At 35.8% G+C, this 52,409-nt stretch overlaps 8 protein-coding genes across 9 annotated transcripts; 2 read left to right on the forward strand and 6 right to left on the reverse strand.

Moving 5' to 3' along the window:
- Window positions 1-4,424: 4,424 nt before the first annotated feature.
- Window positions 4,425-9,272, forward strand: LOC108984014 (protein kinase PVPK-1-like). Of its 2 annotated transcripts, none has more exons than XM_018955840.2 (3): window positions 4,425-4,691; window positions 5,377-6,596; window positions 8,193-9,272. In XM_018955840.2, the coding sequence occupies exons 2-3, from the start codon at window positions 5,437-5,439 to the stop codon at window positions 9,061-9,063; spliced, it is 2,031 nt and encodes a 676-aa protein (XP_018811385.2). In that variant the 5' UTR covers window positions 4,425-4,691; window positions 5,377-5,436; the 3' UTR covers window positions 9,064-9,272. The 2 variants fall into 2 exon arrangements, with proteins under 2 accessions (XP_018811385.2, XP_018811384.2); XM_018955839.2 differs by having other exon boundaries at window positions 4,426-4,691; window positions 5,417-6,596.
- Window positions 9,273-10,553: 1,281 nt separating this feature from the next.
- Window positions 10,554-14,309, forward strand: LOC108984015 (altered inheritance of mitochondria protein 32-like). The gene is made up of 5 exons (XM_035693715.1): window positions 10,554-11,047; window positions 11,407-11,492; window positions 12,018-12,323; window positions 12,424-12,507; window positions 13,564-14,309. Exons 1-5 carry the CDS (start codon window positions 10,688-10,690, stop codon window positions 13,916-13,918), a joined length of 1,191 nt encoding a protein of 396 aa, XP_035549608.1. The 5' UTR covers window positions 10,554-10,687; the 3' UTR covers window positions 13,919-14,309.
- Window positions 14,310-15,301: 992 nt separating this feature from the next.
- On the reverse strand, window positions 15,302-17,097 carry LOC108984012 (U-box domain-containing protein 41). Its single transcript, XM_018955834.2, has 2 exons — window positions 16,666-17,097; window positions 15,302-16,220 (listed from the first exon to the last, which is right to left on the reverse strand). Exons 1-2 carry the CDS (start codon window positions 16,878-16,880, stop codon window positions 15,419-15,421), a joined length of 1,017 nt encoding a protein of 338 aa, XP_018811379.1. The 5' UTR covers window positions 16,881-17,097; the 3' UTR covers window positions 15,302-15,418.
- Window positions 17,098-18,905: 1,808 nt separating this feature from the next.
- LOC108984016 (alkane hydroxylase MAH1-like) lies at window positions 18,906-20,819 on the reverse strand. The gene has a single exon (XM_018955842.2). It carries the CDS (start codon window positions 20,789-20,791, stop codon window positions 19,190-19,192), a length of 1,602 nt encoding a protein of 533 aa, XP_018811387.2. The 5' UTR covers window positions 20,792-20,819; the 3' UTR covers window positions 18,906-19,189.
- Window positions 20,820-32,452: 11,633 nt separating this feature from the next.
- On the reverse strand, window positions 32,453-36,775 carry LOC109019729. The gene is made up of 6 exons (XM_019002084.2): window positions 36,606-36,775; window positions 36,403-36,459; window positions 34,946-35,104; window positions 34,033-34,859; window positions 33,829-33,940; window positions 32,453-33,740 (listed from the first exon to the last, which is right to left on the reverse strand). Exons 1-6 carry the CDS (start codon window positions 36,615-36,617, stop codon window positions 33,669-33,671), a joined length of 1,239 nt encoding a protein of 412 aa, XP_018857629.2. The 5' UTR covers window positions 36,618-36,775; the 3' UTR covers window positions 32,453-33,668.
- Window positions 36,776-37,456: 681 nt separating this feature from the next.
- On the reverse strand, window positions 37,457-39,240 carry LOC109019727 (alkane hydroxylase MAH1-like). The gene has a single exon (XM_019002080.2). The coding sequence runs from the start codon at window positions 39,170-39,172 to the stop codon at window positions 37,628-37,630; it is 1,545 nt and encodes a 514-aa protein (XP_018857625.2). The 5' UTR covers window positions 39,173-39,240; the 3' UTR covers window positions 37,457-37,627.
- A 1,077-nt stretch (window positions 39,241-40,317) lies between these two features.
- Window positions 40,318-42,397, reverse strand: LOC109019731 (pentatricopeptide repeat-containing protein At4g21065-like). Its single transcript, XM_019002086.2, has one exon. The coding sequence runs from the start codon at window positions 42,395-42,397 to the stop codon at window positions 40,520-40,522; it is 1,878 nt and encodes a 625-aa protein (XP_018857631.2). The 3' UTR covers window positions 40,318-40,519.
- LOC109019730 (putative pentatricopeptide repeat-containing protein At3g01580) lies at window positions 42,242-45,852 on the reverse strand. Its single transcript, XM_019002085.2, has 2 exons — window positions 43,542-45,852; window positions 42,242-42,320 (listed from the first exon to the last, which is right to left on the reverse strand). The coding sequence occupies exon 1, from the start codon at window positions 45,659-45,661 to the stop codon at window positions 43,553-43,555; it is 2,109 nt and encodes a 702-aa protein (XP_018857630.2). The 5' UTR covers window positions 45,662-45,852; the 3' UTR covers window positions 42,242-42,320; window positions 43,542-43,552.
- Between the last annotated feature and the right edge of the window lie 6,557 nt (window positions 45,853-52,409).

The following is a 52,409-nucleotide window of genomic DNA, read 5'->3' on the forward strand; positions in this document are numbered from 1 at the left end:
CGTGCCACATGAAGAACATTTGCGGCAGAATCCGAACTAAGCCCAGGTAATTTATGGCAAACAAGGGACTGGAAATGAAGGCTGCGTTTGGATGTTGAGTTGAGTTATTTATGAATAATAGTGAGTTGAATAGTGGATAGAGTTATGTGGGGTCATCTAAACTGAGTGTAAAGTGTATTTGGATGTTAAGATAAATCTAATACATTTTATGAAAAATTGAAAAAGGTTATGGGTCTCATGTATAAAGATGTTTTAAATTGAAAAAAGTTATGGATTCTACATGTAAGAAGGTTTTAAGTTAGAATGAATTTAATAATTTAAAAGTTTGATATTTAGATATTAAATTTAATTTAAGGTTAGACTGAATTTAATTGAGCTCAGCTCATGGGCACAAAGATGCATGCATTTTTCGGCAGTAGAACTTCCCAACAGATATCTTGGATATTGTTGAATTAGCAGCGGCCCATTCGCTGTTTTCAAATTTCATATAGGTGTCGATCTATTTGTCGTGTCTGGGCCTCGTTGGATGGCTTGTAAGTGAGTGAGCACTGTCTCATAAATTCAACAAAATTTAGATTTAACCCTTCTATCATATATATGTATGTCTACTCATAATAGGTTTTTTTTTTTTTTTTTTTCTTCTTTTTGGATACAAGGAAGTGGGGGGTTTTTAAATCAGGTTTTCTATTCGGAGAACCGGGTTATATGCTATTAAGCCATCACGCTCTTGACAATAGTTTCTTCTATACATAGATAATTAAAGAGTGAGAAATAAAAGTGAATATAAGCACAAGAATAAAATATAGAGTAGATTGATATCTATTTGACATTTAGGAGCAAAATCAATAATCACATGGGTAGTATCTCAAGTTGGCCAGTTATCACATGCCAAAAATAGGCAAAACGGTATTGGAATCAGAGTTACATTACATATAAACGAAACAAAGAAAAGGGGATTTGGAACTACTTCATGAAATCTGGTTTTAAAATATATATATTTCATGCAGCTAATTAGTGTGATGAAGACGCGTGCATCGGTTGGTCAATTTACAAAGAGGCCAGTTGGTGCTAGTCTTCAACGCATCTGTTGCCGGCATGCTAAACTATAATAGAACTCTAAAGGCGAAAGAGAAAGAGGATTGAGAAAGGTCAAGCAAATATTCCTTTTATCCATGTGAGCTGCCATCGCTGGCGACTGGGGTCATGATCCAAGAGACACAGAGATAGTGAAATTATTGAAGACAGCATGTATGATGGACAAGGATATATATATATATATACAGAAAATTTTAGGAAATCCTTCTAAGAATATGCATCATGCGGGCATTAATATACGTCGGTTCCTTCTTTCAACCTTAAGGCATCGAATCCTCTTATTCAGCTGTAAATTTCAGAGATCCAACATGCAGAGAACTATTGGCAGTTGACCTCTGTGTCAAGTTTTTATGTGCACCCAACCAAAACTTTTGATGTTCTTTCTATCTGTCATGTCATCATTGCTGCTACTCGTGTTGATTCATTCATGGGTAGGCCCAGCATAACTTGTGAATTTAGAAACAGCTAGACAAAATGTTTGGATCAGGGTATCGATGTTAAACAGCTTCTGTATCCATCTCTCCTTCACCTTTGTTTTTATTGCATGAGATCCTTTGCAATTTGTAGAGACTGTATATATATATATATATATATATATATAAACAATACAAGGCCAAGCCTATACTATTTCAGCAGTAGACACCAGCTTGGCAAGGGCAAGTCTGAACCAGGCGAGAATTAAGAACAATCTTGATGTCTATTTTCTCAATAAATTTTCCATATGCATTTCAAGCTAGAGCTGGCTTCCCATCACTACACTGTACAGGGACCACCCTCTTAAACTGTATGATCTTAATGCTTTAGTTGTAACAGCTTTTCATGTGCAGTGAAAGGTAATTAATGACTTTAATGTATCGCTTTTAGGTGTCAACTTATATATGGGTATTACCATTTTCACGTACTAATTTCCTGTACCATCAACTGTTTCACATGATATGTTTTCATTTAGTGTATTTAGTTATTAGATCAGCCACTACCCACCACCCCCAAACCTACCCGTTTCTCTCGCCTAACCTTTGTGCTAAAATGAAGCCACTTTATTTGTCTTTATGGGGATTCAAACCATCATAGAGTATTTAAATTTTTTAAAAATAATACTAAATACAATTATAAATTGTATAAATATTACGTATCATTTTAAAAAACACCCGCCAAAACTTTGGTCAAAGAGACTAGAAATTTGGTCACAGTGCTGAACATTGATCCAAGAGGACAGGAACGAAGAAGTACTGAGACTACAAAAGTGGTCAATGATAGTTGGAGGCAGGAGAATAATAGGCTACATTGCACATGATTAGCTGATTGGGTGACATTTGCCACCTCAACTCGGGACATCCCATGTCTAATTTCCACCTAATATTGGAATTTTGGACCTGTAAATTCAATGCGTTTATCTTTTCCTTCAAGAACCCTCTTGTATCCGTCCGATCGGGAATTCATCCGAAGGTCAGTGTTGGGCAAATTAGTGGGACCCTAGACCTTAATGAGTCAGTATTTGGGGGGAGTGACCCCACCCTCATTGAGGACTACTCAACTACCGTATTCCCCTTCCTGCCTACCGTCTGCACTACATGCAGTGGTCCCTCCTACTCTAACACCAAGTGGTGTAGGGCCCGCCAGAGTGGCATCCTGGCCCCCACATGTTTGGGTGCGCTCGTTTAGGAAAAATAAACATTAATCTTAGCTCACTCAAGGGCGTAGGATAGTATCATGCGCCGAGCATGACAGCCGTCCACGTGCTTCTGGCCAGGTTCACGTGTGTGCATGTGACACTCTCCCTCGGCCCCGCGAATGGGGTCGAGGGTATTTGTGCGGTTACTTAAAAAATCCCATGTGATTACTATTAATGTCATTAATTTACCATCGGAATTTACGAATAAACTACGCAAAAGCTTGTAAAATTCCACGTTGTCCTCCGTGAATTTCGTCGCTCTTCTAGCCCATGAAAAAAAGTGCCAGCATGGCAGTTGATGGTGTTGTCCTTCAATGGAGTTTCGTGGGTGCCTCTCTCCTTTTTCTCTGAACTGAGAAAAGAGAGGAGCCTTTCTACTCCTTGTCCTGACATTGAATTTTGACCAATGCAGAAACGGGGAAACGGGTTTGAGCATTCACATTGGCATTGGTCTAATTAAAATTAAATCTAAAATTTAATTAAAAATTAAGGTTAAAATCAAAGTTATTGAAGAAATTAGTGACTAATAATCTTAAAATTAAAATTAAAATAATAATATAATATTAAATATTTTAATAATAACTTTTTTTATTTCCTAATATTTATTGTATTTTACAATGTAAAAGAAAAACATAATTTTTCATAAATTCACACCACAGTAGATACACACAACATATACATAATTTCTAATTTTTGTTATTAATTATTTGGAAATAAAATATGGATCAATGAATAAAAAGTATCTCTTCAAATTTGGAGAAGACTTTAGAATTATTGTAACTCAAAACTTAAGCTAGATATTTTTAATGAGTCTAATACAGATCATTTTGATAAAAATTATCTATATTTTAGACTTCACTAATATTTGGCTAGTCCAATATCAGTGCTCAAAGAGCATAACTTGACAAGCCCCAAACAATCCTAATTTTAGCCATTAACAAACATAGAAAGCATTAATGTAAAGATAGACAAACAAATTGTGTAATCTTTTTAACCCTCCATTATTATTTTTTTTTCTTTGAGATCGCTGCTATTATGTTGGGGACCTGAGGTATCTGTTTTTTTTTTGCTGTCAAATCTTGCCTTGACTTAAAAAGAAGGTGTTTGACATGAAAATATAATGCTCTGTTTGGTGAAGATTGATAGAAGCCATCGAGTCTTTCAATGAACAAGTAGAGGTAGACACTTTGTGATTAATGAAAAAGTATCTTCTAAGAAATAAGGATATTCATGAGTCATGACCATGAGTTTTTTTTTTTTTTTTGAATCTTTTTTAGAAGAAGTGGTTATTTAAATCACTAAATCTTGTTTTTCAAGTATATCGTTCAAGTAAACCATTTGTCAAATTTTTTATTTATTTAACGGTTAAAGAAGTAATTTTAAATATATTGAAATATATGTTTTTATTTTTTTAAAATATTTAAATATATTAAAAAATTTAAAAAAAAAACTCAAAAATTAAAAAGAATAAGATTGAGCGAATTATTCTGAACGGCAGAATAATCTAACTCTTATTTTTTATACATATTATTTTTAAATTAGCTTGTCTTTGATTTGCCTTGTTTGTGACATGTGAAGTTGCTTTGTTTAATGCCATCCATCGAAATGGCCCTCATAAGTTATAACAACACGACGAAAAATAACAGAGAAACAAAAAAACTTTTAAGCAAAACATTATTTGTTGTTCTTGTTCTTGTACGTTGTAATTACTCCTGTCCCCTCCAACTCTCTCTCTCTCTCTCTCCCTGTGCTTCGATCGGATCTGAAGCTCTTCTCCATAGGAATAGAAAGACACCACCCCCGCCATCTCAACCCACCAAAAGTTGTGTCGCTTTACTCTTTTATTTGACGTTTTGGGTTCTCACTCTTCCAACTGTCATGAAGGACTGCTTGCTCTGCATTGCACTTTCGCTTCTCTGATCAGGTATGCCATTTAGTTGCTATTCTTCCTCCCCACCCCCAGTTCTGTAGTTCTTTTTCTTTTGGGTTTTATAGCTTTGTTTTTGTTTTGCTGCGAGAGATTGTAGGAAGAGATAAAGAAGGGAAAGTCAAGTCAGTTGTATTTGGCTCAAATCAATGGAGACGTTGGTTTTCTTGTGTTTTAAACAACGAAAGCTTCGAGCTTGATTGTTTTTTACAAATTTCAGCTTCTATTCTTTTACTGATTTTCTCAGTAACCAAAAGAGGCATTTGGATGGTTGGGGAAGTCCTTGATGGCGGCGTTTAAGTTTCAAACCTATGTAATCTTTATTGGGTTCTCATGCGATTTTGACAGTCGTTAGTGTATTAATTACGTTCAATACCTTGATTCTCGGGTCAGCCATGTATTTCTGGCTTTCTCAGGCCAGCTTTAGGTTTCTTGTTTGCTCCGTAATCTATGGGATTTTCTTTAATGGTGGGGATATTTGTGTAATGCGTCTCTGAAATTCCTGTCAATTTTTTTGTTTTGTTTGAATTTGGATAGAGGCTCATTCAAACTCATACCTTTGTTTCAACGAATGGTTATTATCCAAGCTTTTTCATATTTTAAGATTTAGAAATTCATTTAAGTCGAAGATTTTGTAATTGATGGCCTTCCCCGGGTGGGGTATCGGTTATCATTTTTGCAGTTCTTATCTCACAAAGTCACTGTGGATTTTGGTGTGACAGAACCTGTGCGAACTTGCTGAATGGAGCCGCCTATCGATGGAGTTCATTCTTTATCAAAAACTCAGAATTTGGCAATAGGCAACAAGCCTCCAAGATCTGGGACTCCTCGCTCCTCTCATCCTCCATCTCCAAAACAAACTAAAAATGGAGTGGCTTCTTTCATTTCCTATGCAAGTGCTCATAATCATGATGGCATGAAGACAGCCCGCCTTCCAGACGGTTATGTGGTTAATCAAAATCCTTTTTACGGAGCAGCCCTTGATGATGTGCGGTATGAAGAATCACCCAGTATTACGAAATGCTTTGACAACTCAAATAAGGTGAAATCCGAATATGCAAGCCACAATGATGTTCTGAATAAAGCAGTTGAAACCTCTCATGTGGAGAAGGTTTCTGCTGTGGAAACAAAATCTTACTCCAAGAATCCCGTTGCTGATTGCAAAAACAACTCAAGTGGCTTAATTGAATCTGAAAATTCTTTTTTGGGCACATGTAAGGGAGGGGCTGCACAAGTAGATAGCCACGTAACATCTCAGTCCATATTAACCTTTTCTCCAAGTCCTCAGAATAGTGTCTATTCTGCCACCTTGTATTCAGAAGCCAAGCAAAGCTTTACAAACACAGAAGTTAGTGAATGTACGAGCAGTATCGAGAAGTTTGGTGATAGTGTTGAAGTTACTAATTCTTGTGATTTTGTCGAGAGCAGGAAGACCAGCATCTATAGAGGCAGTACTGGCAGTGACATCAGCGATGAGAGCAGTTCCAGTAGTTTAAGCAGTGCCATGTACAAGCCCCACAAGGCAAATGATATAAGATGGGAAGCCGTTCAGGCCATTCGATCTCGTGATGGGATGATGGAAATGAAACATTTTAGATTGTTGAGGAGACTGGGATGTGGAGATATTGGCAGTGTCTATTTATCAGAGTTGACTGGCACTAGAACATATTTTGCCATGAAGGTTATGGATAAAGCAGCTCTAGCGAGTCGCAAGAAGCTCTTGAGGGCTCAGACTGAAAGAGAAATACTGCAGTCTCTGGATCATCCCTTCCTACCCACATTGTATACACATTTTGAGACAGAAAAGTTCTCTTGCTTGGTAATGGAGTTTTGCCCTGGTGGAGATCTGCACGCACTCAGGCAAAGACAACCGGGGAAGTATTTTCCAGAGCATGCTGCCAGGTGAGGAATTCTTTCTCATTCTTTTTCCCCTTGTTGCTTGAACAACTAAGACAACGCATTTGGATTTATGCAAGTGGACAACTCTGTTAAGCTTACCATTAATATTTATGTCGATAGCAGTAAGAGAAATTTTGTTGGTTCTCTTAATGTTATTCAAGAATGCTTGTGAGCCCAATTTGATTAACATATCGTCGTAGAATTTGATGGTCTCACCAGACTCTTTTTCATGTTATTTTTATTTAGAATAGTACAGAAACGTCTTGTTGGACTTGGACCAGACTTCTGTAGTGTGAAAAGACCATGCGAAAAAGACTTCTGTATGGACCAGACTTTGGACTAGATTTCTCAAAGTTTGGATGGGAATAGGAATCATCTTTGACCATAGAAATGTTAGAGAAAGATGATATTTATAGCTTAGGAGCTGTAATCTCTGACATGATGATATCAATCCATTGTGTCTAGTGCATTGTGTGACATCTTTATATCTTGCCATTATTATGGATGCCCACTTACCTGTGATGCTGATAAAACTGTTGGACCAAGTAAACATTGTTGTTGTAATCTATATCTTGGTAATACTACTCCATTGTCTCTAGTGCATCATGTGAAAAACTTGGATCTCACCATTTTTATGAATGCCCACCTATTTGTGACATTGATTTTTATTTTATAGGTAATCAGAAATTTTATTGAATTTCACAGAACGCGCATAGCCTATTCAAGACATTGATGTCTCCGTCTTTGTGTAAAATTGTTGTTGTAGAAGTTTCCCAGTAATTATGAATTCCCTTTGACGTAAACATTCCTTTTGAACTGGCCCAGCTCACAATTCTATTTAAGCAACCTCGCTAGTGCAATCACACAACAAACATTTACCACCTGAATGAAGACTGGTATTGCACCTTGAATTTTTATACAACTTATGTATGATCTTTACCTAATTTCCCTTCCCCTTCCCTTCATCATTGTGATTTGAACAGTCGTAGCAAGTACCCATTTTCTTCTTTTGCTCTAGGTTATTTAATACCTGGATGGAAAGCTTCTTCCATTAACTTAACCCACTGCATCTTCTTTCTCAATCACACCATACTAGATTCAATTGTTGCATTTATTATCATCTAATAATGAATATGTTCCACAAGCCTAACAAGTATTGGAGTTGTCAATCATTGTTCTAAAGCCAAAAAACTTCTGAACCACTTATCAAATATTATCTAAGTTTGTATGTTATCGCTTGTCATTGATACAAAAACTAAAAATGGCCAAAAGGGGAACACATTTTCTTTTCTTCCTAGTAGAGATTTTGTTGGATATTCAGTTATTTATCTAAAGAAATGGCAGGTCTTTATTCTCTTGTACACACTCAACTAGGAACACTTGGATCAGGGAATCTGGTGTTATAGAACTTGCTAAACATGTTGGATGAACTAGGAATTCATGCACAGATGTTCTTACTGATCTATCTTGGACACTTTTGGTTTTGATGGTGTTAGAGGTGCAGTTTTGTATGAAAGATAATTGCACTTACTGTTAAAAAAATGATTCGGTACCTCTGATTGTATTTTCAGCCCATTGAGCTCCATTGTCACTCTGCAGGTTTTATGTGGCTGAAGTTCTTCTTTCTCTGGAGTATTTGCACATGCTTGGGATCATTTACAGAGACCTTAAACCAGAAAATGTGTTGGTAAGAGAAGATGGACACATAATGCTCTCAGACTTTGACCTCTCTCTAAGATGTGCTGTCAGCCCAACTCTGGTGAAATCTTCAAATTCAAGCTTGGAGACCAAGAATTCAGGATACTGTGTGCAACCTGCCTGCATAGAGCCAACTTGTGTAATGCAGCCAGATTGCATCCAGCCTACATGTTTCGTACCACGCTTCTTGTCAAGCAAGCCGAAGAAAGAAAAAAAGAACAAGCCAAAGAATGAAACATGTCATCAAGTAACCCCTCTCCCTGAGCTCATTGCTGAACCCACAAATGCTCGATCAATGTCTTTTGTTGGTACACACGAGTACTTAGCACCTGAAATTATTAAGGGTGAAGGCCATGGCAGCGCTGTAGATTGGTGGACATTTGGTATATTTCTTTATGAGCTTCTGTTCGGTAAAACACCATTCAAGGGAGCAGGGAACAGGGCTACTCTATTTAACGTGGTTGGCCAGCCCTTGAGATTTCCAGAGTCACCTACTGTGAGCTTTGCTGCTAGGGACTTGATCAGGGGTCTACTTGTGAAAGAGCCACAGCATCGTCTTGCTTATAGACGCGGTGCTACAGAGGTTAAACAGCATCCCTTTTTTCAAAGTGTGAATTGGGCCCTCATTCGTTGTACAAATCCACCAGAGGTGCCAAGACCGGTTGCGATGGACATCCCTACTAGAACTGATGTGCCAAAGGCACCCACAACCGAGGTGCCTGGTGTTGATGTGAAGCCTTCAGGTAATTATTTGGAGATTGATTTCTTTTGATTTCTGTATCCATTTTCTTTCTTTGAACCAGTTTCCATCTCCTCATTTGTATTGTGCTTCAATGGTTTCTTTCCATTGCTAAAAAGATACAAATTTGAAGTTCCTTTGATTGGCACTTGTAATAGTGCTAGGCAAATGAGAAACAGCAGTGAGGAAAAAGGCCAATGCATTAAAATGAGGAAAGAAGTTACTGATCTTTCTTCATCACACACCTATTGCTCCTGCCAAATTTTTGTATTACCAAAATTGCACTGGGAACATCAGAAACATGCAGGAACCCTTCTCAAATCTAAAACAGTTGGGAATGAGCAATCTTATTGCACATGTTTAAAACTTGCAATGCATCCATCCATTCATCCAAGCCAGATTGAGGCTTCCTCATATTTTCAACAGTAAATCCAAGGAACCGGTCAATTACATTGCATCCAAAGCATTGCACTACCCAATAAAATCTTGGATAATGAATGAAACAGCCTGGTTTCTGTGCATCTTTTATCTTTTGCACACGTTATTTAGAGTTCTTGGGTTGGCCATGGATGAGGCCCACTTGAAGTATGCGTGTTTACCTCTGATTTTGCTGGTCTCCGAGGTGTAAGTCCACCAAGGCCCACCTTGAATTTCTATTCGTAAGTGCGTGCGTCAGCAATCAACATCTGCAAAATAATACCTCCACAAAGTGGCCTTGAGAGAGAGAAGTTCCAAAAGCATCACAGTTCCATGAAAGAAATTATTCAATATTAGAAAGAAAAGAAGTTCCTCATACACGTGAATCTAATAATTATTCAAGAGTATGCTAAACTTTCACGTCTCTCTTTTCTAGCTAAGAGAAGTAGTGATGATCAGTGATACATATACAAGTCTTTTTTTAATAATTAATTATATTTATCACCAAAATCCATCATAATGCAAGACTAGCACGGTTTTATTCATTTTCAATTTTCAAATAAAGGTGCAATACATAAATAATAATACTGTTGATGGGAATACATCATCCATTTTAGACTCGCAGTACTCACATCTCAAATAAAAAAACAAACAAAAAATAAATAAATAAATGAGATATTATATTCAATATTCTTATCTCACTTTATCTTTGTTTTATAAATCCATGAATGTTTTTCCTTACAAAAACAAGAGTTAAGAAAGCATGACAAGAAAACTTCTATATGAAGGTCTTTATACCACATATTATCTATGTAATTTAATTTGATTTGTAAGATAATTTTTATAAGAGAAATGATATTTACAGTCATTACTCATTTTGAAAAAATAAATAAATATAGCGTTCATCATTAAAAAATTAATTTTTTAATGATGAATTTTAATTTTTTTTAAAAGAGTGCGTCATGTTTGTACAATGTATAATTGTATTTAGTATTAATTATTTTAAATTTTAAATTTTAAAAATTAAATTATACTATATAAATGATGTGTGAATGATAAATCTACTTGCAAAGATATGATCCTCTATTATACTTTCGTACACCCGCGAGCACACAACGTTCACCAACTTTCTAAGTTAGCGCGTGTCACCCACGTTCCTTTTCGGCGCTTCTATCTTTTCCCCCCAAACATCCGTCACAATCCAAAACCATCCCCATTTCCCACGGCCTAGACTCGCCCCATGCGCATTGCGCACGCTTCTCGTTCTCTCATTTCCGCTGCGGCCCACCGCGTTGTCTTCCCCACATTTCCTCTCTCTCTTGCTCCAAACCTAAATTTTGCCTTAGCTTTCGCCATGGCCTCCGAGAAACTCTCGACCCTCGCCAACAACAACGAAGACGATGAGAAGTATGGGTTCCAGCGATCGGAGATGTACACGGAGACCCTTGCCGGCACAGTCGGCGCTTACGGCCGTCATGTTTTCCTCTGCTACAAGAGCCCTGAGGCCTGGCCAGCGCGCGTCGAGGGCTCTGAGTCCGATCTGCTCCCTAAGCTCCTCTCCTCGGCTATCAAAGCTCGCAAGGATGGCATCCCTCTCAAGGTGAGCTCCATAGCTGTAAATTAAGTTGGATTAATCTATTGCAGTTATTTCGATTTTTCTATGATTTTAGTCCTTGATTATGCTTGAGAAATCAGATTAAACGGTGAATTCCAGAGTAATCGTGGTTTAGATCCGAGTTTTGTTAGAGTCGGATTTTACTTTGAAACTTGGATTAATCGGTTAATCACCTGTGGTAATTATGATTTGGATACGACCTAGGACTCCAATTCTATCGTAAAACTTCGATTAATTGGTTAATGATAGGCAGATAGCAGTAATTCCGATTTTGCTACGAGTTTGGAGTTTTGGATTTGGTAATGGTTTCATTGACTCGGTATTTTGGCTTTTGGATATGGCAGACGAACCTGACATTATGCGAGGGACGCGAGGGGACCGACTTTTCTGACGGAGACGTCTTGATATTTCCCGAAATGATTAAGTATAGGTAAATCGTGAGGACATGAATTTTCTTTTTTGGGTGGTTTCGGTAAATTTTCTTGGAAGTGACGGATATAAGTTGCTTGCTCTAAGGTTTCAAATGGAGAGGTTTTATTTGATGTGCTTGAGATTGTGTTGTTCTTATGAAATTGATTGGATATGGTCATGTTACAAACAAGGGTTAGGGTTTGTTCAAAACACTGATGATTTTCCGAGAAGTGATTGGATACTTGGTTGTGAGGAGTTGTTAGGGATTACTGTTGACTTCTACTCTCTCTCACTCTCTCTCTCCCTCCCTACCCATGCTGTTAATGATATATGATTAAACTAAAGGATTTATATTTTGATTGAAAATTTATTCGTTGATTCCAAATGTCATGGTTATTCTATATTAACATTTTATAAATTGCAAAATTTTTGGTTTGGTTAGGGATTATGCTCTTTTTCTTTGGATATATGATTGGGTGCTGGTGAGATGAGTCTCTTTTTCTTTTTTCTCATAATTTCTTTGTTTTTGTTTTCATTATTGAAGAGATTTGAAGGACTCAGAAGTGGATAGCTTTGTTGAGGATGTTCTTGTGAATGGTAAACCATGGGCTTCTGGAGTGGGAGAGGTGCTGACTGGTTCACATGTTTTTGTATGCTCTCATGGTAGTCGCGACCGGAGGTGTGGTGTTTGTGGACCAGTTCTAATTGAAAAGTTCAAAGAGGAAATTGATTCGCGAGGATTGAAAGATCAGGTATTTGTTAGCCCATGCTCACACATTGGGGGGCACAAGTATGCTGGGAATGTGATTATCTACAGTCCAGGTCCAGATGGAAAGATTATGGGTCATTGGTAAGATCCGAGTCATAGTTACTTCCTCTCACTCTACAAATTTAAAAGAAATTTCTTATAATTTTAGGTGGTGTTACATAGTCCTCGTTAATGATGGCAGGTATGGGTATGTTACTCCGGATGATGTACCCGCATTGATTGATCAGCATATTGAAAAGGGAGAGATCATAGAACACCTTTGGAGGTTTGTCCTTTTGTGGCCATGCATGTTCTTTTCAATGAAATGTTCGGTTGATGATTTTCTTATTAATTCTATATGAAAATTTAGTGGTAATATCACAGATTAGTTCGGTTTCATCAGTACATGTGGTATATGTTATTCAGTATGTCAGTCAAATTGCAGTATGGTTGATCCTGATCTATTGCCAGGATGACCATTAAAAAAATGAAGTTAAACTTTCCTGTCTTTTTATATAAACCACACAATAAAATCATTGGAATTAGCAATTACCTGTAGTATGTTAGTTTGCTCCACTTTTTTTCTTTGATAGGTTACACGTTACGCTGTCTGTTCCATAACATAGGTTGGTTCTATATGAGCCTAATGCAAGAATTGAAAGCAAAACCTCTCCATATGAAACTGTGCTGGAAAGTTTTTCTTAATGGGTTTGAAGTTTCTGGAAGAGTAGCTTTAACCCAGTAAGTCAGATGCATGCTTCTGAGATACTGGATTCAATTATGTGACTCCTTATACAGACCTCTTTCCTGTCTTCAATTTGATTCATCTTTGGACATGGATTACATCACATAATTTTGCTTGTTGGGTAGCCTTAGTAGACTGATTTTTACCATCCAATACTTCATTTTTCTTTTACCTTACATGTACCAAAAGCTCATTTCCAATATGAGCCTTTTCTACTCTAATACAAAGGTCTAAGTTGAAAGACAATCTCTTGCTGATCGTCATCAGTAAAAAAAAAAAAAAGTAATGCAATAAGCCATTTCCTGTCATCTGAATATGTGCCTTTTTAAGTCTAGTCAAAAGGTCTAAGTTGACAGATATTGTCTTGCTGAATATCATTATTAAATCTATTTACATAATGTAATGACCATATCTTGTTGTCTGTAATATTAGTACAGATGATCAGTAAAGATTAAAAAAAGAAAGTATTTTGGTGTTTTTTTTCCTTACATTCGTACTTGTAAAAAGGTCTTTTAATTTCCAATCAATGATCACACTTTCAATCATCGGCATTATTCGAACAATGGTTGAGCATAAAAGTAACAAAAATTATTCCAGGGGGCAAATGGGGGCAGCTGACAAGGAAGGTGGAAAAGCGGATAAACAAAACCTTCCTAATGGGGATGTGAAGAAAAGCAAGAAGAAGCCTGAAGAAATCAGCACGCAGAGCGATAAGGATAATGTGGCTGGCTGTTGCCAGGGTGCTAATGGGTTTAATTGTTGCAGGGATGGAAGTTTGGAGCAGAACAGTGGGAGTGAAGAAAATAAGGCAGGGCATGAAAAGAAGGGGCTGGGCAAACTATCTTGCTGGATAGGATCATGGGAGCAAAGTGATGTTCTTACAGCCGTTGCTGTGGTTGGAGCAGTGGCAACAGTGGCTGTGGCCTATAGCTTTTATAGGAGGTCAGGCTGAAATGTGCTCTATGTTCCTCATGTTCAAGTTTGTTTGTGGGTCTGTATACCCGGGTTTTTTGTAGCGGGGATGTGATAGCATCTATAAAATAATCCTCTGAACCACATATCTCTATGGAAGGAATATTATAGGTATATGTTCTAACTTCTGCCTAGCTAGCAGTCGGATGAATTACTGAATACTTTTAGTTGGTTTCAGATGAACAACTTCTATACCCTTTGTTGTAGTTTATACTGCTCTCCCAAAGTTGTTGTTTCAAACACCTGGTGACTAGGTTCTTTTATACTGGAATTTGTTATCAGTCGCGTGCACAATGTGGTAATGGATTTGTCATTTGTTATTAATTGATTAATGCATCTACTACAGGGTAGTAGATGCTTATTTGATTCTATTGGACATTTCCTATACATTAAACATAGAGTATCTATTTTTGCAAAAACGTGGGGTGTTTTTGTCATTTTTACACAAACACTCCGTAATTTCCACCTGAATGGACACCTTTCCATTTCAAGTGAAGATGAAGGAGATCCTTGTTCCAAATGTCAAGATGCCGCAGGGAAGATTGCTCTCTTGCATGCTATGGTTTAAATATCGTGAGCTGGTATATTCCATTATATGACATGGTTTAGAGGTGTCCTGAAAGCTGGTCGGTGCTACAGTTTTGTGCCAATCCCCACTTATATTCCTGGATGAGTGGTTCATGTGCGAGTTAAAGAGATGTAGGAAGGAGGCAGCCTTTTCACTACCCATCAAGAAGGCAATATAGAAGAGCTGTTAGCCTAAATTCCTCGCCTGGAATATTGTATCTTCTCATGCACATTTCTGGTGCATAGAATGGCTCCATTTGGAATATTGGGATGTTGTAGTCTGTCTATTCCTTTGCAAGATTGTATCTTGTCTTGCATTTTTCAGTATAATCCCTCTTTATATGTTTTAGTTACTATATATAAAATAAAGCAGTGGAAGCAAATAATCATGTTTCTAAATTATGGTGGAAGAACAGTTCATGTTTAACTGAAAAGGACAGCAAAATGGTATATTGTCTTCACAATCTTCACATGCATTTACGAAACAACCTTAGACAGATAAGTAATACACATGATGCAGTTCATTGGCTGTCAAAGTGCTATAAGCATTTCAACCTGGTTGCTGAAAATTGATGATTACTTTTACGGCTAAATTTAGATTCACTGTAACAGGAAACTATAACGGATACTATAAATTTGTCGGAACTTTGCCTCATTGTCTCAGAATCTTGCAGTTGCTGCACTAAAGTGGTCAGTCCAAAATATAATTTCCTCTTTATTTTATTTTTTGTTTGTCGTTTTCTGTAACGTCAAAGATCAGACACCGTATCATCAAAATAAAGATCAGACTCCAAAATTAGCAGAAGAATCCGAAACCAATCCTGTATACACACACATACATTCATACATACAACCTTTCCAAAGCCTATTTCCTAGACAAAGACTTGGAATTTTGCAGGAAATAATGGCATTGTCATGTACTAAGCTTCGCAATCATCTCCTCCACCAGCCTCAGTGTCGTCCCCTCGACGTTCTCCCCTGCATCAATTTCTTGCATAATCTGCTCTATAAGCTCATGATTTGGTTGCTCACTACTTGAACCATAACTCGAGCAATCCCTCAAAAGCAATAGCAATTCTCTAGCTGCGTTTTTAGCCCTCCATGTCCCATCTACACTCAACTGAAGCAGCCCTGGCATCACTCCTTCCCTTAGAATCAATCCCCTGTATCTTTCTCTGCAGCTCTGGCAAATGAGGAGGAGAATTCCCACTGCGTGCTCTTTGCATTGTGGAGAACCATCCTCAACAGTCTCGACTAATGCTCGAATCGAACCGCCTGAGCTAGCAGTTTCACAAAGTGCAGTCTCTGACAAGGAAACAACATTTTCAAGCAGACCCATTATCTTTTCAACCAACTCGGATGATTTTTCCGAGTTGTGGATTTGTTGAAGCAAGGAAAACGGTACACCCGAGGAGACAATTAATGGAATGATCTGATGACAAGTTGAGAGATTGTGGAGTGTGGCTATTACATCAAGCTTGGCTCTCATGCTAATGCTGCTATTCATATTGTTAGGATCACCGGCATAATCCCCATTGAGAAATTCCACCAAGTGTTGGATGACTCCATGAGACGCGATTGCCAGCTTGTTTGCTGTGCAAGAAGAGAGGATCAGCAAAGCCGCAACCGTGAGCTCAATCAATGCCTCACTTTGGCATTGAAGGAGACTTAACAAGACAGGTATGGCGCCAGACTTCCTGATCCGGATCTTGTTTCTGTAAAATCAGTAAAAAAATAAATAAATAATTGATAGTTTCGGAACTTTCCCATCTCTAGTACTGCTGAAAAACTTTGTAGAACACTTTCGTACAACACAAGAAAAATAAGTTCTCCAATGTGTTTTACATGTCAATGTCAGTGCATGAGCATCTTTGTGATTGGGGCCGCTATGGAAGGACAAGCATTATTACAGGAACATATTCCGTAGTCCTACTCAAGCAAAGAGCATGGTGGGGGGGAGGGGAAAGTAGGACTTTCTGTGATAATTCCAACACAGTATCAGGTAAATGGAAGGCACAATGTGGGTTAGTGTCCTTATTCTAGTAAATTGTAAATGAACTCAGAGATTGAAGACGAATGCATAAGAGTTATATACTTAGAAATTGTTTGAAAATATTAAAGTTTGTGTCTTGAGGATGAATATAATTATATAGGGCTAACCGTTCACTGCCAAAGGCCAGACTGAGCAGAGCAAAGAGTGCAGCTTCAATGGCGTCGTAGTCTTGTGAGTGAAGCATCAAAATCAATGGCTCTATAACACCTCTTTCAGCCAGCTTTTGCCTCTGCTTACTACTAAGTTTGCTGAGGTCTCTAGCAGCTTCAACCTGCACTTCTCCCTCACCATTGAAAAGATTTTCAATCACCACTTCCTCCATCAAAGCAAGCTCTCTCTCTCTCTCTCTCTCTTCCTCCTTTGGGGCCTCCCAACCCAGTGAAAATAACTTCCTTTTTCTTAGGCAGTGGAACTGCTGTTGGTATTGTGATTGGTTGCTTGAAGATCATGTAATGTTTGGCTTTTGTGGCTACGAAAATCCATTGTTTCAGTTAGAAGCAACTCCCCATTCTTTTCAGTCAGCTTTTTTGTGAATGTCTGGTTTGGAAATACAAAAACGATTCCTAAGAATGAATCTTTAACTTTCCTGTTACAGAAGCAAGCGCTCGAATTAGCTTTATGCAGATCATAGGGCGTAGATAATACCAAGTGATTTTCTTATTAATTTTTATTTCAGTTTATTATGCGTAATGTTATATAGATATACATACACAACCCAGCCCTTCAACATCCGACAACCAACAGAGGTCATGATATAGTTTACGACTTTTCACACCATTAAAAGATGAAACAGTAAGCTGGTTTTTAGTTTTTTGCATTAGATCTTACCTCAAAAGAGAAAAATAGATAAATTTCGTACAAATTTTTATAAAAAATTAGATTTTATCTTAAAAAAATAAAAAATAAATTCATTTTTTTAACAAAATCCATTTTTTTTTACAAAAAGCTTATCTGAAACTTATCTATTTAGAACTTATACCTACTACTTGGCATTAATCACACAGATTCTCAGTTGGGTGTCTACACTTTGATCAGCTTGTAAATAGTCGAAGAAATTTATAAGTTGGTTATCCATAGAGTCACATATATTAACAAATCCAAAGTATCCAACTTTTTCATACTAATACAGTGGGGAAAATTCAAGCTCAAGCAAGGACCTCGTCGAGATTGTTAGCTTCCCCAAGCAACATGAAACCGGCCTATTTTCGTGATCCAAAGCTGACGAATTTGTATGAAAATCTAAAAGCATGGATAACGTATCTCTCATTTATCATTCCAAAGCACATGACTTTTGGAATAATACACTATATATTTAATATGTCATGGAACATGTGTTTTTTTTTTTTTTCTTTTCCCTCTATTTTCATTCTTTTTTTCTTGTTAGCCAAACAACTAACTGTAAACAAGAAAATTATAATGATTTCGCCGCTATACGGCGGCATTTTCTTTGCGGAAATGCTTCCCCAAACTTTCATGATGATTCCTCCTGTTGGTTGGTGCTCCCCACTTTCTCTTTCTCTCTCTCTCTTTTTTTTTTTTTTGTCATGAATGAATTCCTTCCTGATCATATACCTGAAACCGACACAAAGACTGATAGCGATTCTTGATCTTTGACTTGATTAGTCTGGCTTATAGGAAGGAGTAACCACCTCGAGTTTTTTAATCGCATCTCTTCAGTACTATCACAATCTTGTTGAGTTTTTCCATCCATTTGTTTGTTAATCGGGTAAGGAGAACATTATTTAACAAAGTTAGTCAAAAAATTAAGGAAAATGTTAAGCGTACTTAACATTCTCCACGTGTCAATTATTGATATGTTGAAAATCATGAAATTAAAAATTAAAAATTAAAATCTTAAAAAAAAACTTAACAAAATAAATCTTATAAATAAAATTATAAATATATGTAATTCTTCTCAAAAATTAAAACCGGTTGTGTTGTCTAAGAAATCAAGAGGCTTGGTTTGGTTCAAGATTTTGAACCCAAACCCACGAGGCCATACAACCATTTCTACGTGACAAAGCAGTAGAAAGTCTCCAATCCATACACTATTTAAGTATCAAAAATTTTATGTGCGTCATTTTAATCACTTTTAAGTATCTTTTATGTACTTTATTAATTATAATTTTTTAATATAAAATAATTAAATATAAAAAAATAAGTAAAAATAACTACATAATTTCTCTTTTTTAAGTATATAGCTATGTATTGTATAGCACATAATATGGAATGCCTGGCATCCACACAAGTATATAAGTACAAAAGGCACAGATAGCTAGCTCTAAAAAGAGCCATACTTTTTTTCACTCTTACCTTATTGAAGTTACCTTGCTCATCAGTACTTAATAACAACCACATTCTATTCATTAATTGCAGCTAATTTTGATGACCACTTTTGGAGGACAAAGTACAAATTAGTTTGCACCATAATTTTTTTTTTTTTTTTGTTTTTTTAAAAGAGAGAGTATCTCAATTTTATTGATAGGTCTACTTTTAACAGAGTAAAATTATTTTACACATGAGATTACAAATAAACATAAACTCAGATATCAAACATCAAAAGATCCAACCAGAAACTAAGAAAGTCAAGAAATTACAAACCATAACTTTCTCCTGCGAAATTTATTTTCGTCAAATGCATCTCTTGCTTAAATTAACCTTCAAACCATGTTTCATATGAAGTATAATAGAGATGCTCGGCGAAACAGGATGACCTTCAACTACCTGAACATGATAGTTCCAAATGAGGGTGCTGGCAACCATTTTCATTTGAATGAAGCTCATGTCCTTACCCAAACAAGTCCTGGGACCTGCATTAAATGCGATAAACTTGTAAGATGGTACATGGGCAACTCTTCCTCTCTCCGAAATCCATCTCTCCGGCTTGAACTCTAAGCAATCTTTGCCCCATATGCTTTCCATCCTTCCCACTGAGTACAGAGAGAACAACAATCTCGTGTTTGGACCAATACAATGGCCGCTAGGAAGAACATCAGATTGAACTGCATGTTTGTGTTCTAAAGGTACGGATGGAAAAAGTCTTAGGGACTCACATATGGCTCCATGGAGATAAACTAGCCCACTCAGCTTATCTATACCCCACTCAATCTCGTTGTTAACGAGCAAAGTTTCTCTGATCTCTTCGAGAATCCTAGTTTCCACTGATGGGTGAGTTGCAACAAGCCATAGCAACCAGGTGAGGCCTGCACTTACGGTGTCCCTACCTGCCAGCAAGAGATTAAAAGCAGCGTCCCTGAGAAACTTGTTGGGTTTTGCAAACCCATCCATTTCTCCTCCTCCTTGCTCTATATAAGCTGTCAGTAAGTCGGACTCTGCTGTCTCCACCTTCTGGGTTTTGCCTCGGTTCAGTTCTTCACGCTTGGATGAGATGCATTCGTTGATAAATTGATCAAACACTTTCCAAGCATCGGCTAGCCTCTTCTCTTCTCCAATTTGGAGCCATCTCTGCAACTTCCAAATGCTTTCTGGCACAACGTGTCGATAAAAGATACTCTCCTCTATTTGGTCGAAGGCCTTTTCGTACGCGACACTCGGCAAATCAATTGAGAGGCAATTGGTATCAAAACCCAAAACCATCAAGCAAATGTTATCAAAGGTGAAACGCTGAAAAACGTCTTGTAGATCCACCTCGTTTCCTAGACTTGAGACGCGATCCAGAACCGGAATAAGGCTCTTTTCCAACTTTTCCCGCACAACTTTCTGAAAGAACAACTCGAATTTATTGTTTTTTATCAACGACTGAATCAGTTTCCTCTGGTTCTTCCACGAGTCAGAATCAGAATTGAAAATCCCATCTCCTAGAGGTTCAAAAATCTCCCGGAACACGGGCCCTTTTTCGTAGTTGGAAAAGTTTCTGCTCAATATGTGGTGGATATTTGCAGGATCACTGGTGATCACATAGTTCATGCTAGTGAGCCAAGGACCCTTAAACTCGAAAGTACCCCCATGATGTTTCAGAATCCCAGTTACGTACTCGTGGGCGTGCTGTACATTTTGAAGTAGCCCCGGAAGCATTCCGACGACCGGCCAGTTTATGATGGTTAAGTGTCGGTTCCTTCTCCAATAGGAAAGCATAATGAAGCTGAGAAATGCTACAATTATCTCTGCGTAACGAAGCACGGCCATTGTAGTTGTATGCAGAGAAGCTTTGCGTAAAAAAGAGAAATGAGGAAGCTTTGTGGGATGGCTTCTGCAGGCGAGCGTTTTATCCATTAAGATATTAGTTGAGATAGATCGGAGATAGTTTAGAAATAATAAGATGAAAATTAAATTATTTATTATATTTTTTGTGAAAAGTTAATAAATTTATTTTAAATTTTAAAAAAATTAAATTTTTTATTATATTTTGTGTAAAAATTTTAAAAAGTTATAATAATGTAATGAAATGAGTTGAGGTAAATTTTGAATGCAAACGAAGCCTTATATAAAATAAATAATAAAATTTATCTCTTTACATAAATTTAAATTTTTGAGATAAATGATAATTTTATATAGTATTAGAATAGAAATTATGAGTTTAAATTCTGATATTACATTCTATCATATTTAATTAAATATTTTATTTATTAAACTTATTTATTGAGAAAAAAATTAACCTAAAAAAAATTAAAATGTTAAGATATTTTTTTTCTATAAATTATAAGTTGTTAGAATAATTGGTGTGTAATGAATTGTTGGTAGGTTTTTGCGAATTATTAAGGGGAGTTGATCCTCTGAAGCAAGCCGGAAAAGGTGTCTGGTGTGGCTTGTCACTTTCGAACCCCATCCAACTCGAATCTATCGCTATTAAAGAAGTGATAGAGATATTAAGTGATGTATTCAAACGCTATTAAGTAAGTGATAGAGATAGTCGTGATGTATGCTTGGCTTGTTTATAACGTACGTCTCCTTAGCGTTGGCATTCAATTATTTTATTATTGAAAAAAAAATATTATTAAATTTATAATATATTATTATTATTTTAATTAATATATAGATAATTTAATATAAAAATAAATTTTAAATGAAATAATTAAATATAAAATGATGTCAAATTATATAAATTTTATATTTATATTTACATTATCTTATAGGTGGGTGCGGAGAATAATTTATAATCATATCCTCCCTCAGCAAACTCTTTTACCCCTTAATGCCAACCGCAGCCTCTTCAGTGACGAGTGACGGGCGACGCAACAGATATTCTTTTACCATTCTCTTGCTCTTTTGCAGCTGAAGACTAGTCTACTGACTCTACTCTATTATTTTGGCAGCGAACAGAGCAAGTGTCCAAAATCTACCTAATTAGAGGAGGATGGGACAGCAAACGACCCATACTCCTCCGTCCTCTCTTTGAAATTTGTGCACTTTGGATAAGATCATACTCTCCCAGACTGTCAATGGTCTACAATTTTATTTGCATTTATTTAAGAAAAATTTTACAATTTTTTTTTGTAAACTATAGTAATTTAATATAATACATCTGTTTTGTTGGATGTTAAATTTTGTCCATATATAAAATTTATTTATAAATTAAATATATTTTTTAATATATATATAAATATATTTTTTAAAAATATTAAATACAATAATAAAAGAGCACTGTTTATTTATATTACTAGTTGTTTTTGTAATTTTTTTTTTAAATTTTTTTATTCATATTTTTTTAATATATTTAAATATTTTTAATAGGTATAGCAGTTTTTTCTTTTTTAAAAATGAGTGAATCTATTATTAAAAAATTAAATTTTTTATATAAATCTCATTTATTTATTTTTTTCTTAATAAATATGTGATATTTATGTACTATATAACTATAAATATTATTTTTTTATAAAAATATATTTATTGTGCAATTGTATTGTTTTTTAAATTCATAACTATTAAAAAAAATTCACAAATTTATTAATAATTAAATTTTTAATTATTAAAAAAATTAATAAAATAAATGTACAGGCACATGGGTTTGGGACTCATCCAATTATTTTCCTTCTGGAAAAAATGAAAAAGAAACGTTTATCTTCTTCCTCTCCGTGGCCCCGGCTACCATATCTTGACCGACAAGCTTCAGTTATTTTCTCAGAAATACAATGATTTCCACGTAAAGAATCGGAATTCTCATCTCCCAAAAAATCTTACGTACAGTAATGGCTACTTTTACAGGGACACGATCTCCACAAGAACAATGTGCAAAAAAATTTGAGAGTTTCATGTACTTTTTATTTGAAGGTGATGTGAATTTTTTTTTTTTTTTCATAACTAAGAATATTAGTCGGCTAATGAGTCAGCATTTGTGATAATTTTAATCAATTATTGTCTTAGGTTTCGTTTGGAATTTAAAATCATTTTAACTCATTATTATAATTTTTTTAAATTTTAACATAAAATATAATAAACAATTCAACTTTTTAAATATTAAAATAATAATAATAATAATAAATAATAATATTCTAATAATATTTTATCATCTCAACTCAATTCAACATCTAAACGCACCTTTATACTATGGCCTATTTCGACCAAAGATTACAAATGAAATTATTGTTCTATAAAACAAATCTAAGAGCATTGGCAATGGACTAACCAAATGTCAATGCAAGTCCAAACTTTAGTTAGATGTGAGAAAAAGTCTCCACATTGGACTAGCCAATGGTCTAAAGTTTAAGACTTGATGAATAGTAAATCTTAAGTTTTCTCCAAATATAACTAGCTACTATTCACAATAGAAATCAATATTTAATTATTTAATCACTTCTCTCTCTCGTTGAATGGTAAAACATGCATGGCATGCACATTATTTCTACAAAGCATGAAGATCTAAAAAATATATAAATTGTATTTGCAAAAATATATATATATATAATATTATATTACTATTTTAACTTTATAATAGCTAGTCCAAAGTGGATTCACTTAATCAAAAATTGATATTATAGCCAAAAATTAAGATTCTAGCTAAATTTTAGATTTGACAATGACTAGACCATTGCCAATGCTTTAAGAAAGCTATGAAATGAGGGTCAAATTGCTTCTTTTAAAGTGATTTCAGAATTGACATGTGTAATTCGCAAGGATTGTATGGATTTAAAGGTCATGTAAGAAGTATTCTAGGGTTTCTAAAATTCTTGGTATTATTTTATTAGAGTCTAAGCTAGTCTTTTATTCATCAAAATTCAATCTCTTGGAGTCATAATTCAAACTACAAACTTTAAACCACTCTTCAGAAATTCTAGACCCTAGGTTCACAAATTCTTCAAACCCAAAGCTTCCAAAAGCACACGTAGACAGGTTCTACATCAATATTATAAAGCATACCAACAAACCTCAAGTTCAGTAGGCGATACAAGCTCATCATTTAGAAATGCCTCAGCAAGTTTATCATCAACCTCAAAAACAACCTCTATTAGTTCACGTCTCTTTTCTACAATGAAGTTCTCCACCATATCAACATGCATTTCTTCGATAACTACTTTTCAGTGCAATACGCAATAAAAGTTAGTATGATTGAAAACACAAGGCCATGTCTAAAAAGAACAACAAAACAAATAGAAATAAAGATAAAACAAAACAAATATCATATATATAGAAACTGACCCATTGGGAACATGAAAATAAAATGTTTTTTGCTGCACAAGGTCAACAAGACCCTCAAAATCATCCTCCAACCCAATTGGAACTTTGTAACATGCATGGTTAATCCCCCCGACCAAAAAAAATCATCAGATCACAAAAACCAAAAACCCATCAAACCACAAAAACCATCAGATCACAAGCAGATCAGACAAAAACAAACAGAGAGACAAGCTATAAGTGTCCATAACTTCAAAAACCTAGAAGCCAAATTTTAAATAAATAATCATTGCACTTATTAAGGTACAAAAGGGCATGGAGGCAGCAACATGATAAGTTTAAAAGTAATTACAGAGAACGCTTATACTTCAGGAAGAATGAAGAGTAACAAGGCCGAAAAGAATGAAAATGGTATCCATCAATAGAAATATAGAAATGACCTGCATAAGAAATTCTCAACACCACAAGCACACAATTTAGGATGAATAATAGATTATGAAAGTCATAAACAAATAGTAGTATTTGAGAAGTTACCCAAGCTGGTGTTAGTACTGGTTTACAATCTAGGAGCTTCTGCTGTGTAAGCTGATAGAAAGCTGCAAAAATACCAAATTTTGACTTATTATAAGCTTCGGGGGTGAGAACTGAAGTCGAAATTGCACTGGCATGACATAGAGAAAAAAGAGAAATGTATGCCATCAAAGGCAATATTGGAAACATCTATAGCCCCGCACCACTAGTTTCTACCAAATACATATGCCCAAACCCTAGAATCACAGATTATTTATGCCCAACCAGAGAAAAAAAAAAAAGATAAAAAAAAAAATCTCATCTATGCCCAAACCCTAGAACTATAGGCAAATTATTTACCTCTCGCAGATCTAAAGGCTTTGTGTCGATGGACTGATGGACTGAGGGTTTCGCGTCGAATGACTTAGGAACCGAGGGTGCTTGGGGATTGATCTGCTCATGAGGGCTCGCGCTGTGGTGAGGAGGGCTCTGATCGATGGTTTGTTGCTTGGCTTGATTACGCTGAGATCGAAGATGACAAAGGAGGTGCAAAATGAGAAGACTCTCGAACAAGAATTAGGGCTGAGAGGAGAGACGATTTCATCTACGTGTGAGGGCTACGAGCATGCGTGTAAGTGAATCCAATCCGGTGCGTTTAATGAATCCGATCCACACATCAGGTGTGTTGTAGCTGCAACCAATAGTAGACTAATGTAAAGATTTTTTCTTTTAGAATCCTAAACTTCATTCAAAAGTCTCGACCTGTTCTCTTTGTTGTCCCAAAGTCCTAAGAGTAGTGCTAGGCCGCCTAGCTGTCAACAAATTTGCCTTTTTATTTTTTTAATATATTTTAATATTTTTAAAAATAAAAAATATATATCAATATATTAAAAATTATTTTCTTAATCAACAAAAAAATAAATAAATATGAGTTTTTGCCCTAACGTAATTGAGGAAGCAAATTCGGCATACTAACATTTCTCAAGTCCTGAACTTCGCTTTCAGAATTTAAAATCATAATAAAATAAATAATAATAATAAAAATAAAAAGAAAAAACTAGAGTTTTTGCCCCTTTGTGACATTTCCTCGCCAACCAATCGATCTCGAGGCTCAATCTTCATAGTAATTCCCAGCACTTCGCAATCCAAACTTTGAAATCGAGATCGTCTCGTTGGATCGGCCATTTCTCCTCAAATGCTCAGTAGTAAGGACCAACAGTTGATTAAACTGCTTTTAATTCATTGCAAAACTTTCAAAATGAATTTAACATTGACCACACAGTACGAAAAGCCCTCTTGTTCGAGCTGGGAAAACTCTCTCCTCCTAACGTAACCTTCTCAAATTTTAATGAGAAGACGACAAGGCATTGACTGAGTTTGCTTCTTTTGAGGGACGATTCATCTTTTTCGTCTTCTCTAATCTGAAAACTCTAACGAATACTCTCACCTTTCGGATCCGTGGACCTTTCATAGTTTCTTCGCTTGCTACTCTTTTCACCAAAGCTGTTTTCATGAAGGGCTGTGCTGCGCATCAGCCGGAAGCCGCAGCACACCACACAGATTTTTTTTTTTTTTTCACTCAATCCACTGAGTGTGCGCCGGTTTCAATAAATAGTAGGCTGATATTTATATTTTCTCTTTTATGAAATGGGTAATGATTTGGTGAAGAATGGTTTTTTTAAGAGAAACGATGTACATACAACACACTCTGTAACATGTTTTACAACACATTTTTTAAGTAAGAGTATTTTTATAAATTGATGTTAAAAGTGGGCAGCGGGGACCTGCCCCCCCGCTACCCCACCCCAGTTTGCCTCGTCCCTGTATGGGCAGGCAGGCTACCCACTTTAAATAATGTAGAACTTAAGTAATGTGAAACTTACTGTTAAGTCTCATATTGTTTATGATTATTATATTATTTTAACCTCCTATATAATGACTGGCCTAGAAGGTCAAGATAATTTAAAATATAATTCTAATGAATTTATATTTTATATAAATTAAAATATAATTATAATTATATTATAATTTGGATCTAAAAAAAATTTAGACTAACAAAATTTTTAGACATTAGGTTGAGCTGGGGGCGGGGTGGGGTATGAAACCCTTTCACTTGCATGGTGTGGGTGGCTCCCCTCCCCCTCCACCATGCGAGTAGCACCCCTAAATGATGTTACTTTTATAAAATATTTTACAAAAATATCATTCATTTTAAAACATAATTGTGTAATGTGTGTTTATCATTTTTTTTTAAAAAAAAACAATGAGACGTTGACGTGTTAGCTTTTAGGTGTAAAAGCAATGAAACATGTTACTTTGACTAGGGCTGAGCAAAAATCCGACAATCCGACTCCGAATCCGGCTCCGCTCCGGCTCCGCTCCGATTCCGCTCCGGCTCCGACTTGTCTGAGTCGGAGTCGGAGTTTTTTTCTTCTTGGAAGTCGGAGTCGGAGTCGGAGTCGGATCCATTGAAGATCCGACTCCGACTCCGCTCCGATCCGACTCCGATCCTCCGACTCCGCCTCCGCCTCCGCCTCCGCCTCCGAGTTTATACATATTTTATAAAATATGTGTTTTTCTATATATTAATTATTTAAATTTTATACAACTATATCTTATATAATTAGTTAAACTCAATAATATATTAGTTAAATAATATATTTATACTACAATATATAGACTAAATTGACTAATAATAGTTTAGTATATGACTATATGTAAATATCATACTATTACAAATTTACAATATTACTACCATGTAACACTAAATTACTAATGTATAAATATAATAGCATATAATACTAATAATTAATGTATATATAATATACTATAAACACTAAGATGAATAATGACATCGACATGTAATATTGTAATACTAATGTATAAACACTAATCTATAAATTTATAATAACATATAATACTAATGTATAATAACTATTAGTATAACTAATATCGCTACTAGTATAACTAATATTAATACTAATACTAATATACTAATACTATTATATAGTTATACTAAATTAAAATCATTATAGCAAATACTAATATATAATTATTCTAATCACTACAACTAATTCTAATACTAATATAGACTATAGTTATAACTTGTAGTATCATAATTATACTAAATCACTATAACTTATACTAATATAGTTATACTAAATGACTATAAGTTATAACTATAACTATATATATTATATAGTATTAATATCACTATTAGTATAATATATAGTATTAATAATAACTAATAGTCTAATACTAATATAACTATTAGTATAACTAAATCCCTATATAATAATATATATCATATATTTTTTTTATGAATCTTCATATATAATATATATATAATATAAAATAGATTCATATTAATTAGTATATAATGTACATTAGTATATTACTATAGTAACTATTCATTATAAAAAAAAAAAAAAATCATTTATCATCACAGCAAAAACGGCGCCGTTGATTCATTTATTTTAGAATTAGGTCTAAGTTTCTAACGCTGCACGCAGTCCCTCTCTCTCGCGCAAGACTCAGTCACTCAAGTCACCCGGTCCCTCTCTCTCACGCAGGCTCGCAGCGCCGCAGCCCTCTCGGCTCTCTCGCGGCCTCGCCAGTCGTACTCTCTCTCGCGCAGCGCCGCAGCCGGCGCATCTCTGTCGCGCAACCCCTCTCTCGCAGAACCCCTCTGTCGCGCAACCCCTCTCTCGCGCAGCGACTCCCTCGCACGGCCCGAATCGCAGAGCCCCTCTCTCGCGCAGCGACTCCCTCGCACGGCCCGAATCGCAGAGCCCCTCTCTCGCGCAGCGACTCCCTCGCACGGCCCGAATCGCAGAGCCCCTCTATCGCCGTCTCACGCAACCCTCCTCTCACGGAGTCACGCAGGCCGCAGCTCCTCTTGGTAACCGATTACCCAACTCCATCTCTGTTCTTTAATCAAATTTTTGAGGTTGATAATGTTGATTTTTTCGAATTTTTGAGGTTGATAATGTTGATTTTTTCGAATCTTTGAGGTTGATAATGTTGATTTTTGTTGGTTCTATAATTAATTCCTAGCTGTACGAATAGTCTGAATCGAGAATCTGCGAAGCCTTCAAATATTTGTTTGTTTCATTCCGTGCTTATTATATGACCCGAATGGAGTATGTGCAAATTTGGATTCAAATTCCTTCAGAAGCTGTTTGATTCTTTACATATGATTTCTGTGTTATTGGTTTTTCTATGTGTAGGTGCTTTATGTCTCTGTTAGGGCTTTTACTGATCCAGAAATAGATTCCTCTCTTAGTGTTTGTTAAGTCAGCAGAATTATTCCACTCAAAAGAATCTTCTGCAATATCTTCTTGTAACAGAAAAGATAAATAGTCTAGCTAGGTGTCATGAGTTGATTGGTTTGTTTTAGAATTCTGTTATGAAATGCTTCTATATATTCTCTACTGTACTGAGGTTTTGTTGTATGAAAATTACAGAAGATGAATGCAGAGCATCTTTACGGTTTTATCTCAAACAGTGCATATGCATTTTATTTAAACCGTCTGCCCTGTATTTTCTACATACATGAGTAGTACCATATATTAAAACAATGTGCCTGATCTTTTCCAAGGACAGAGATCTGGGACAAGTAGTTTTCGACGACTATAATGTTTTAACCTTTCAACCGTATTATTTTAACCGTATTATTTTATTTGTTTGTTGTGTGTTAGTTCTTAAATCATGAATATAGAAGGCAGACACACGTCTACATCCACAGCTGCATCTTCTCCTGGCATCCCTGAACAGCCTATTGATGCTCCTTGTCCCATGGTTGAAGAGTCCACCGGACCAATAGAATCTTCGGTAGGCACTCGGACTCCTAGTGCCTTCTGTTCTTACCCTCACCCTCCACCTGGTAGTAGAGTTCCTAAGAATAGGTCTTTAGTATGGGTCCACTTCACAAGAGTGCCCGATTGTGATCCTGAAGAGCCTATAGCTACTTGTAACCATTGTGGGAGGCAATGGAAATGCCATCCCAAAAGGCAAGGCACTTCGGCCATGAAAACACACATCCAACTTTGTCCCAAAAACCGTAAGAGTAAGTTGGACAACACTCAAACATTCTTGGTCCCGGAAGCAAGAATTGAAGGCCAAGGGGAGAAGACCTTAGGGATGACCAAGTACAATGAGAAAAAAATCCGGGCAGCCCTTGCTAGGATGGTGATAGTGGATGAGTTACCCTTTAGGGTTGTTGAGGGCCAAGGGTTTCGGGAATACACTAAATCCCTTGATCCTAGGTTTTCAATTCCTTCTCGATTTACCGTAATGCGTGACTGTATGAGGCTATTTTTGAAAGAGAAAGATAGCTTGAAGAAAATGTTTTTGACCACCAAACAAAGAGTGTGCCTGACCACTGACACTTGGACTTCTATCCAAAATATTAATTACATGTGTGTGACCGCTCACTTTATTGATGGTGATTGGAAGTTGCAGAAGCGGATCATTTCATTCGTTCGGATTAGTGACCACAAGGGGGCAACGATTGGGAGGGAATTGGAGGAGTGTATGCTTGATTGGGGCATTGACAAAATCCTCACAATTACGGTGGACAATGCTACCTCTAACGACTCTGCTATTGATTGGTTGAGAACAAGGGAAATAGGAAGTGAGGATTGTGTTGCAGCTCACGAGTTTATTCACATGAGGTGTACGGCACACATCTTAAACCTTGTTGTGAGTGAAGGTTTGAAAGATGTTGATGACTCGATCATAAGAATCAGAAATTTGATTAAGTATGTGAAGTCTTCTCCCCAAAGACTTGCCACTTTCAAGTCTTGTGTTGATAGGTCAAAAGTGCCATGTTCTAGTTTCTTGTGCCTTGACGTGCCTACTAGATGGAACTCGACTTTTCTTATGTTGGACGTGGCTGAGAAGTATCAAAAAGCCTTCCAACTTTTGCTTGATGAGGATCCCTACTCAAGAGTTTATTTATCTGAGGATGGGCATGGGAAAAAGGGTCTTGGAGCTCCTGAGTCTGATGATTGGGAGACCATAAGAAACTTTTCGAAGTTTCTTCATGTATTTTATAATGTCACCATGCGTATTTCTGGTACACTATATGTTACATCAAATTTGTATGTCCAAGAGCTCATTAATATTCATAAAAAATTGAATGTTTTTTGTACCGATCACCACCGTTGCGTCTGAGTCGGCATTTAGCACAGGAGGCCGTGTCCTGGATCCATTTAGGAGTTCTTTGGCTCCTAGAACTGTCGAAGCTCTTGTGTGCACGCAAAACTGGTTGAAATCAACTCCTATATGCTTGAGTCAAAATTATACGGATGCCATTGATGATGCGGAGAGTTATAAGTTAGACTCAGGTAATGTATTTAGAGATTTTTTTAAGTTGTTATATATGTTGATTTTGACATTTTCTGATACTAACCTCTTATACTTTAACATCTTAATGTAGAATTAATCACTGGTATGGCCAACTTACTTCATGAAGATGATTGACAATTTGACATATTGAGCCTTTGAGGTTTGAGCTACTATCCAAAATACTAAATGCTTCATGCTAAATTCTGTTTACTTTTCAAAGACAACTATGCTATCTACTTCTACTTTATTTATACCATTGGTCCATATATATTTAAGTTTCCGAGACCTTACTTCTACTTTGTTTATTTTTCATATGATATTAAAGTTGGGTTGTTTTTCTTACTAATATTTTCATTTTTTTTTTCAGGCACAACTTGAAAGTTGGAAGTTGGAACATTTGGAAATTTGTAACATTTAATATATTTTGGTTCATTTGTTGGGCATTTAGAATATTGTAATTTGGAAGCTTGTAATTTATTTTATTTTGGTGCATTTGAAAGTTTGTAATTAAATATTTAAATGTTGTTGGAACATTTATTTTGGTTGGCTCTTAGAACATTTTGGATTTCTTTTTTGTTAGCTATGTGATGGATGATGGATGGTAGGTGTGATATGTGGATGTTTATTGAAGTGATTAGTATTTAGTTGGATGTGGATATGAGGATATGGATGATGGATGATGTGGATATTAGTAAGTTTGGCCCTTTGAAATAGGTGTGATATGCATGTTTTTGTTTGCATGTTCTTTTAGTATAATGATAACATTAGATTGATATTGCATGCATGTCCAGGTTTTCTATTTAGTTTAGATTGTAATATTGAGAAAGTTGAAATTTGAAAGCCCACAAATTTTTATTTTTTTTTAAAAGTGGATCAAATATGAAGTTAAAAAAGACAAAAAAATAAAATAAAAAAATCCGACTCCGCTCCGACTCCGCTCCGACAAGTCGGAGTCGGAGTCGGAGCGGATTATGTGCATTGCGGAGTCGGAGTCGGAGGTCGGATTCGACCTCCGACAAAGTCGGAGTCGGAGTCTCCGACTCCGAATCAATCGGTGCTCAGCCCTAACTTTGACCACTTATTTTACTTATTCATTTTGACACCTCATATATTTTAATTTTTAATTTTATTATTTAATAATTAAAAAAATAATTATTAGTGTATTGATATATTTTTATATTTTTAAGCGGCAGAGTAGCCCACTCAAAAGTAATATTTACAAGATGCCCTCATTTTGTTCCCGTTGGAGGGCGATGGAACAGTAGAACTCAAGATTTTACAGGAAGTTGAATCTGCTGACACCTACAAAAAGTTCAAAATTTAATTCGCTTATAAATCAACAATTTCGACGTGTCAACGATGGTTTATCCTTTGCACCGGCTTTATGCATGCAATAGATATCATTGATCAAGTTTAATCATTAAATGCTCATCACACAATCATCTACAATACTACTCACTAAAGGAATGAAAAATGTATATATAAATATATATAAATGCTAAATCTATCCATTGACATGACTTCATTGATTAGTTAAATCTACTTTACAATGCTACTGCTACTAGAAACAGAACATTTGAGTCACCATTGTCACCGTGATCAGGTTCCTTCAGTCCACTTTTGGACGCTTCGGTTGTGATGTTGGCTCTCTATGGTTAGGTCAGTGGTGCTTTTATCATGATGTCTGTGTCCCCTAAGCCTCCTTGCCCTCGATGTAGTGGTTGCTCCTGCTCCAGTGAAGACGACGATGCCTCCATGGTTGTAGCTAAAACTGGTCTTAATTTTAGAACCCTCCCTCCTTTATCTGGCCATTACTATATCTCATTACAATTCTCACAATCCAAGGATACTATTCAGTTGTGCTGAATGTGCCTTCGTCTTGGGTGTAGGACGCCTTCTACTGTCTGAACACTTGCTCAAGATGATGCTTATCATCTGACAGCAGTAATTCTCCAATGGCCACGAAAAAATCAGACTTTAATCTTGAAGGCTTCCCTTGGCCTCCATTGTGGTATCATTAATGGCAAATTCCTGAAGGTAAGCACCTTGGCCTTGACACTTCCGGTGTTGCCGCTCCTTTTGACATGATGGCTCCAGTCATGATGATTTGACAGGTGGAGGACTTCCTGCATCTTGAAATCCTAGTCGCTCCTCCAGCTCAAGCTCCTGTGAGTCCAAGGGTACATCGAGAGAACTTGTCATTGGCAACAATTACAAAGGCCTCTCGTGCCTGCAAAGTCTTAGGAGGTCTACAGGAAACTTCAGTTTCTTATCCACGAAAGCTGTCTTTGAGTCATTGTTGAGAGAATGAGAACAGTTCTCAGTGGATGCCTTTTGCCCAAAATTTTCTGTTTACATTGCCTTTAAACCAAGTGATCCTTTACTGAATTCTCAAGCTCTTGCGGTCCCATCTTCAAGCTGTCCTGAATTTGTTGGCACAGCTGAGGAAGTTCCAGTTGATTTTGGCTGGCATTCTGACGCCTCATGCTGATCACAAAACTTTACTTGCTTCTCTTGATTCTGAGATAACTCCTGCAATGCTTCAACTTCTTGTTCAGGAGGCCTTTTTAGACTAGAAAACTCAACTTGCTGCTTCTGCCCAGACTTCTTTATGTTTTTCCCTCTTTTGTTCATCCATCACAGAATTTAGAGTGTCATGCTTTGGCACCTCCCACACACTTCATGAATTAATAATATCCATCAGCTGTTCCTCAATCTTCTTTGTCCTCTTCAACAATTCTATACATTTAGCCTACCATTCGAAGAGATTAAAAAAAAGTCTTCAATGAGTTATTTTGAAAATGATCGTTCAACATTCAAATACATATCTTAACATTCACCTTTGATGTAAGTAGTGAAACATCATTTCCCAATCCGTGGCTTATATGATAAAAAGTCTGGTTTGTCATAATAGCTTCATTGTTTTCTGACTCTTGCGATGATTGCAGGTCGCTATTTATTAGACAAGAAAAGGAGCAAGCATGAGGTCAGTAATTAAAAGGAAAAGGGAAAATAAACATAAAAATAACTAGTAAGAGGCAAACCTAAGGCCAATAATATTGTGCCTCATTTCAGTTTGCAGTTCATTTAGTTTCCCAGTCACTTGATTCTCTAGTCCTTCTAGCTCGATCAGCTTTTCAATTAGTAGACTTTGTTCTTCGTGATATGGAATCTGTTTGGAGCAATCTCTAATTTGACGATCATGCGGTAGATTTCGATCTTCAATTACTTGATTTTTCTGTTCTTGAATGACACCATCTGCTCGTTTTTCCTGAATTTGTTCTCCGGTTGATTTAGTTTTGTCTTCTGCTGCATTCAGAATGCCCACAACCACTTCAATTTCATGCCTTCGTGTATGACCTTGTTGAGAACTCATTTCATCTTGCTGTTTATTTTGCTGCTCTTGAGAAGGGCATGACTCTGCAATCACTTCACCTTTCTGTCCTTCAATTTGTTCATTAATCAATTCAAATTTTAGCAGTTTTGCTTCATTGTGTTTTCCTATGTGTTCCTCAAGCAATTGAACATCTTCTGCAACTTGGTTTTTATCTTCCATTTCATTGAACTGTGGCTCTTGGTCACTTCGTGCTGCTGCAGGCTTTTGTTCTACTAATGTATCAATTCGGTCTTCAGTTCCATTCAACTGCCTATGCTTTCCTTCGAGATAAAAATTACCGTTTTCAACAGGAAGCATATAACAGTTTTCAGAAGTTTTTAGAATCTCCCCCGTCTCAGTAAGCTTTTTCAAATGATGCCTCAAAAAACTTTCATGAGCCCATGGCAGATCCTCAACATCTTTTTTAATAAACTCTGATATTGCTTCCTCAGTCGATCCCTCCCCATTCAATCCTTCAATCGCCCTTCGTATCATCTACACAAATTGACATGTAAAGGTAGGACATCTAAAATCATCAGGGAAATAATGGAGAACACTGTCACAGAAAAAGAGAGTATTACCAGAGCATAGGTGGGGTGATCAGGGGTGTGCAAATCAGAGAGCTTCTCACAAACATATTGTTCGATGTGGTTCCTGAGAGCAGGTCTGAGGGCATTGTAGGTAAATAAGGTTGTATACTTGTTCATGGCAGCATCAATGATCTTGTTTATCTTTAGTCCCTGTGCATGGTGTTCAAGAGTGTTGTTAACAGGGGTTGGGGCAACATGTGTAAACCCGGAACATAGAATAGACTGGTTCAGCAATTACTGATTCAGCCAGCTAGATAAATAGCCCCATGACATTGCCTAATGTAATGTCATCAATGTAAAGCTAGAGGCTTGGACACACGATATGCACATTAACTTGATGATAAATTAGTGATGGACACGAACTTAGATGCATAAATCTTACAAGATTGTAAAATTTATTCAACAGAACTCACAGCCTTGTGATAAAAATTCCTTTAAAATGAAGCAAAACCAATAACAATGACAAGAAAAAGTATCCAGATTAATCACAGATGGCTTACTATAAAGCCCTAGAATAAAAATATGACTAATAAACATAACTTTCAGCTTACCATGCTCTGCTTTCTCCAATGAAATGGGTTTACTATAAGAGTTTGGAATCTTGTTGACTATTTAACACGGGTAGCATAGGTAAGGTAAAAGTAAGGGGTGTGGTTTTTGCAAAGGTGTCCAATCTCCAATTTTGTTCAATGGAATACAGTTAATCCGTTCAAGGCCTTAAACACACAAAGAAAAAAGGAATCATATGCATAACCAGGTATAATCATCCAGACCATTAACTATCAAAATACATAAAAGTAAAAAGAAACATAAGGGAACTTGTATTATATCTGAAATATTTTCCCCCTTTTATTCCTTTCCAGACACCCCATTGCACGTTTTCCGTGAAAACAATTAGAGAAACCCATATTCTAGTGTCAAACATATAACCAACATGGGTTCCTCGCATATTATTACAAAATGTCCTTGTAGCCTAAGTTGCTATGGGAATAAAAAGTTAATATCTACTCAAAATAACTAAGCTACTTAATAAAAGGAAAAAAAAAAAGAAAAAAAAAATATTTAGGAGTGCAAGAAAGAGGTAAAAAACTTTTTGAGTACTTAACCAAAAAATTTAATGGACATATGTTAGTGGATGGAAACTTATCTACTAAAATTATTGTGAACTTGATTATACTTTATTGTTCTTTTACTCATTAAAAAACACTTCATTGTTCTTTCCAATTCTACTCTCAGATTTATAATAGGACATCTTTATTGCATAATAATTACTAAACCTAAAATGACCTAATTTGATGGTCAAAGAATCCCAGAAACAGCCATGCAAATTTAGAATCAGCGCAAGTGTCTGCCTCTGTGTGTGCGTGCATATACAATACGCTTTTCGAACACCCAGAAAATATAATCAAAAAATATAATTGTACCGAAGAGGATGGTAAGAAACATACATAATGAGGGTCGTCATCTGTTCTCACCCCTGTTTTTTCTTGCTTCTTTTTTGCCTTCTGCATTGGTAGTTAGTAATTCAATTTGACAATCCCCAAAACAAAAACAAAAGGAAAAAACAAAAAAAGCCAAACAATAACACTTTTTTTCTTACTTGGTTAGCACAAAAATTAACAATTGGACAACGATTAGAGAGAGAGCTTACAGTTGCAGGCATTATGGCTGAGTGGATCTTCTGATTCTTGACTAGCGCAGGCGCCACAGCCGCTCAAAAAGGGATGCAAAGTTTGTAACGGTGAGGAATGGAGGCAGGAACGCTATTTAAGCGTAGGTTTAGGGCATGTTGTCCATCTGCTTCGTCGCTTTCCGGGTAAAGCCTGGATTCGGCGGGATTGATTCTTTTGGACGAAAGAAAACAAAAATATTGATATTTTAATTTTTGTATATTAAAATTTATTTTTAATAAGTTATTTTCTCTAATTTTTTTCCCAAGTCTGTGAGTGAGGTTCCACGATTGCATGAGATTATAGATAGAGAAATAATATTTGTAGTCATGAAACGTATAAATATTATACATTCTTTTTGAAAAAGTAAGTGAATATAAAATTTACAGAAAAAAATTAATTTTTCAATAATAAATCTTATTTTTTTTCAAAATAAGTACGCAGTATTTATGTATTTTATGACTATATCTAACATTACTATTATAGATATGGGTCATGGATCTTGTTGTATTTTGTAATGTTTTGTTTTCTTTTAGGCTTCTATTTCCAAATGGTTTGTCTAAAAATAATTATTTAGAGGTATAAACAAATTGAATTATCTATTAAGGATACAAATAACACCTAAATATTACTGATTGAATACATGCAATCTGGTGAATTATGATGCAATTAGGAGTGCATCAACAGTGTATTTTGAGAAGTCACGTGGAGAAACTCGATGTTCGGGAATAACAATGACCAGTCGCTTCATTGATCTCAACACGTTTTATTTAGATGTAAAAAATTATAAAATTTAAAATTTAAAATAAAATTAATAAAATAAATCTTATAAATAAAATTATAAATAAAACTGTAAATACGTGTAATACTACCTCAACAATTTATTACATAATTCAAGGTAGATATTCATATATACGTTCCATGACATTATAAATGCAACAACTTAATGAATATTGCATGCATACATACGTAGCTCATTCCTAAAACCTTCGTCTCTCCATCATCAAAGAATAGTACTAGCCCTTGATCTTTTGGTGACCTTAACCTTCAAACCATGTTTCATATGAAGCACAACAGATCGGCTCGGCAAAACGGGATGATCTTCAACCACTTGAACATGATAATTCCAAATAATGGTGCTTGCAACTATTTTCATTTGAATAAAGCTCATATCTTTACCTAAACAACTCCTGGGTCCTGCATTAAATGTTAGGAATTTATAAGATGGTACATGCACAATTCTTCCTTGCTCCGAAATCCATCTCTCTGGCTTGAACTCTGAGCAATCTTTTCCCCATATGTTTTCCACCCTTCCCAATGAGTATATAGATAACATAAGTCTCGTCCTTGCACTAATATGGTGACCACTAGGAAGAGTATCAGATTGGACTGCATGTTTGTGTTGGAAAGGTAGAGGTGGGAAAAGCCGTAAGGACTCGCATATGGCTCCGTGGAGATAAACTAGCTGATCCAGATCTTTCATTTCCCAATGAATATTCTCATTGTTAATGACCAAATTCTCTCTGATCTCTTCGAGAATCTTAGCTTCCACTGAAGGGTGTGTTGAAACAAGCCATAGAAACCAGGTGAGGCCTGCACTTACGGTATCCCTACCTGCTGCCAAGAAAGTAAGCATCGTGTCCCTCAGAAACTGGTTAGATTTTGGAAAACCATCGCTTTCATCTGTTTCTACTCCTTGTTCTATATAAGCGGTCAGTAAATCGAATTTTCCTTCCTCCAGTTTCTGGGTTGGGCTTGATCTGCTTAATTCTTCTTGCTTGGATGAGATGCATTTGTACACAAATTGATCAAATACTTTAATAGCATTGCTCAGCTTCTTCTCTTCTCCGATTTGAAGCCATCTCTGCAACTTCCAAAAACTTGCTGGCACGATGTGTCGGTAGAAGATACTTTTCTCTATTTGATCAAACGCTTTTACGTGTGTAACTTCGGGAAATTCAATGGAGAGGCAATTTGGATCAAAGCCTAAAGTCATTAGGCAAACAGTATCGAAGGTGTACCGCTGAAAAACGTCTTGTAAATCCACCTCAATTCCCATACTTGAGACGTGATCAAGAACAGGAATGAGGCCCTTTTCAAGCTTTCCTCGAGCAACTTTTTCAAGGAACAACTCGAACTTGCTATTTTTCATCATTGACTGCATAAGCTTCCTCTGATATCTCCACAAATCCGAGTCGGAATTGAAAATCCCATCTCCCAGAGGTTCAAAAATCTCCTGGAACTCGGGTCCTTTTGGGTAGTTGGAAAAGTTTCTGCTCAAAATATGATGGATGTTCATGGGATCAAAGGTGGTCACGAAGTTCATGTTGGTGAACCAAGGGCCCTTAAACTCGCCGGTACCCCCAGTATTTTGTAGAAGTTTTGTTGTGTATTCGTGGACGTTCGGTGCATTTTGAAGAAGCCCCGGAAGCATTCCGACGACAGGCCAGTTTATGATGGATGAGTGTCTGTTCCGGTACCAATGGAAAAAAAGAAAGAGGCAGAGAAATGCTACAAACATCTCTATGTACCAAAGTATATTGGCCATTGGAGCTGTCTGCACGAAGTTTTTTTAATTGTGGTTTTTTTGCATCTCTGTGCGCCAATCTCCCGAAGGTGGATTGGCTTTTGTAGGAGAGCCATTCACGGCTTGGTCCTGGCTTGTGAAAATGATGATCGGCTCTGATCTTTTGAAGTCCAGCCGCAAGATCTTGTCTTTCCTGTCTCATCCACCAGTCTCCTTTTCCTTCTCTCAATTGTTCTCTCCGTTTCTCTCACTTTCCAGATTAACTTTTCTAGCTCCTAATCTCGATAATTGTTTATCAATCTCTACTTATGAGATCCTAGATTACGTTCATCTCGCTTGAATTAATTGTCATATTATACTTCTTAATTCTCTCTAGTCTATAATTAATTCTCACTTTTCAAATTTAACACGTTAACATTTTTTACTTGCATAAATGCTAAATACAAGTATCGAATGCTTGTTTAGAAAGTGAGATGATTTTATCTCGTTCTATCTCAAATTTTCTCATAGTTTCTTTTCTAAATATTATTTAAAGGTAAATACTTTTTAATTTTAAAATTTTAATTTTTTTATCTAATCATTATCGAATCATTACAATTTACACAAAAAAAAAATTTTATTTTTTCAAATTTCAAAACAAAAATTATATTTGACAATATTTTAACTTATATAATATTTTTATTCAACTTTTTATTTCTTTTTTTTTAAAACTCATTAAAATATCTTAACTTAAATTATTTTATTACTATTCACAGACAATTTCAATATTATTCACGTAATTTTCATTCCATCTCAAAACATAAGAGTGGCTGAACAAAGCCAACCGGGTGGCTAGAAGCGAAAACTTGGCTAAACCGCGCGACGGTTAGAATCTATACAAAGGAGCCTGAAATGAGCCATTGGGATGATCCTAACTCCTTTGTGCATGGACGTACGTGTAGGAAAATAGAATTCTGGTGTCAGTGTGTTTTATGTGATCCTGGTCTGTTAGTCAGTTGTTTTAGGATCTTTTCGTTGAATGTTTGTCCCGTATGAGTAAGTTAAGGTGTCGCTTTGAGTGTTCCTTTTTGTACGGTTCTCTTCGTGCGTGCATCTCCAACTATTTTCATCTGCGAGGTGTTTGCAGTTAAGTTGCTTTTGTCACGTTTCTTTTGATCCAACAACTTGGTATTCATTATCAAAGACGGTCAATTAAGGACCATAATACATTAATATTGTCGACCAAGAAAAATTTCATGGTGAGAAATTCAAGATAGTTTCCTTGAATCGGGATTTACATCTCTGTGCAAGCTTCTAAGCAACTTACAGAAACCCGCGTGCCGGACTCAGCTACCTAACAATTAAGCAGAACCAGAGATATCCATGTGATTACCAGTAATCTCTACACGAACAAGCCCCATCCTCAAAATGGTGAAACCGATGCATATCCCTTACAATGATGATCCGTTTCACAATCTTTGAAATGAACTTAATTGCATTATGGCAATCTCCACATATCCTAAGATTCTTTGTGACGCGAATTGCAGTCCCTGGGTTGGTGTTAATGAGACCAAATGCAATAGCCAGCCTCTCGCTGTGGTAAGAAAGTGCCTCCTCTTTTCCTTCCTCTTCGATATCATGAAGGGCAAAATCTGTCAAGGGAACATAACCCAAGCGTTTCATCTTTGCTGCCAGCTCCTCAAGCTTAGATAAAATCCCATCCGACTGAGGATGAGACCGATCTCCTGCACTGAATCTATGAACTCTATCATTTAACTCAATCAAACTAAATCCCTGAATCTTATTGGCTCCGATTCTGGCCATCAAATTCCGCACCATCTCGACTTTGTTCCATCGACCTTTAGCAGCATAGATATTAGAGAGTAGAACGTGATAGCCAGACTGTAATGGGTCTAAATGAAAAAGAACATCTGCAACTCTCTCGGCCAAATAAAGATTTCCATATATTCTGCATGCTCCAAGTAAAGATCCCCATATAGTTGCATCAGGTTTCACTGGCATATTCTCTATAAGGTTTTTTGCCTCATCTAGTTGTCCAGCACGGCCAAGAAGATCCACCATACATGAAAAATGATTGAGCTTCGGGGCAATCCGAAACACCTCTTTCATCAATTTGAAATATCTCCTGCCTTCTTCTAGCAATCCTGAATGACCACAAGCTGAAAGAACACAGGTGAACGTCACATGGTTCGGGCTTACTCCTGCTTCTAACATTGCATCAAAAAGATCAATTGCCTTCCTTCCATCCCCATGAATTCCATAGCATGCAATCATCGAACTCCAGCAAACAACATCTTTCCCTGCTGCTTCATTAAACAACCCACGAGCCAAATCCAAACTCCCACACTTCGCATACATATCCATTACAGCTGTCACAACAAGGATATCATTTGCAAACCCAGTTTGTATTGCATAATTATGAAACCATTCGCCTTTCCTTAAAGCTCCCAGACTACCACAAGCTAGAAGAACACTCAAAAGACTTACCCGGTTGGGTTTTACCCCTGAACCACGCATCAAATTAAAAAACTCGAGCGTCTCACTGTTATAACCGTTGTGGGCATACCCAGATATCATGGAAGTCCAACAAACCAAATCCCTCACTGCCATTTTATCAAATACCAACCGTGCAATTTCAACATCCCCACACTTTGCATACATGTCAAGCAAAGCAGCATTAACAAAAAGATCATCGGTGCACCCACAGCAGAGTAAATGCTGGTGAACCAGCTTCCCCAGTTGCAAATTGGACAATCCTGCACAAGATTTAAGCGCGAAAGGGAATGCAAACTTATCGGGTATTAGACCCTCTTGCAACATCTTATTGTACAGTCCCAAGGACCGGCCAAACTGGCCCTCAGTGGCATAGCCCCGTATCATATTATTCCAAAAGCAACTTGATGGGTTGGGTGTAGACTCGAATACAATATTTGCAGTGTCAACTTTATCAAAGGAAACATACAAGATGGCAATTTTGATCGATAAATGTTTGTCATGTTGGAGACCAAAAGCAAAGGTCTTTGCATGTGCTTTCTTGACACTGCTCAGGTTGGTGCATTTTTGCAAGGCGGACGAGATACTGAGGGCTATCTGGTTCGTGGTTTTGCTTTGGATGAGCTCCACTGGTCTTGGAGAGGATGTGGAACTGGAGATGGAGGCGCAGAGGAAGCTGGAGTTTGAAAAACCATTACGAGGAACAACAGTTATGATGCTAAAGCGTTTGAAAAGATTTAATAGGGCTCTCATTCATTCATAAACGATATTTTCTTTCCCAGAAAGCTACAGAGAAGAAAGTTAGGAAGTAACATATATAACACGAGACGGAGCAATTTAAATTAAGACCCGGACAACCATTACCTGACCCTTGAACCAAGCTAATTATATGTTTGCACCGTTCTGCCAATTTGGTTTTTATGTCAATTTTAATTTTTATGTTACGAATGTTTGAAAAGATATTTGGACAAGACAAAGGCCGTCAATAAGTTTTTTAGATCCTGTTTAAACGTTAAGATGAGTTGAGTTCTTTATGAATAATAATGGGTTGAAATAATAGAGTAAGTTTTGTTGGACCTCTCTCAGATTGAGTTTAGATGTTAAGATGAGTTTAAATGTATCTATGAAAAGTTAAAAAAAGTTATAGGTCTCGTGTGCAAAGAGATATTGAGTTAAAAAAAAATTGTGAATCACACGTGTAAACAATTTTTGAATTAATATGAGTTTAGTAATTTGAAAGTTGAGTATTTAGATGTTAAACTTAGCTTAAAATTAGACTGAACTAAGTTAATCTTAATTCAATCGAAGTTCCAAACGGGGCATAATCATCATATGACATTTGAATGATTGGAATTGGAATACCATGAAATAATAGATAATAAAAAAGCTTGTGAATATCAATTTGTTATAATTTTATTTACAAATTTACATACAATATCCATTTGATCAGTTTTTTTTTTTAATTTAAATTTTGAATTTCAAATTTCATATTCTTCAACATATCAATAACTAACATGTTAGCACATATTATTATGTGAGTAAAAATTATAAATACAAATAACATTTTTCTATCAGTTTTCATCGGATATTTTTCAATTGTCAAGGGAGGAAGAGGACAAGAGGTCCTTCCAAGGTTCCCTCTTCAAACACAAAGAACCATCCAACGGATACCTAGGAGCATATCCATGCTCTTTAGCCATCCAGATCTAAGAATCAAATCATTTCGAAAGTAAGAAGCAGGAAGTTCAAACCCTAAGACAATTTAAATCATGGTATAAAAATGGCTAATCAGACAAATGGTCATATCTGATTAATAGCTTAAGCCCGTCGACAATCAATGGAATCGGCTTGGTGAGTGAAACTGAGATGCCCATAACCCTACATATAAGAAGTTTACCTTTCGCCACTTCATGTAACATAAACTGTGCCATCAAGAACATAGCCATCCTCTCTCATTATCACCTCCAAATTTCTCATAAAACCATAAATCTGCTCAAAGTCCGGGTGGAATCTGTCATCAGCTACAAAACTACGGACCTCATTCCTTATCTCAACCACACTTTGGCCAAAGATCTTCTTCAGCCCCTTCTCCTTTATTTGAGTTCTAACTTCTGCCGCATCATGCCATCTCTCATCCACAGCATAAATATGTGATAGCAGTATGTAATACCCCACATGACTAGGATCTAACTGCAGAAGATTCTTTGCAGCGATCTCTCCCATCTCAATATTGTGATGGATTCGACAAGCACCCAGAAGGGCTCCCCAAACATGGGGCCCAGCTGGAGTTGGCATGTGGTTAATAATGTCCATGGCCTTATCTAACTGTCCCGTCCGGCCGAGAAGATCAACCATTATCCCATAATGTTCCGAGTTTGGCTTCAGTTGGTGTTCAAGTGACATCCTATTAAATATCTCCATCCCTTCTTTAACCAAACCTGCATGGCTACAAGCAGATAAAATTGAGAGAAGTGTTACATGATTTGGCCTAACTGCCGCACTCTTAACCATTAGATCAAATGTTGCTAAAGCTTTTCTGCCTTGCCCATGAGTTCCATAACCTGCAATCATCGCACTCCAAATAACAACATCTTTGTTTATCATCCCTTCAAATACTTTTGTCGCACTATTTATGCTACCGCATTTTGAGTACAACTCTATGAGTGAAGCACCTACAAAAATGTTGTTATTAAAGCCACTTGCAATTACATATCCGTGAAGGCAAACAGCTTGCTGGAGAATCCCTGATTCTGAACAAGCTGCCAGAATTTTCACCATAGCAACAGCATCAGGTTGTGTTTCATTGGATAGCATATCACGGAAGAGTTCCATTGACTTGTATGCCATTCCATTGTGAGCATACCCACCTAACAAAGCAGCCCAGGAAACCACATCTTTCTTGGGAATTCGTTTGAATACATCCATTGCTTTGTCAGGTAAGAAGCACTTCATATACATATCAATTAGAGCTGTGGAAACCAAGACGTCCAACTCAAAACCTTTCCAAGCAGCAAGTTCATGGATCTTCTTACCATCTTCTAAATTACAGGCATCTGCACATGCTTGTAATGCACTGATCAGAGTAACTGAATTTGGTTCGATTCCCCTATCAATCATTTCCTTGAAAAGATCTAATGCCTCAATAGCAACACCATTATGAGCAAAACAAGCGACCATTGAGCTCCATGATATTATATCTTTTTCTGGCATCCTCCTGAACAAATTAGCTGCAATTCTGATCGAACCAGTCTTTGCATATAAATTCAATAATGAGTTGACCAAAGACAATTCAGCGTCAAAACCCCTCCTAATTACAAAACCATGTACACAGCTTCCAAGCTTAAAATTCAACAACTGAGAACAAGCAGAAACCACACTGACAAGCATCACTGAATCAGGATTAACGCACTCCACCATCACCAGTCGAGAGAAAAATGCAATCGCTTCTTCAGGAAAACCATTTTGTTCATAGCCAGAAACCATCGAAGTAAACATAACAACATCCGGTCTAGAAAAGTCCTCGAGTACTCTTAAAGCTTCAGCCAATTGTCCACATTTGGAGTAGAATTCAATCAATGCAGAACCCACAAAGATGTTCATGCCAACCCAAGCATTCTTCTTCACAAACCCATGAATCAGTTTGCCATATTCAAGCGCCCGCAACCCCGCGCAGGCCTTTAAAGCAATGGGTATTGTGAAATTATCAGGTTTTTCCTCGGTGGAAATTCCATTAGATATCATGTGATGGAAGAGATGCAAAGTCTCCTCCCATCGCTTCTCTCTAGAATAACTACCGAGTACAGCGTTCCAGAGATGGACGGTTCTGTGGGGCGTTTCGTCGAACAGCTTGCGTACGTGCTGAAGACGGGTATATCTCGAATAGAGGGAGGTGAGTTTGACGGCAAAGAAACTGTCATGGGCAAAGCCGGCTTTGAGAGTCTGAGAGTGCAATTGTGCCACTGAATTGACATTGTTACATACTTCGAACAGCTTGACAAGCAGTTCCCTCCTTTTCATAAACAAAACGAAATAAATTCCGATATGACAAACGTTCACGAACCGGTTTCAGTTAAGAGGAGGCAATGACCCGCTTCCCTCCAGTGTGTACTCCGGTTCTCCCATTGCTCTCACTCTATTTGTGCCGCGTCGTACACAAATTAGAGTAGTGATAGGTATAAAATTCGAAAAAATATTTGCATCAGCCTATAGCCTGCACACCAATATATTGAGTGTTGAAAAAAAAAAAAAAAATCACGCAAGATGTGCTGCGGCTATAGGTTGATGCCCAGCATTTCTCATAAAATTCTAGATTTTAAAAGAGCGGTGCTATTCTGTTGAATTTTTTATTTTTTTATTTATATTCTTTTTATTATTTTAAAATATTTTTAAAAAATATAAAAATATATTAATATATTAATAATCATTTCTTTAACTATTAAATAAAGAAAAAAATTAAAATATATGAAATGTCAAAATAATGGGACAACTTGAATGAACAAAATAGTATTTATCATTCTAAAAAATAGATTTCATTAAATAATAATAAACTTTTTATAATTTTTTAAGGGTAACGCTACACCTACGTAAGATTTTCATCGTTTAAAATTCTCACCGAATAGTAACAAAATCTTTTTTTAAGCATTTTATAAGATTTTAAAAGATAATAAAAAAATAACACAACCCAAACGGTAGATTTTGTCGTTGATTTTATATATGAAAGTAGTATTTTTTTCATTTTTTAATGGAAAGTCTATTTTTTTTTATAAATAGATTGTACGTAGCTTTTTCTACAAATCATTTTTTTAACTATTCCCATTTTTGCCCCGTGATAAGATGTTGATAAGGAAATCTCTATTTTAACCTTACCTACAATTTTAGTTTTTAGAGAAATATTATTAATGTGATATATTTTGAATAATTTTAAGTGTCAATTACTTAATTACATGCATTTAAATTATGACAGATAAAAACTATAATTAATTATTAAAAAAATTAAACTGAAGAACATCATTTCTTTTTTTCTTTTTTTTTAAGTACGTTTTGTGCAAAAGTCTTTCCTACCTGATAAAAAAAATCAATCATAAAAGTTTTAAACTCCAGACCAAAAGATTATAAGTTATAGTAATCAGACCAAATACATTTGACGATGATAAACCGATTTTAATTGAGATTGTAAATTCCGAGGTTGTCCTTGAATAAAAATGGAAAAATGATTTAGTTTTTAACCTTTGTTTTTGGGAACTTAATAGAGTGGCTAATGTGTCTTCTAGCTTTGAGTGTGTGGTTTGGTGTCAATTCCGAATGTTTCGTAATGCTAGACTGTTAGCTAGGGAGTAGAAATATGAGTGATGCTAGAGCCACCGCTGGTGGCTCCTGCTCGAAGCGACCGCTGGCTCTAGCATGTATTTTTTTTATAATTAATTTTATATAGATATTTTTAACAATTTTAAATATTTAAAAAAATAAAATAAATCTATAATGTTATTAAAAAACACTTCCTTAATCATGAAGTAAAAAAAAATTATTAAAAAAATACTTCCTTAATCACGAAGTAAAATAAAAAAATAATTTTTTTTACTTCATAATTAAAGAAGTATTTTTTAATAATATTATAATTTTTTTATTTATTTTTTAATATTTAAAATTATTAAAAATATCTATATAAAATTAATTATAAAAAAAATACATAAAAAAATACATGATAAAGCCAACGTCACTCCCAGCGGAAGCCACCAGTGGTGGCCCTATCATTTTCCGTAGAAATATATACACATCGTCATTCACAATTTAATAATACCAAATCTGAAATTAGGTAAAGCTATAAATCATGATGGACCCTACGGCTAGGATTCTTCGTTTTTCTCTGCATACATTTTCTAGATGAGTGGGACCATCCATGCATTGCAGATTCTTTTTCAACCAATAATATAACCTAGTTTTCGATGTACGATGGAGCTTTAAAAACAAAACACACACACAACTGTGGAGCATCAATTTTTATAGAATAATGCTACTCTCACCACTCTTAGACCCGCTCCCGGTCCCGCTACATTTTTTTTAATTTTTTTAATATATCTTTTTTTACTTAATGATTAAGTAAGTATTTTTTAATGATATTATAATTTTTTTATTTTTTTTAAAAATATTTTATAGTGTTAAAAAAATACATGTATAAAAAAATAAAATAAAAAAACACTACATTTTACATTGAGCGGGATCGGGAGCGGGACAGCCAGCGGGGGCTGTAGAGGCGTCCATTTGTATAATCGAGAAATTGACCTAAATCGACTCAGACAAGTTGTCGGAGTTCGGAACCGATCGAAATTGGTAAAGAATCGGTTGGCGTGCGGTAAAAAATAGTATAAATCGATATCGGTCAATTCGACATCGATTAGAACCTGGTTCAAACTGCTGAACCGGTTGATTAAAGAAATGTTATTTTTTTTATATATTTTGTATTCAAAACGACGTCGTTTCAATTAAATTTAAGTGAAACGACATCGTTTTAAGTCTGTAGCTATATTTTAACAAAATTGAAATGACGTCGTTTGGTATTAAACCAAACGGGGTCATTTTATTCATAATGTATTAAAAAAAATTAAGTAGAAGAGTCGTTTTGAAATTAGGTCGTCTTCTTTTTCGGACGTCTTCTTCCCAGTGACGCGATCTCATTTTTCATCCCCTCTCTCTCTCCTCTGCGACACTCTCTCTCTCTACTCTCTTAGACAAAACTCACCGATGAACCGACCGTGAACTGCCAGAGAACTGTCGATGTCGAGACGATCGGTATTTATTATCCCCATCAATCGATTTCGGCTGGTTTCCTCCTCCAAAAATAAACTATCGGTCGTGGTCGGTTTTACTCCAAAACCGCGCCGATGGGATCGGTTTTCACCCCTACTAACTTTGTTTTAAAAAAAAAAAAAAAAAACATCAAAATAATACTGATGATTATGTTCCAACAAAGAAGTATTTAAAAAAAAAAACAATAACGATGAATTTTGGATAACTATTTTTATGATTTTGATCTTCCCTTAAAACCCATTTAAAGATCACTTTTTTCAAAAAAAAAAAAAAAAAATTTGCTTTATTTTGGTTTGGGTTCAAAGAGGATGGATATAGTAAGAGTAACGATATTTTTTTATTATAATAATAAAAATATTTTATCTCATTTTATTTTATTATTATAATTTTTTTAAATTTTTATAAAAAATATAATAAATAATTTAATTTTTTTAAATTTCAAAATAATAATAATATTTTAATAATATTTTATTTAACTTTTAACTTTCATCTAAAATCATCTCATCTCATTTCATCTTACCATTCAAATCGCATCAAAGATAAATGTTTTAATTATAAAAAAATCTTACAAAAGTAAATTTACATACTAACATTACTTGATATAAAATAGATTTAATATATCATATAAAGTCATATTAATTTATAAATTTATATATTTTTTTAGAAAGAAACGGGATCACATGTCTAAAAATGACCCTACCCAATTTTATTAAAAAATCATCATAAACATGACACATGAGATTTACACATAAACAATAGAACACAGCCCATGCATTATTTTACTTGGATTCGATCCTTTGTGAGTTTACGTTATTTTCTATATAAAGATATAATTGATTGAGTAAACAATGGCCACCGACCGACTTTTATCTTTATTATTAGAAAAATGCTGGATGCAAACGCGGGATGCAAGCGGGATGCAAACGCCGCTGACGTGGAAAAAGGAAACGACGCCTATAGTGAGAATTGCTAGCCTGCTAGGTACAGTCTGTTCCCGGCCAATACCCAGAAATATAATATACGCAAGAACTCAACTATTTTTTATTTGGTTTTGCCGCTACCCAGCTCGACTGTTTCTTTCTATGCCGTTCGAAATCCGACGCCGTGGTCAGCTACTCCACCACCGGCGTTGTCCTCAGTTCCTCCACCAGCGACACCCGTAACGTAGACCCAGCCTAGCCCAGCCCACGCGAGGTTCTTTTCCTCCAATCTGTTTGAGTTCGTCTTTTCTCCTTTTTTTAGAAAATAAGTTCTACTCATGCTTGCTACGATGAAATCGGCTGCATTCATCGATTTTTTTTTTTCTGTAAACTTACATGAAAAGTGATATTTGGGGTCTAATTCCTTCCATTTAGCATCTGAATCTTCATACTTGTTTTTTTTTTTTTTTTTGAAAGTATGAGCAATTGTTCCCTGGATTATTAACAAGCCAAAGTTCATATTTAGAGTAATAACAGATTAAAATAAAATGTTTATAAAGAATTCAAGATAAAGTTTGGTGAGTCTACGAGGGAAAGATTTTGAAACCTTACAAACTGATGCAAAATGAAGTCACAAACCTCATACCTCCGACGGTGGTGGAAGGGTCTCTCTGTGTCGTCGTGGTCAGGTCGAAGGGGACGGAAATAGAATGGCCAGCAGCTCAGAAATCATCGCCCAACTCAAAAATCATCGGTCAAAAGTGGCGTCATGGTCTGCTACGGTTTCTTCGCACCGTTTCAATAGCAGTTCTCGATATCGGTTTGATTTCCTTCCTTCTACGCAAAAAGCCAACTCCTGCATTTCTTCTACTTTGTTGTGTTTTTTTTTTTTAATTGACATGACAATTAAAAATTATTATTCTAAGCGTCGACTGTGCGCCGTTTGCGAGTATCGACTGCCCCTAGCAGAATTGTTATTATTATAGGTAGTGGGTAACAGGCAAAAAGCCTATTCCTCAGGACCTCATGTCAGTATTCTTTGTTGGAGTCCTTTTCCAATTCGAGGTTACAAAGACCGAAAGCGGAAGGATTGCTGAAGGATCACGTTACATTCTTTTCTTTTCTTTTTTTCCCCTCGTGCCGACGATGCTCCGCGTCAGATCAAAGCCGACTTGCAATGAATAAACCAAAGCTGCCTGCCAACCCCCAAAATTTTAGTTCATGCCAAAAATTCAAAGTAGTTTGCATGAAGATAGACTCCTACTGGCCATGGAAAGTCTTCTTTCTTTCTATTATGCATCACTGCTTTGATCTGAGTCCTTCGTTTTTAGCCAAACTTTGTTTGTTTGCTTGTGTCGTGTGTTTTGGTCATGTTTGGAGTGTTCTTAGTTTTCTCTTATGGTCCTATTATATATCAATCTCATTGGCCAAAAGGCTCTTTAGTCTTTGGCCTCTCGTTTATGTATCTTTCATTTTCATTTCACAGCAAGTTTCAGGTCAGAGTTTGTTTTGAGTTGTAAATCATGGAAGAGTGCATGAGATTTCTGATTCAATATTTATTTGAGTTATTCTATTTATTAATAAGTTCGCGTGTAAAAGCTACATCATTTATATCACTTATATGATAAAATTTAATTTATAAGGTTAAAATTTTTTTTTCAAATCAAATAATATCATGTAACTGTCGTGCAGATGGTGTGTGTGATCAGTTTCATATATATATATATATATATGTGTGTGTGTGTGTGTGTGTGTCCAATTTCATGTTTGAAAGAGATTTTAATTTTCCTAATTACCTAGTTTACAATGCAAATTGCACACAATTCTCGTACCAATTTTAAGTTGATTTTCAGAAAAAAAATGTTTCAAATAGTTATTCCGAAAAGTACATTTCAATTTTTTTTCTTTTTTTTCATGTAGTTTTTAATCATCATAAACATTTTTAAAAAATAAAAAAAAATCACAATATCATTAAAAAATCACTTCTTAATTATTAAGTAAAACAAAAAACAAAAACTCATTATGAATACTTTTTGAGTCCCGAATTTAAAACCCAAAGCATTTCTCTTTATTTTAAAGAGGGACACGTCGTTCATAATAGCATTACTTTATACGGATGGTAGTTTATGGATAATCTTAAAAATGAATCCGTTGGATTTTATTAAGGGATGAGATACGGGTTAGATCGTGCTCACAAGATATTATTGAATATTTACCCAAAGGTTTAAATAATTGATTTAATAATAATGTTGTATTATATTTAAATACGTAGATTTTCTAACAAGTTGTAGACATCCAATGTCCTTAAAGTTAAAGTTAAAGAGTACTTAGACAATTGATTATAATTGTTTAAACTTTTTGGACTAATTTTAAGATTTAGAGAGATAAATATATATATATATATATATATACACACACAGGAAATTGATCTTATAACAATTATTATTTTTGTAAGGGGAACTATCATGATTCATTTATTATAAAAATATACATCTATAATCAGATACATTATGGAATGTCCTCATATCAAGCATGACATCATAAACCAAAACAAGATATTTGAAACTCTACCAGTATACTATATATTTGAAACTCTACCAGTATATTATTTATTTTTGTGACTAGTCTAGTTTTTATTATTGCTGATACTCGCTATAAACAAACATCTCAGAAACAACACGATTTGCCTAAATAGAGACTCAACATCTACATATAAATGCTAGAGAGACGATTTTTTTTTTAATTAACAATAAGGAAATTAAGAAGGAAAGCAGTAAGATAGATACGAAAAAGAACATATTACAATTTGGACTAACTTCTATAGACTTCAAAATTTGTGACCACCCACTAAGGTAACACATTTATCTCTTTTCAACTACAAAAGTCATATCTGAAATATCTGGTGGTGGCAAGTTCGATGATCTGGTGCGTGTGTCGAGAAGAACTGACAGAATGGGTGGTGCGTGATCCCAGTAATTTTTACAAAACAACCACTTTCCTCCGAACGATTTTCAACCTATGAATTTGCTTGTGCCGCGCGT

This window comes from Juglans regia, chromosome 1 (genome assembly GCF_001411555.2).
Source record: "Juglans regia cultivar Chandler chromosome 1, Walnut 2.0, whole genome shotgun sequence".
Lineage (NCBI taxonomy): Eukaryota > Viridiplantae > Streptophyta > Magnoliopsida > Fagales > Juglandaceae > Juglans > Juglans regia.

What these genes read in the sequence shown, in the direction of transcription:
- LOC108984015 (XM_035693715.1), top strand. Translation starts at nt 10,688, where the DNA reads ATGCGCATTGCGCACGCTTCTCGTTCTCTCATTTCCGCTGCGGCCCAC. An exon ending in AGGATGGCATCCCTCTCAAG is followed by an intron (nt 11,048 to 11,406) that starts GTGAGCTCCATA and finishes TGGATATGGCAG; the next exon opens with ACGAACCTGACATTATGCGA. An exon ending in ATCATAGAACACCTTTGGAG is followed by an intron (nt 12,508 to 13,563) that starts GTTTGTCCTTTT and finishes AAATTATTCCAG; the next exon opens with GGGGCAAATGGGGGCAGCTG.
- LOC109019729 (XM_019002084.2), bottom strand. An exon ending in CAGATGACGACCCTCATTAT is followed by an intron (nt 35,105 to 36,402) that starts GTATGTTTCTTA and finishes CACCATGCACAG; the next exon opens with GGACTAAAGATAAACAAGAT. An exon ending in CACAATATTATTGGCCTTAG is followed by an intron (nt 33,941 to 34,032) that starts GTTTGCCTCTTA and finishes TCTAATAAATAG; the next exon opens with CGACCTGCAATCATCGCAAG.
- LOC108984014 (XM_018955840.2), top strand. Translation starts at nt 5,437, where the DNA reads ATGGAGCCGCCTATCGATGGAGTTCATTCTTTATCAAAAACTCAGAAT. An exon ending in TTTCCAGAGCATGCTGCCAG is followed by an intron (nt 6,597 to 8,192) that starts GTGAGGAATTCT and finishes GTCACTCTGCAG; the next exon opens with GTTTTATGTGGCTGAAGTTC.
- LOC109019730 (XM_019002085.2), bottom strand. Translation starts at nt 45,661, where the DNA reads ATGAAAAGGAGGGAACTGCTTGTCAAGCTGTTCGAAGTATGTAACAAT.
- LOC108984012 (XM_018955834.2), bottom strand. Translation starts at nt 16,880, where the DNA reads ATGGAGGAAGTGGTGATTGAAAATCTTTTCAATGGTGAGGGAGAAGTG. An exon ending in CTGGCCTTTGGCAGTGAACG is followed by an intron (nt 16,221 to 16,665) that starts GTTAGCCCTATA and finishes CTGATTTTACAG; the next exon opens with AAACAAGATCCGGATCAGGA.
- LOC109019727 (XM_019002080.2), bottom strand. Translation starts at nt 39,172, where the DNA reads ATGGCCAATATACTTTGGTACATAGAGATGTTTGTAGCATTTCTCTGC.
- LOC109019731 (XM_019002086.2), bottom strand. Translation starts at nt 42,397, where the DNA reads ATGAGAGCCCTATTAAATCTTTTCAAACGCTTTAGCATCATAACTGTT.
- LOC108984016 (XM_018955842.2), bottom strand. Translation starts at nt 20,791, where the DNA reads ATGGATAAAACGCTCGCCTGCAGAAGCCATCCCACAAAGCTTCCTCAT.